This window comes from Henckelia pumila, chromosome 1 (assembly GCF_033568475.1).
Source record: "Henckelia pumila isolate YLH828 chromosome 1, ASM3356847v2, whole genome shotgun sequence".
Taxonomy (NCBI): Eukaryota; Viridiplantae; Streptophyta; class Magnoliopsida; order Lamiales; family Gesneriaceae; genus Henckelia; species Henckelia pumila.
In genome coordinates, this window is record NC_133120.1 from 66,326,040 (window position 1) to 66,397,723 (window position 71,684).

General features: G+C 36.6%; 7 protein-coding genes and 1 long non-coding RNA gene across 12 annotated transcripts in view; 3 read left to right on the top strand and 5 right to left on the bottom strand.

Moving 5' to 3' along the window:
* LOC140875488 (uncharacterized) overlaps window positions 1-332 on the bottom strand; it is a 2,967-nt gene extending 2,635 nt beyond the window's left edge. Inside the window, exon 1 of the mRNA XM_073279177.1 lies at window positions 58-332. Coding sequence (XP_073135278.1) covers window positions 58-247 — 190 coding nt within the window. The 5' untranslated portion in view covers window positions 248-332. The remainder of the gene's footprint in view (window positions 1-57) is intronic.
* A 2,934-nt stretch (window positions 333-3,266) lies between these two features.
* On the bottom strand, window positions 3,267-4,579 carry LOC140880174 (uncharacterized). Its single transcript, XR_012149610.1, has 3 exons — window positions 4,495-4,579; window positions 3,973-4,071; window positions 3,267-3,710 (listed from the first exon to the last, which is right to left on the bottom strand). It is a non-coding gene; the product is annotated as an uncharacterized lncRNA (long non-coding RNA).
* A 7,185-nt stretch (window positions 4,580-11,764) lies between these two features.
* Window positions 11,765-16,235, top strand: LOC140876357 (probable serine/threonine-protein kinase At1g54610). Its single transcript, XM_073280305.1, has 7 exons — window positions 11,765-12,841; window positions 12,941-13,225; window positions 13,350-13,667; window positions 14,016-14,243; window positions 14,373-14,473; window positions 14,672-14,786; window positions 15,677-16,235. Exons 1-7 carry the CDS (start codon window positions 12,443-12,445, stop codon window positions 15,944-15,946), a joined length of 1,716 nt encoding a protein of 571 aa, XP_073136406.1. The 5' UTR covers window positions 11,765-12,442; the 3' UTR covers window positions 15,947-16,235.
* A 6,676-nt stretch (window positions 16,236-22,911) lies between these two features.
* Window positions 22,912-26,057, bottom strand: LOC140876359 (zinc finger BED domain-containing protein RICESLEEPER 2-like). Of its 2 annotated transcripts, none has more exons than XM_073280307.1 (4): window positions 25,867-26,057; window positions 24,519-25,250; window positions 23,146-24,416; window positions 22,912-23,048 (listed from the first exon to the last, which is right to left on the bottom strand). In XM_073280307.1, the coding sequence occupies exon 3, from the start codon at window positions 24,284-24,286 to the stop codon at window positions 23,255-23,257; it is 1,032 nt and encodes a 343-aa protein (XP_073136408.1). In that variant the 5' UTR covers window positions 24,287-24,416; window positions 24,519-25,250; window positions 25,867-26,057; the 3' UTR covers window positions 22,912-23,048; window positions 23,146-23,254. The 2 variants fall into 2 exon arrangements, with proteins under 2 accessions (XP_073136408.1, XP_073136407.1); XM_073280306.1 differs by having other exon boundaries at window positions 24,511-25,250.
* On the bottom strand, window positions 24,502-24,888 carry LOC140864035 (zinc finger BED domain-containing protein DAYSLEEPER-like). Its single transcript, XM_073267919.1, has one exon. It carries the CDS (start codon window positions 24,886-24,888, stop codon window positions 24,502-24,504), a length of 387 nt encoding a protein of 128 aa, XP_073124020.1.
* An 11,164-nt stretch (window positions 26,058-37,221) lies between the features above and the next one.
* LOC140876662 (sodium/hydrogen exchanger 1-like) lies at window positions 37,222-43,515 on the top strand. 4 transcript variants are annotated; one of them, XM_073280507.1, is made up of 16 exons: window positions 37,222-37,367; window positions 37,465-37,744; window positions 38,283-38,585; window positions 38,688-38,806; window positions 39,845-39,942; window positions 40,126-40,182; window positions 40,284-40,330; window positions 40,407-40,601; window positions 40,703-40,749; window positions 41,048-41,114; window positions 41,226-41,326; window positions 41,442-41,543; window positions 41,686-41,824; window positions 41,911-41,973; window positions 42,226-42,309; window positions 42,936-43,515. In XM_073280507.1, exons 3-16 carry the CDS (start codon window positions 38,412-38,414, stop codon window positions 43,287-43,289), a joined length of 1,647 nt encoding a protein of 548 aa, XP_073136608.1. In that variant the 5' UTR covers window positions 37,222-37,367; window positions 37,465-37,744; window positions 38,283-38,411; the 3' UTR covers window positions 43,290-43,515. The 4 variants fall into 4 exon arrangements, 3 of the variants coding, with proteins under 3 accessions (XP_073136608.1, XP_073136609.1, XP_073136610.1); XR_012148933.1 differs by lacking the exon at window positions 37,222-37,367 and having other exon boundaries at window positions 37,377-37,744; window positions 42,936-43,341; window positions 43,440-43,515; XM_073280508.1 differs by lacking the exon at window positions 37,222-37,367 and having other exon boundaries at window positions 37,377-37,744; window positions 38,288-38,585.
* Window positions 43,516-53,924: 10,409 nt separating this feature from the next.
* LOC140864053 (uncharacterized) lies at window positions 53,925-57,631 on the bottom strand. Its single transcript, XM_073267954.1, has 2 exons — window positions 57,447-57,631; window positions 53,925-57,222 (listed from the first exon to the last, which is right to left on the bottom strand). The coding sequence occupies exons 1-2, from the start codon at window positions 57,629-57,631 to the stop codon at window positions 53,925-53,927; spliced, it is 3,483 nt and encodes a 1,160-aa protein (XP_073124055.1).
* Window positions 57,632-68,318: 10,687 nt separating this feature from the next.
* On the top strand, window positions 68,319-69,251 carry LOC140864061 (uncharacterized). Its single transcript, XM_073267966.1, has one exon. The coding sequence runs from the start codon at window positions 68,319-68,321 to the stop codon at window positions 69,249-69,251; it is 933 nt and encodes a 310-aa protein (XP_073124067.1).
* The last annotated feature ends 2,433 nt before the right edge of the window (window positions 69,252-71,684 follow it).

The following is a 71,684-nucleotide window of genomic DNA, read 5'->3' on the forward strand; positions in this document are numbered from 1 at the left end:
TCAATAACCAGAGCGTCAATTCACCACAAACTGAAAACACAAGCAGATGCCTCATACCGACGGAAGAAAAGGCTTTGACTTTCACTGAAGGACGAGGGGCCAGCGGAGACGAAGCCGTAGAGCGGTTGATGGGCCGGCAGAAAGGGAAGTAGAAACTTCTGGAACACGCAGAATTCTTCCTCCTCGGATTTCGAGTGAGACCCACGATTCCAATGCTGCTTAGAATGCACAATTTGGCTGTACCCATCACCCAAGATCAGATAATGGGTGAGGTTTGATTGATGAGAAAGCGATTATTTTACTGGTAAGTGGTAATTGTGGAGAACCGTAGGTAGTGTAACTGCAGTGGAGTAGGCATTCAGATAACCAATCCCCTATATCCACGTTGTGGTTTAGATGAACCAATTTTAAAAATATTACTCAGCTAAGAGATCTAATAAATCATGGTATTACATCTAATACCTCATGATTTGTCATGTTAACCCTATAATATTAATTATGCATATGTATTGAGATGTGGACTTTTGGATGAATGATTTGAGTATTACCCATATGATAAAATCTCACCGAGTTGATGTGACTCCAAGTTTGCACGATTGTGTCGATGCTACTCAATTGGGGTAATGCCCAATGGGGTAGCCAACAGCTCAAATTTAATACAGTGAGACATCTCGCTTGCATAAAAAAATGGGTCGTTGGACCCACATGCCAGCATGAACATTTCGCTTGCATAAAAAAACGGATCGTTGGACCAATATGTCAGCATCGACGTTACCAATTTGTACATTCACTCATGGCCGGCTCCAAGGGGAGGCGGCCTAGGTGGTTGCCTAGGGCCTCCCCTTGGCAGGGGTCTCAAAAAAATTTTCAAAATTTTTTTTAAGTATTTTTTATATATAAAATATTATGTTAGCCTATTTATTTTATTTAAAATTCGAAATAGTGATTAATTTTTTATATTTTTTCCATCATTTCTTTAGTAAAAAAAATATTTTTATTTAAACAAAAAATTATTTTTTCGTTAAATTAATCATCTCAGATAAATTAGAGTATTCAAATTGGGCCAATCATCTTTTGTTTATTTATTAAATGAGATGAGATTTATTTTTGTCTATTTTTGTACCGCGGTTGATTTTTTTTAATTGATTTAAATTTTTATCTCGATATACTAAATTATTGTAATTTTTTTATTCGACAGTGATAATGATTTTTACTTAATTATATTATAATTATTTCTTTTTTATGTTACTATTTAAATTATAATATATTTTTTGTCAGATTTTTTGTAACAAAAATATATTATTTATGCTTTCTTAATTTGAAAATTTTTATTCTATTTGTATTATACATTAATTCATCTCTGACTCATTAAATTTGAGTATTCATTTAGTTCTTTTTTTAGTTTTAGTTTTATTTTTTTATATTTTGATTCAATTGTTGTTTATGTCATTATTTTTAGTTACAAAAATTTGAAATTTTGATTTTTAGATGATGAAGTTATTGTATCGATATTTAATTAAAAAAATATTATATAGCCCTCTTCCCTAAATATTTGCCTAGGGCCTCTAATATTCTGAAGACGGCCCTGCATTCACTCTAACAACGTTTTTATAAAATAGTTTTTATAAAAATATTTTAACAGTAAAAAAAGAGAGTGGAGAAATATTTAGTAAAAATATTTTAATAGTTACAAATTTATTTTGACAACTATTTTAGAAAAAAAATATTTTAAAGTTAAGACTCCGTTTGAACACAACTTCAAAAACATTTTTATAAAAATGTTTTTTTATAAAAATATTTTAATAGTTAAAAAAGTGTTTGGACAAATATTTTAGAAAAAAACAATTTTAAAGTTTAAAATAGTTAAAAATACATTTTAATAATTATTCTATAAAAACTTTTTAAATTTAAATTTTTTCTCATTTGTTTCTTGTTTATGATTGAGAAGTTTTTTTCGTTGTTTTTTTTTTCTCTTTTTCTATATGTTTGTGATTCATTTTATTTTTCATTTATTTTTTTTCATTTAATGTACAGTTAAATGTATTAACAAACATGGTGGCGATTCTATTGGGCTCTGAAAATACCGCCAAAGATACGAGTGTTTTGGTGGAGGGTTTATCACAATATCATCTCTACACAAAAAAATATCATCATGCACCGGTTTTGGGTTGGTGTTCGCTCTGTCACAATCCAGAGGACTCAACTACTCATGTCCTATTTTATTGTCTAGTAGTACGTCAGCTCTCGCGAGGTAGTGAAATCTATGAAAAGCTTAAACAGATTCGGAGTCGTGATATACCAGAGGTTAGCACGTGGCTGATGAATCACATTGAGAGGACACAAATAGAGGAATTTGTGTGTCAGACTTGGATGATATGGGGGCGAGATGCCGAGCAATCCATGATAAAGCTAATCAAGAGCTGAAACCCCATTATTTTTATGCATCGGCCTATCTGGAGGATTATTGTCAAGCCATACGAGAATGTGTTTATAGTTCAAACTCATGCCACAAACGATTCTCGAACTGTGTGGCAACCCCCGCCTAAGGGTTACTATCGACTGGATGTGAATTCGAGCTTTAAGGAAAGGACAATTACACTACAAAAAAACTTTGAGTTTAGCCACGACCAAAACCGTGGCTAAATTGATTTACCCACGGTTTTTGAAACCGTGGTTAAATCCACCGTTGTTAAATTTAGCCACGGTTTAAATTTAACCACGGTTTTAATCAAAACCGTGGTTAATTTAACCACGGTTTTTAAAAACACCGTGGCTAAATTAGCCACGGAATAAAAAAAAATCGTTGTTAATTTAACCACGATTTTATGCAAAACCGTGGTTAATTTAACCAGGAATTTAAAAAAACTGTGGCTGAATTAGCCACGGTTTTTTAGGTTAAAATAGCCACGATTTTTCAAAACACCGTGGCTAAATTAACCACGGTTTTTTTTATAACCGTGGTAAAAGTTAGCCACGTTTTTAAAAAAACCGTGGTTAAAATTACCACGGTTATAAAAAATCGTGGTTAATTTAGCCACGGTGCCACGGAAATGAAAAAAATCGTGGCTAATCTAAATTAGTCACGGAATATCAAATGCATAAAAACTAATGAAAATGTTTATCAAAGATAAAAATATCTCCCAAAACATATAAAATCAAACAAAGAAAAAATAAAACTAATCCCACAACAAACACTAAAACTAATCAAAATTATATAGTTTAACATTTAAAAATCTAAATACATAGCTAAAACAACATGTCCATAACATTGGAATACCACTACCTCCCAGAAGGTTCATCCCACAAATAAAAGGAACACCGGAAATAACATAACTTAACCGATTTAATATGGTAAGACAAAATAATATTAAAATGAGCCAAAATGCTAAAAAAAAAACAGAGCTGAAATGATCTTAAATCAACTCTGCTATTCTGAAACAAAAAATATCAATTAAACAAAAAAAAATGCAAAGGTAAAAGATATGAAAGTAAACTTGAAAAAACTTTTTGTAATGAGAAGACAAAATATAAGAATCAAGAAAAGGTGACGGCATTCTTAAACCCTATTTTGCAATTTCTCCCATTATTTTCCAGAAATAAATAAACATAGCGATAAAAACAAAATATGTTTACTATAAACATAACTTACCAGCTTTTGTTGACGAGATTTTTCCAAATTACATTCCTCAGGTTCTCTGTTGTGTGGGAAGCTGCCATTAAGGAAGAGTGACAGGAAACAAAGTTTATTGAACATGAAATTAACTTGGCAAGTGATAACTGTTCATATCACTCTTAGATTCATGATGAAGCCAATAATTACTTGCGTAACATAAGAGATAAACTAAACAATACCTTATGAAGAAAACACAAGCAACAAATTTTACTCTAAAAAGTAAAAAAAACAAACGAAAAATAATCAAATACCAACATTAATCAAACAAAAGTGAAACTTCAAAAGTTATAACAACTAACCTTAACAATTGTGTCCCTCATGAAATCATACTCAAAACGCTTTAACTGAAGCTGCATAATTGGAGGAAAATCAATGAACAACACCCTCTTCTTCGCATCCTAATGTCCAAAAAAATAAACAAAAGTTCATTAGATAAGTCAAAAGTCCCAAAGCCGCAAATAGCAGTTCATTATACTTTTGCAACAACCATCCATGATTCAGAGAAACCAACAAAAATAAAACACCCAGTTACTACAAAACTACACTAACAATAAAAATCAGAAGTATGCGAGAGTGCAAAATCGAAAAACCAATGAATGTCAGAAGGCAATCAGGACACTACTGAATTCAGAGAAACACAACCATGAAATCTAGTTTTATAGTGCTCGACATAGAGAAATAAAGATCCGTTCTTCAATTAGGTCGGACTAGCAATATAAATATCCCTCCAAACACAACAAGCCAATATAAAAAGAGAGAGAGAGAGAGTATCATTCCAGCTGTCAAGTACCATTTATATGAACATCATAAAAAAATCTTACAAAAAATAAAGAATCAGCAATACGACAAGCATCGGGGACCTTTGACCAAATTAGAGTGCGGTGCCAGCATCTCTTCATTTTCTTGCTGTTACAGTGTCAAGATGGAAAAATAAATCAAATAACACGCCTGATCCAATAACCCAAGCCATTGTCCCGATTCAAAACCTCAATAAGAAGATTAAATTCAAAAGTTGAACTTGATACAATTTAAGTAGGACACTTAAAAATCTCCCATCCCCAGTCACTAAAAACCCTAGTCGATCACAACCATTCAGGCACCATAGACCAACAACCAATCAAGGACAAAAATAATTCTCCGCTGCGAAAGAAAAAATAACAAATTGAGATACATGGTTTCTTTTTTTACTGTTTCTGAAATCACTGTTTTGTCGCATCCATGATGTCATCGATTATCTCTTCTGCCATACTCTCTAATTTTCTCTGCCACTTGAAAATACCAGCAAAAACACATTTAATTATTTATATGCCTGGGGAGGAGAACTTTGACAACATGTTGCACTTAACAATATCCCTGCAAAAAATTTAGAAACTATTTCATAAAAGAATATATAGAGAAATGCAAAAACAAACTGCAGAGTCCATTTGGTTTTTATTTTGTTTATAACAATAGGTTACATAATCTTTTAAGGCGGGTGAAGCCTGTTGCCTTTTAAAAAAGTCCAACTTCAAATCTAAATATCTAATGCATCGCATAGTCAAACAAATTAATGGCTCCTTCCTTGAATCTGGATTTTAGCACACAGGTTTGGAACATATAAATTCTTGATTGAGTATTCTCACACAATTCACCGAGAGCTATCAAAAAATTTAAGGCAAAACATCCCATGACAAAGAAAGTGTTCAAGTCAAAACCAGCATTTCAGTTTTCTCGCAATGACTGATACTCAAGAAGAAACCAAGAAAAAGGGTGGTCCAATACCAAATTCCTGATTAAAAACTGACAAATAAAAATTGTACGTGGATGCACCAACCAAAGATAATTAAGTCTTGAGAAATCCCAGTACTGATCTCTGGTTTCGCCATTCGACCCAGTGGTAATCAAAACCAGAACCACATGAATCGAGAGGGGAGAGAATACAAGATTGGAGTCCTTGGCTTCGAGTTATAAACGATTTAAAAATAGCTCATATGCGTTGAAAGGGCGGTTGAATCTGGAATAACAAAACAAACGCTCGCGCACAGAATCTGGAATAACTTCGAAACCAAGCTAAAACATACTAATCGAATGAAAATAACTAATAAATAAGAAAGGCAGTCACCTGGTGCATATCCAGCCGCGAACATGGCTTCGAGTCGCGCATAGTCGGGCTCCTAACTTGAGATTCAAGGCTTAGATCGAACCTACAAGTTATGGGTTTGGTGGAGGAGGGACGACCAACACATTCCCAGCGGGGTTCAGTGTCGGCGGCGGCAACTTGGAGAGGGGAGAAGGAAAGTGACGGGATTTGCGAACTGTTGTTTCTAAATCGGGGTTAGGGATTACGTTTTCTACACACTCCACTGCGTGAAAAAACCCAAATTGATACCAAAATAGAAGGATTCAGACCTTGGGCTTTCAAATCATGGCGTTTGCGAGCGGTTTCCGGCGGTGGTGGATGGATGGAGATAGAAATCGACGGCCGTTTGGTCGAAGAAGAAAGGGCATCGCTGATGATTTGTTTCTACGCGAGCTGGGTTAGAAATAAAAGTGAAAGAGAAATCAAGTCTGGATCCGGTTCATCTTTTTACTTCAGCAGTTATAATTAATTTTTTTATTTTTTAATGTTTTACTTCCTCAAAAATAATATGTCGAAGTAAAAAGCTACCAAAAATTATTAGTGAAGCCCGGGTTTTTTAAAATCCGAAGTAAAATGTAGGTTTTTGTTATTTTTATATTAATTATTATTTATTTTATTCATTCAAAAAACTTATGTAAAATTCGTTTTTCGGTTCGATTAAGTTAATCAGGAGAAAAAACTGAACTGAATTAACAGTTCAATTTTTTATTCAAATTTAATTTTCAATTTCGAGCAGTAACACCCTTTATTTTACTCATTAATAAATTAATTATTCAAATATAATATATATTAATTATATTAATCAATATATAATAAAATGATATTTTTCTATTTGTATTAAATAATTATCCATTTTCTTGATAAAAAATTGATATAAAAATTATATATTAATAAAACAACACGCAATGAATAAATCATATACACGAAATATATTTAATATAGATTAAAAATATAATAAAATAAATATTTATTTATTTATATTTAAATTCAAGCATGAGTAAAAAAATATAAATTTATAAATTCTTAATAAAGAAATTTTATGTCATTAGAATCACGCAAATCTAGATAATGAGTGAGGTTTCTTACTATGAAATTTTTTTTTCATGATCTAAATTTTTACTGTTTGAATTTTTTTTTGAACTCCTAACATAACAATTATACCAGATTTTGAAATATTAAATAGTGATTATATTTGCTACAACAATTTTAAAACAAGGTCAACAAATTTTGGTTACATATATTTATATTTAATTAAATTTTCATCGATATATTACAATATTTGTTCTTATATAATTTGAGTTGAAAATAATATTTATCATGATATAATTTAAATAAATATGATATCTTTAAAATATTAATCAATAAATAACTTTGAAAACAAAATAATGTAATTAATAAAATTTTTATAAACAAAAGGATAAATAGACTTCTTAGTTGGATCATGTACCAATTAAACCATTTTCAATACTGCATGTACCAATTTGACATTTTTATCAATAGTTTGTGTACCAAAATAAATTTTAGGTTCATAACATAATAAATACAGTGGAACATTCATTAACAATATTTTTTACTTTTTGAGACATGACATTTTCATTAAATAAAGTGCAAATTGCTCAAAAATTCCCAATGCAAACATGTTTTGCTCTGCACTCCCTAGCCATTTTTTTGTACCACATTTTTTGTTAATTTGTACCACATCTTGTATGATTTTGTACCACATCTTGTATTGTTTTGAACCATATTTTATGACTAGAGACCCCAAAGCAAAACATTTTTGCATTTGGGGATTTTTGAGCAAATTGCCCTTAAATAAATTAGGAATAATAATAATAATAATAATAATACTAATAAAAATAATAATTTAATGTTTGTAATAATAATTTTGACAATAATTATATAAAATAATTACTCAATAACGATAATAATTCTCGACCCGAACCAACCCGAACAACCCGAACAACCCGATTTTATTATTTTTATTTTTATTTTTTAGAAAAATAATTAAATAAAAATTCAAAACACAAAATAATAATAATAATATTATTATTATATTTAATCATATGATAACAAAATCTAAGCTTATATATAATTTAAATTTAAAAGTTTAATTGTAGAAAATTTAAAGTTTATTTACTACAAAAAATAAAAAAATTTATTTTAAACAATCAAAATTGTACAAAATAAACATTAAATCAAGAAAATATATTATATCAATATAAAATAAATATTTTTCAAATAAACAACATATGAAAATGTTTTATTAAAACCGTGATTGATTAAGGACAATTTGCTCAAAAATCCCCAAATGCAAACATGTTTTGCTTTGGGATCCCTAATCATAAAATGTGGTACAAAACAATACAAGATGTGGTACAAAACCATACAAGATATAGTACAAATTAACAAAAAAATGTGGTACAAAAAAGTGGCTAGGGAGTGCAGAGCAAAACATGTTTGTATTGGAGATTTTTGAGCAATTTGCACATTGATTAACCACGGTGGCTAAATTTAACCACGGTTTTGTATGGTTAAATAAACTTACCACGGTTTTTTAAAAACAGTGGTTAAATATAACCACAGTTTTAAAAAAAACCGTGGTTAAATAACCACGGTTTTAAAAAACCGTGGCAAAACTTAGCTACGGTGTTTTAAACTGTGGCTACAATTAACCACGGTTTTTTCAAACCGTGGCTACTTTTAGCCACTGTTTATATAAAACCGTGATTATTCAACCACGGTAAGAAAAATCGTGGCTAACTTACCCACGGTTTTTTTAAGCCGTGGTTATTCATCCACGGTTTTGAAAAAACCGTGGCTAAATTTGTCACGGTTTAAACAAAAATCAATCACGGTTTTTTAAAATCGTGGTTAAATTAGCCACGATTTTAAAAAACCGTGGTTATTTAACCACGGTTTTCAAAAATCGTGGCTAATTAACCACAGTTTTTTTAAACCGTGGCTGTTTAACCACGGTTTTGATAAAATCGTGGCTAAATTAACCATGGTTTTTTAGTGCAAATAAGTGTGGTGTAGGGGGACTGCTTCGAACCCATGATGGTGCGGTGCTGACAGCATTCGGCAAGACACTTCTAATGCCGGATTCAATAATGCTTGGGGAATTATTTGTTGGAAAATGCTATATGTACAAAGAAGATTACAGATTGCATTTAAAATTACAAAATTATTTCTACATTTAATTTGGAAAAAAAATCTTTTAAAAATGTATGTAGAATAATTTTGTAATTTTAAATAGAGTTTGTAACCTAATGTGTAAGCCTCATTATACATGTAGCATGATCCTTATTTGCTATCCGAGAGGGTCTCAAAGTTGCTTGCTGAAGGGACCGGATTCCATAGAATTCAAGTTTTTTCAGATTTATTTTTGGTAGTGCAATCAGTCACGAAGCCTTTAAGTGATTTAAATCATACTCGTTTATGTTTTTTAGAGATAGAGTTTCTTTAGTTTTTGTGGCATTTCCTTTCTTCATGCTAAGAGTTCTCATGCTAAAAGGACGACCAATGAAGTGGTCAACTTTCAGCAAAATTTGCTCTTTTTTTTCCTACATCTTTTTTGTGAGTGTTTGGAACTTTCATGTTTGGTTGGATCGACTTGTAATTCAAAATATTACGAATTTTTAATAAAATTTACAAGTTTTCATAAAAAAATAGTTGTCCAAACATTTTTTAAAAAGCTTACATTATGATATATATTACTGAGTACCATGATTGTGTCCCATTTTATTAAATATTGTCCTACTCAACGATTTGGAAGATCAATTGAAAGCTCTTATATTCCAAAAATCGATCAAAATTATATTCCAAATATATATCATTCCAGAATTCAATAAATTTATATGTCCAAGAATATTTATTTGTAATATTTTTACAGTGTCATTATCAAACTTATAATCCATTCGATCCAAGATCGGAGAAGCCCAATTAAAAATAAATTCTGGAAAATACATTTTTTTTTAATAAAAAATATCAGATCTTAACTCGTTGTCTAGTTTCGAATTTCATTGTGAAAATATACCTTCATGGCTTGTAAACTTTGCTTCTAGGGAGTTTGTCCCTATTTAATTTAATGTTTTTTTACCTTAGCAAAAAAAAAAAAAAAAAGATCTCTTGTGAGAAATCCGTGAAACAGGTCAATACTGATCATATTTAAAATAGAAAAAGTCATGTTCTTTCATTGATGACCCAAATAAGAGATTTGTCTCACAAAATTGACGCGCGATATCATCTCACAAGAGTTTTGATTATTGAATAATAATTTATAACCAGTCAACGGTGCTTGTTTAAATATTATATTAGAGTGTGCTTAATAAAACTTTAATGTTCTAACAAGTAACAACTTATAAGTTATAAGCACCATTGGAAAAAAAAAAAAACAGCTTATAAACTGTTTGAATTGAGAGAGCTTTTAAGTCATGAGATTGTGTTTGCTAAATTTTTTTAAAAAACAGCTTATAAGCTGTTAAAATATGTTGTTTGACATTTTATAAAACGTTTCAAAGAAAGTTGGATACCATCACTTTTTTTTTTTTTAAAAAAACTTATTTGAATTTATTTTAGAGACCACATTAACCTTATATATGTTGTAATGTTTCAAATAATATGATATATAAATTGGTTAATATCCAATTAATATTATTATTATATAATATTTGTTTGTTTATTATTATTTTTAATACAAATTCTAGCATAACTAATATAATTACCATTACGATTAATTATTCAGTTATAGCAAAAATAATTGTTAATTATCACAAGTACATGATTATTGACATCATTATTATGTTATAAATATTTTCGTCATTACAAAGCCTATAATAATAAATTAATATCACTCAATTATTATACTGATTGCAACTATAATTATATACACAATAAATATTATTGATATTTCGTGTATTAGTATTATCGTGTCACTCTTATTATAAAATTTAATTATTATAATATCTAATAATCAATTACAGTAATTATCCTTATAATTAGTAACAACAATTATTAATATTATTATATTATATTATATTAATCAAAATATAAAGCTAAATACTATATGTACATGTTAAAAAATGATTGCATATCAATTTAGGGTGTGTTTATTTAGCTTGATAACAATAGGATAAATTTATTAATCCAACTTAATCCATTGTTTATTTTTTAAAAAAATCAATTATCACAGATCTCAAGGCCCGTCATTTAACCCTAATTCATGAGATTAGACATCCTTAATTACACAAGGGATAACACATTCTAACCAATATTTGTGGAAAAAAATACACATAAATCCTAATCTACCCTCCTTCAATTCTTTTGTTTCCCTCCCAATTTCTTTCCCTCTTTTTTTTTATAACTCGATTTATCAATTTTATTATTTTTGAAAAAATACATATTTTTATACCTAATAATTTTGATAAATGAAAATGTCTCCGTGTGAATCAATAATAATTTAGTTAAAAAATAACTCAATCCAAATTATATGAATACAAAATTAAGCATAAGATTGTATATCATAAGTGGAGGGTAAAACTGTCATTCATATTTCAATCATTATTTCAATTCCAAAATTAATAACTCGAAGTAAACATGTTACTGTTTATCCATCGTTATTCTAAATCCTTCAAAATCATTTTAATAACCATAATATGATTTATCCACGTGTAATCTCATCCCACTAAGTAAATACAGCGTTAATATTGTCATGGTTTTTGATAATCATAATAGAAAGATCTTATAATACCAAACATATCAACATTTTAAAACATCATATCTTATTTTATCCAAATATTTTATCAATTTATTTTTAAAATAAACCATACAACTTATAATAAACTCATAAAACAACTAACATATATATAAAATATTTTAAATAAATTTAACCAAATTATCTCTTATTTGTTTTAAAAAACTTTTTTACCATATAGTTTCCCGGAGTAAAAAATTCTTGGGACTGGCACATTCAAGATTTTCATTTCCGTAAAACTATACAAAAAAGTTTCCGCATTATCAGAGGAATTCTCGCCCATCATTAGCAGATCTACTCGATCAAACACTTTCTTCTTCACAAAATCAAGCCCCCGCCAATATTATTATTATTATTTTTCCCATCTAGACTCGAGCAGTGAGCTTAAATTCTACTTTAGTTCTTTGATCTTTCAGAAATCCCACTAAAACACACTACAAAAAAGGAGGCGCAATAGATCTCATAATATTGCACTTCTCTTCAAATTTGTTAGCTTTTTGTTGGTTTTGGATTTTTTAAGCTCACTCTCGACCGCATAATTTGTGGGCTTTTGTTAATATTTGCTATATCTGTTTTTAGCACAAAATCTAGGGTTCTTCTGTTACGGTACCTGATTACTACTCTGTTGATCATTTTGTTTTGTTCGAGTTCGCTTCTCAGTGCATCTTTGACCAATCAATTAGTGCCCATTTTGTGAAAATCTAGTTTTGCTTGTGTCTCGTTGTAGAATTGATCGAGTTAAGCTTATTTTGATTCGTCTTGTGTGGAATTGTAAATTTAGTGTGCTTTGGATGCGTTAGTGTTGGTTTTATTTTCGGGTTAAGGTTATATTGATGGGTTTGAATGAGGAACAAGTGTGTGCTATGTTGTGAGAAATGAAGGCTTGTCTTTTCAAGAAATGGGGTGCGTTTTTGGGAAAGAGATTTCTTCGTCTGGGCCGTCCAGTGGTGCCGTTGTAGATGGAAAGGGAAGGGTTGACATAGAAGAGAGAGATTCATCTAGGGCATCAGGGAAGAGAGAAAAGGTAGTAGTTGATTCAGTAAGTAAGTCTGAGGTTGGTGCTGGTGAGGTTCGTAATGGCGAAAATCAGAGGGAGGAGCAAAAGGAGGGGAATGCACGGCGCCCAAAAGGTGAGAGGAGGAGGTCTAGGCCAAATCCGAGGTTAAGTAATCCCCCCAAACACATCCATGGGGAGCAAGTGGCTGCTGGGTGGCCATCTTGGCTCTCAGCAGTTGCGGGGGAGGCCATCAATGGTTGGACACCACGCCGCGCTGATACATTTGAAAAAATTGAGAAGGCAAGAGGCTGTTTATTTCATTACCATATTTGCCTGTTTAGTTTATTCAATAATTACTTGAATGTAGTCTGTAACTTTTGCTATGGTTATTGTGTTTAGATCGGACAAGGTACTTATAGTAATGTGTATAAAGCTAGAGATGCCATAACGGGGAAGATTGTTGCATTAAAGAAGGTTAGGTTTGATAATTTGGAGCCTGAAAGTGTGAGGTTTATGGCTAGGGAGATATTAATTCTACGCCGACTGGATCATCCCAATGTTGTCAAACTGCAAGGATTGGTGACATCAAGGATGTCATGTAGTTTGTACCTGGTGTTTGACTACATGGAGCATGATTTAGCTGGCCTCGCTTCTAGCCCTGGAATAAAGTTTACGGAGCCGCAGGTGAGATTCTTGCTATTTATCTCTTTGCTTTACTCATTTTGGTAGTAAGTAGTTCCTTAAGTTATAAATTTTTATGGTCGTATGGTCGTTTTCTTATGTTTTCAGATTGTGATTGATTTTATAGGTCAAATGCTACATTCATCAGCTATTGTCTGGCCTTGAACACTGCCACAACCGCCACGTATTGCATCGTGATATAAAGGGATCAAACCTTCTTATAGATGATGAAGGGGTACTTAAGATCGCGGATTTTGGATTAGCTTCCACCTTTGACCCAAACGGCAAGCAGCCCATGACTAGTCGTGTAGTAACACTATGGTACAGGCCTCCAGAGCTGCTTCTCGGTGCCACCTATTATGGAGTTGGTATTGACTTGTGGAGTGCTGGGTGCATTTTAGCCGAGCTATTTGCCGGGAAGCCAATAATGACTGGGCGAACAGAGGTAGATGTCACATGTCATGATTTTAACCTCATGCTTGTACTGGGCACATATTTTCTTATCCTCTCTCATGAAGTCCTGCGTTAGATTGGATATACTGAATGTAACCTAAATGGAGAAAAAATAATAAACAAAGACAAAATGAGTAATTATGAACTACACCTTACTTCAGTGTTAGAATACGTAAAATACAAGGGTTTGCGAATGCTAGTCGTTTGATTCTCATCGCTTGGCATTTGGAGTAGCTATGTGATATATCTGTTGGTGCTTGGGACAATATTCAGCATATTCGTGTACACGAGGTCATACTTTGTGTTGATTTAGCCTGAAAACTATGTGTTATTCTTGTAGGTGGAGCAGTTGCATCGGATTTTCAAGCTATGTGGTTCACCGTCAGAAGAATATTGGAAGAAGTCGAAGCTTCCTCATGCAACCATATTCAAGCCCCAGCAATCATATAAAAGATGCATAGCACAGACATTTAAAGATTTTCCACCATCATCGTTGCTTTTAATAGATCGTCTACTTGCAATTGATCCCGCTGAGCGACAAACTGCTACGGCTGCATTAAATAGTGATGTGAGTTCCTCTAATCTTGCAACGGAGTCAAGAATACTCTTTTCTTTGAAATAATATTCGAAGAGTCGTGGTTCTAATTTTTGTGTGGAGCATAAATAACAGTAATTTATCCGATTTTCTCATTTACAGTTTTTCACAACGAAGCCTTATGCTTGTGATCCTTCGGCCCTTCCAAAGTACCCACCAAGCAAGGAGATGGATGCTAAGCGTCGTGATGAAGAAGCTAGGCGGTATGAACATGTATTTGCATTCTGATGTTTTTAAGGTTCAAATAAAGAAATGAAATGCATGTATTTGCATCTGTTGGCATGCTGCCCTTTTATATAATGACATCTAATCATATGATTTGCATTTCTTCTAATGAATGGATGAACAATTACTTGTGTGCTTCATCGAGTTTGTTAAATAGGTGATTTTTTTGGCTGCAGGATAAGAGCTGCCGGTAAAACACAAGCTGATGGTGTGAAGAAGACACGTGCGCGTGATCGGCAGCGAGCAATTCCGGCACCTGAAGCCAATGCTGAGCTGCAAGCTAATATTGATGTAAGTCATACAAGATAAATAAATGAACCACTCGTATAGTCGTATATATAATTCATCATGCTTTTCCTTTGAAGGGTTTTGGTTATTTGCAAATTGCAATAAATAATTTATTTACGCCCTTCATCTGTTCATGGAGTCATTGCTCTCTCTTTTTTTGTGTTCCTCTTCATTTTTCTTTTGTTTTTTCACATTGTGTTTTAGAATCATCAACTCGCTTGGATATCTTGAATTGTTAGTTTTAAATGAATTCTTTTGTAAAATTACGTTTCTGTAGCTCTCTTTGGAGTAGAATGCCGGTTTGAATCTCAGATTTGCTAGCATTTAGACAGAAAAATGGAACACGTTTGAAATACTCAAAGATAGTGTCTGGACATTGGGATCGAATATGTGTACAACGTACGTGGACATTTTACCAACACCGCCGTGAGAATAAGAAAAAGCATTAAAAAAACAAAAAAATGAATGCACTAAGTTATAATATATATGATATCTTGGGAAATTGTGAGTCATTCTCTGATTCTTAGCTTTTAGAAATTATGGGCATCATAACTACCAAAAGAAATTGTTGGGCGCTGCTTAGAATGTTCTATGTATGAAATATTTGAGTTACAACTTAGTTGTCTATCGAAAGCGAGGCACGAGTTTGACTCTTAGTTTGAGCCGTGGCTGGGACAAAACTGTCTGAACAGCTATACATCTTAGAGTACGAGTTATACTACTAGTTTTAGCTATAGGTTCTAATGTGGTGACCGATTCTCGGTCTCAAAGAACCATAAGTTTAACTCAAAAAGAAAGGTCCTTGTGTTTTTTGAGAATCTTAAGTGAGAATGGGTTCGACTTTTCTTGTCTCGATCAAGTTACCTAAACAATGTATATTTGTTATGAAACAGAGGAGGCGACTAATTACACACGCAAACGCAAAGAGCAAGAGCGAAAAGTTTCCTCCCCCACACCAAGATGGGGGACTCGGTTATCCCTTAGGATCGTCTCATCACATTGATCCATCCTTTGACCCGCCTGACGTACCTTTCAGTTCCATGAATTTCTCTTATTCCAAAGATCCTATCCAAGCTTGGTCTGGCCCATTGGTCGATCCTTCTGCTGTGGTAGCTCCAAGAAGAAAATCGAAGCCATCGAAGAAGGACAATCGGAAGGGATAAGAGTCATATCCAGGATAAAGAGAGAGATCATGTAACATAGAACTGTCCTAGCAAGACTCGACACTTCTCGAGGTGAAAAAACCGCGAAGTCGTATCTAAAGTTTGAACCGGGAATTTATTGAATCATTTGAGAGGTATAGTGGTATTGTTTGTTTTGAATTCTTATTTATCTTCTTTTCCATGGGAATCAGGAGGATTATTCTTCAATATTGTTTATTTTATTTTGTTCCTTTGTGTTCCACTGACTAATTGTAATATTATTAATGAAGCATTGCAATTTTTTTTTTTCTTTTTTGAGTTAAAAGACTTGGCTAGCCTATAGTCTCCTTTTATGACTGGTGAAATTTAAAATTAATCTACACATATTCAAGAAGGAAATGAGTGATTATCCCTGCTGTATAGATTTTTGGTTTGGTCTGGACGAATGGTTTTAAAATTCGAGTTTTATTTTTATTTTTAAATTTAAAATCAATACTATTACTTTTAGTTTGAAACGAGGTCCATGCACTAACTAATTTTTAGGATTTGGTGAAGTTTTATTTAAAATTATAATTATATTATATTTTTATAATTTTAGATATATAATTTTGATATGTTGTCTATCCACTGTGTTCACTTTTGTGTCCACCAATGATGTAACACTTATTTATTAGATGTGATGAAATATAAGTTCAATAGTTGAGTGTCATCTCAATGATTGACACGGTTTATAGTTTTGATATGCTGTTCACTTATCGTGCCAACCATTGAGATGAAACTCAATTATTGGACCTGCAATTCATCACACCCAATAAATGAGTATCATATCGTTGGTATGCACAAAAGTGGGCACGTTGAATGAATAACATATCAAAATTATATATATATGAAATTGTGTTATCTTACAGAATTAGTGATTTGTTATTTATGATTGTTACTATCTGCTTGAATAATAAAATAAATAACACGAGGACACTAGGAATCTAAAGTAATTTGCTTAAGCTGTGTTTATTTAGTGAGACTAATTATATATAGATAAATAATACTAAGATTATTAAACTAATTTTATAGGATGTTGAATAATGATGCATAACAATCACATATTTACTTTAATGGATCAATTTTGTGATTGATACTATGAATAAATTACGAGTTACAATTTTGCCCTTTCTGTATATTATATAATCTTATTTTTAGTTTTTATTTGTAAAATTGGGATTGTGATTTTTATTGAAGAATATAAATTATTATTAATTCACATGTAAATTATTTTAATTGACCAAAATTATTGAGTATAAATATTATTTATTTTTTAAAACAACAATTAATAAATTGAGTTAAATTTTTTTTCCCATGAATAAAGATAAAATCTAATGAAATGTATTAATCATATATTAAATTATTAGATTTTTTTATTTTTATAATTTTTAAATGGATCTTTCGTATATTTAAATCAAATGAAATGTATTTATATATCTTAAAGTATTTGAAATTTATATCCATGTTATATAATTTTTTAAATGAGATTTTCATAGATTAATTTTTTGGAAAGTAAATTAAGGATATTAGTGTATTTTTTTTCAATTAGAAACATAATGATTATTTATCACACCATTTATTTGTGATAAATAATCAAAGTTTAAAGTTTAAATTAGGTAATTATGGATGGACTTTATGAGTTAATACAAGCCCTAAAAAAACAAGTAAACAAATGATTAAATAGAATTATTAATATAATCCTATGCTTATCATAGCAAGTAAACACAACCTTAAAAAAACATGCGTCTACAAGGGCCACACCTAGATATCAAATAAATCGCACTTTTTAAAATAGAAACAAATAGGTTCTATTGACAACTTTAACAATTTAAAGCGATTATGCTAGTACGCAAGTGGAAGACTTAAAACAATCAAATATAAGTGCGGTAAATAAATGCGTAATATAAATAAAGCAGTAAAAAGGATAAGAGATGTTTATGGAAATTCGACGATAAATCGTCTACATCTCCCCTTCTTGGTTAAGATCGATTAACCAAGGATCCACTAGCACTTCAACATCTTGGCCTTGATGGCTCCAAGGATAGTCGTACAACTCAACACGATCACCGCGCCGATACAACTTGAACATTTGGCCTTAAGGGCTCCAAGGATAGACACAACACTCACAAAATACACTTGTCTTCACACACAAGTGTTTACAATAACTGAGCAACCAACTCACAAATGATTTAATACAAACAACCCTCGATTTTGAATGAATCACACAACTATCACTTGAATACTTTGAAGGAGAGGATATTGCTTGAAATGAGAGATGAGAGTGAATTGGTGAGTTGAAATGGATTCAAATGACATTTATTTATAGTTTCCAATCCGAACAGGTTCGGAGCCTCCGAACGGTCTTCGGGTCGTCCGAACGTTGTCTAATTCAAGTTCAAATTTTTGCGGCTGATGAACTGTTCGGGTGGTCCGAAGTCATCTTCGGGTCGTCCGAACGGCTGCATTAAATTCATTCCGGCAAATTTTCTTCCGACAAAATCTTCAGTGGCCGTAAAGTAGTTCGGGTCCTCCGAACCAGTCTTTGGGTCGTCCGAAGTGTGCATTTCGTGGCCTCCGAGAGTGCCTCCGATCAATATTAAAATCCAGGAAATTCTTCGGGTCCTTCGAACTGTCTTCGAACCGTCCGAAGTAGTCTTCGTTGCCTCCGAGTTTGACCTCCGATCTTTATTTAATTCTTGAAAAAGCTTCGGGTCGTCCGAACCTTCTTCGGGTCGTCCGAACCCGGGCAATTTCGAACCTTAAAAATTTTATCTCCAATTTTTGATTATAGGTCCTTGCTTCCAATATTGTTCTTACTAAAAAAGTATTATTATCTGTAAATTTCTCACTTTAAACTGTTATTAACGATTAATCGAGTTTTATAATCATCAAAACAATTTAATTTGAAAATTGTTAATGCATTAAAAACATTAATCTCGTAATACAAGATTTGTATGCGTTTAAGGCGTAACAATCTCCCCCTTTTTGATGATCACAAAACTTGGTTAAATAGGAGAAATAAAATATAAGCAATAGAGCAATAATATATTTAAACAATTTAATCAAATATTGATTAAGCATTAAAACTCCCCCTTAATTTAACATTTAATTATTTAACCAAATTAATTCTCCCACTTTTTGCGATAATAAAAAAGCAATTAATAAAAGACGAAAAATTAAAATACACAATAATTTCATTTAAACTAATTTTGAATTTTACATAGAAAGCATAAACAAGTACAACTTAAAAAGCAAAATAAAATCTAAGAGTCATCATCGTGCTGCGGCGGAGGATAGCGGGAAAGAAAGTCGTCAAAGCGAGTCTCCAATGAGGCAACTCTCATAGTCAAGGCATCCATGGAGGCAGTAGAAGATGCAAAGTGACTGGCTAGATTCCCTTCAATGCGCTGAAGAATCTCGAAAATACGATCAGACTGATGAGCGGGGGGTAGCAGGAATCTCGGGAATCTCAAATGAAAGCTCACCAAGATTGGCTGGAAATGACTGAAAGCCAGAAGAAGAAGTTCCTCCTTCTTCTGCAGGCGGCCCATTGGGAAAGCCCTTAGCCTGAGAAGTGGGTGAAAGACTCGAATAAGGAAGTGAAAACTGTTTGTCCGGAAGATATTTTTTAAAGGCACGAGTTGGGTTATTAACCCAACAAGAAAGGACATGATTCCAAGATAGTTCCATCTTGGTAATCGTAGAATGGTTGAAAGTGTGGAAATCAGATATGGAAAAATGATTTAAGCCATCAAAAGAAATTTCAAAATGAGTCAAAATGCGGTTGATGACACGAGCAAAAGGTAGAGAAACTTTCCTCGTGGCTTTAGCCGCATTATGCATAGCCTGCGTAATGAATCAAGGAAGGTTGAAAGGACGGGAGGAAACGATATGGTAGAGAACATAGAGGTCAAGATATTTGCAGGTGGAGGAGTCTCCACTGCGCGGAATGATGGAAGTAGTGATCAATTTCTGAATGATTTGGTAGTCGGGACGGAGTTGCTTCAAAACGAGACGATCGTCGGCAGCAGTAGCTGGACGACCAAGAATGGTAGGAAGGACCTCATCTCGATCAAAAGTGGGATCATCAGTGGGCCATCCTTGACTGAAATAGTTGCTGGGTCCCTCCGTAGGAAGAGCAAACCACTCAGCAAAGTTGGAGACAGAAAAGCGAATATGCCGACCTTGGGCAATCGTGGCGATATGGAGCTCCTCGCCAAGTTCGAGTTCCAGGTTGACATAGAACTCGTAAAGTAACTCTGGGTAAATATCATCTGGAATGGAAGGCTGAAAAAAGGATTCCCAATGCTGGGCAGCAATGAGAGGTAACAACAGCAGATGAGATGTCTCAAGATAGGCGACATCGAAAATACGATCGGGTAAAATCGGTCGAGTGGGGTAATCGTCGGGGATAGGACGAGAAATAGCAGGTAGGTTGGGATCATGAATAGGGATAGGGCGACTAGAGCTAGATTGATCACGACGGCGTTTGGCAGGCATATTGTAGGCTAGATTTTGGACTAGAGAAGAGAAAAGAAGGAATTTAGGGGTGAAGAATTCGGATGACCCGAGGGGGTATATATAGCCGAGGGTTAGGACGATCCGAAGGTGATTACCGAGGTGATAAGTTTGACAGTCTGTGAAAAGGTTCGGAGGGCCCGAAGAGCATTCGGAGCGTCCGAACAGTTCATTTTCAGTTCGTGACGTCCGAATAATTTCGGAAGGCCCGAAGACTGGGCGATCAAAATTCGAAGTTTTACCGCTTTGAGTTTGGACAGCCCGAAGCTAAGTTCGGAGGGTCCGAATTGGCTAATCCGGAGGGAATTTTGAAAGTTTTAAACTGATAGGGCGCGAGGCAGTTCGAACGATCCGAACTATGGTTCGGGTGGTCCGAACCGGCCGAAATCAGAAACTCGAAAAATGACCTTAAATTTTAAATTTTGCATTTTAAGTATAAAATTAAATAATTCAGATAAAAATTTGAGCTTTTTAATTTTGGATAAATACAATTGATTTATATTATCCAAAATTAATTTGCTCGATTTTAATATTAAGCTCTCCCTTAATATGACATTAAATTTATTTATGTCCACAAGTGATTACAACTCAATCATGCCAAGTTCACCACGCAAATGAATAAAAGTATTTTCATCTAGTGGTTTTGTAAAAATATCAGTAATTTGATTTGACGTGTCAACATATTGAAGTTCAACTTCATTTCGTTCGATGTGATCACGAATAAAATGATAACGAATATCAATATGTTTGGTACGCGAATGTTGAATCAGATTCTTTGTAAGACATATGGCGCTAGTATTGTCACAAAAAAATAGGGATTTTTGAAAAAGATACACCATAGTCGAGCAATTGATGCTTCATCCAAAGAATTTGCGCACAACAACTACCGGCAACCATATATTCTGCTTCGGTTGTTGACAATGCAACACAATTTTGTTTCTTTGAAAACCAAGAAACTAAACAATTTCCTAAAAAGAAGCAAGTTCCACTAGTGCTTTTCCTGTCCACCTTATATCCACCAAAGTCGGCATCGCAATAAACTTTTAAATCAAAGAAAGAATTTTTCGAATACCACAAGCCGAGATTTGGAGTATTTGAAAGATATTTGAAAATGCATTTTAAGGCGAACAAATGTGATTCCTTTGGACATGATTGAAATCGTGCACACAAGCAAACACTAAACATAATGTCCGGTCTACTAGCAGTAGCATAAAGTAAGGATCCTATCATACTACAAAAGGAAGATTGATCTACAGATTTACCATTTTTATCCTTGTCGAGTCTGATTGCTATGCTCATCGGTGTGGATGATGATTTAGTGTTCTCCATCCCAAAATTTTTCAGAATCTCCTTTATGTATTTGCTTTGGTTCACAAAGAACCCATCCTTGCACTGTTTGATTTGCAATCCGAGAAAATAGTTAAGTTCCTCCATTATGCTCATCTCAAAGTGTTCCTGCATAAGCTTGGAGAAATCTTGACAGAGAGTTTCGTTAGTAGAACCAAAAATTATGTTATCAACATAAATTTGCACAATCAATAAATCATTTTTGACATTTTTGGTAAATAAAGTAATGTCAATCTTTCTTCTCGAAAAACCATTTGAAAAAAGGAAAGTTGATAGTTTTTTATACCAAGCTCGAGGAGCTTGTTTCAAACCATACAATGCTTTGTTTAGTCTATACACATGATCAGGAAATAATGCATCAATAAAGCCATCAAGTTGTTCAATGTAAACTTCCTCTTTTAGTTCACCATTCAGGAATGCACTCTTAACATCCATTTGAAATAACTTGAAATTTCTAGAGCAAGCAAAAATAAGTAGCATGCGAATAGATTTAGGAATGACAATGAAGCGGGGCAGGGACGGGTATGCAGTCCCCATCCCCATCCCCGAACTGAAAACCCATCCCCATCCCCATCCCCGTCCCCATCCCCGGTTCTATGTAATCGGGGAATCCCCATCCCCGAACTCACGGGGATTAGACCCCATCCCCGTACCCATCCCCGCTCTACAATGGGGATGGATCCCCGAACCCGTGGGGATTAAATCCCCGAACCCACCCCCGAAACACTTATATTGCAATTGTTGGAGATATAAAAATTTAACAGCATACATAATAACACAAACACTAATATTACTTAAACAATACACACATAACATTAATAATCCATGATTCAATAAACATAAAAAATCAAACATTATGCACATAACATTAATAATCCATGATTCAATAACAGAAAAAATCAAATTCATAATTATCACCACCATCATCAAATGACTTTTTTTATGTCACATCACTTCACTCCATGTTGCTGTTAGTTCGTGACTCTGGCTCCTACAAAATTATAAGACAGAGAAAAAAATATATGTATATTTGAAATACTTTAATACAATGACAAAAATAACTTATTACTTACCTCTATATCAACGGCTCCTACAAAATTATAAGAGAGAAAAAATATATATAAATTTGAAATACTTTAGTACAATGACAAAAATAATTTATTACTTACCTCTGTATCAGAATCATTGTCAAACATTTGATCATTTGAAACTGTAGAATCTAATAATCAAAACAAAATAAATAATAAATATTAGTATATTACAAATGAAAAAAAATGGAATATTAGACATAATTTCGTTTGAAAACTATTTAATACCTTGAATTTCACTCCATAGCCAATCTCGAGCACACATCAAAGCCTCTACAGTTTTAGGATGAAGCCTGCTATGGTGAGCACTTAAAACTCTACCACTAGTACTGAATGTTTATTCGGAAGCAACGGTCGTCACAGGAATGGCCAACACATCCTTAGCAATATCATGCAAAATGGGATATTTGATCCCATTCGTTTTCCACCAACATAAGATATCAAAGTCACTTGTATTTCTTGGCAAGAGTGACTCTTCTAAATAATAATCCAAGTTCGACTTCTCATGTTCAGTACTAGTATCAGAATCCATGAACATCTCAAATTTATCAGCATAACTACCATGCTTAGGAAGTGGAGGTCTTGAAGATGAACATTGTGAATCTTTCCCTTCTTGAAATTTTTTAGACTTGTTCTTATATTCTTCAACCATGTCACACAACTTGGATTTTAGTTTTTCAATCTCAAATGAAGACATATCACCATAAACAAGAGGAAAATAGAACTGAATTGTCTTCATTTTGTACCTTGGATCCAAAATACTCCCAATGGCCAATAAACAATTCATCACATCCCAATACTTTTCAAACTTTACTTTCATATTTTTTGCCATTGTTTTCACCCCATTATCATTTGAGAGAACCCAATCACCAATTGCCAACTTAATATCACACATAGTTGAGAAGAAAAGATTCACAGTCGGATACTTGGTCCCTGAAAACAACTCTGTGGCATCATAAAACATTTCTAATCTAGAAGAAATCGCTTTCACTTTTGACCAATCTTCTTCTGTGGGAACTCTTTTATATAAAGTATCACGCTGCTTCAAACGAGCAAACACATCTTTATATTCCAATGCAGTGTTAAGCATTAAATATGTAGAGTTCCATCGTGTTTTGCAATCAAGTTCCAATTTTTTAGTGCTTGGAATCTTCAACTGTCGAGCTGTTTCAACAAATTTTTCATCTCTTTTTGGTGTTGCTGTCCAAAATCCAACACTATAACGAATTGTTTCAATACTATCACCGATTAATTCTAGTCCATCTCTCACAACCAAATTCAAAATATGGGCACAACACCGCATGTGAAACAATTTTCCTTCCAAAATAAGTGAACTTGGAGGAAGCTTGTCCAGAATAATCTCAATCATAGCATCATTAGTTGTGAAATTATCAACAGTTAAAGTAGATTACTTACGATCCAAGTTCCAATCCAGGATGCAATCAATAAGGGCATTTGCAAGTACCTCATCAGTATGTGGACACGGAACATATACAAACCTAGTAAAAAAGAAATATAGTAAAGTTTAATAATAGTATTAATATTAGTAATGGTAATTACAAGTAAAAAATTAAAGATTCAGAATTATCTCACAAGCCGACTTTGTAATTTCCATGAAGCATCAATGAAGTGTGAAGTGATGGCCATGAATCCTCTTTTTTGATTACTAGCCGTCCACATGCCAGTTGTCAATGCAATCCGACTGGCATTTGAGTCTAACAATTTCATCGTTTGATCCCTTTGATACTCAAATATCTTCATGATGTCGTTCTTGATTGTGTTTCGAGAAACAACTTTAAATAATGGTTGCAAGGCAGAAGAGTATCTTCTAAACCCCACATGATCAACCATCGATAAAGGATACTCATGCAATGTAATCATATTGGCAAGCTCTGCCCTCCCGTGATCTTGGTTGAAATGATATGTCCCAAGCATCGTTGTCCCATCATTGGACTTTGTTGGTTGCAACATCGATTGCTTTATGGTTTTCCGTTTTTTGTACAAACATGATTTAATGTGGTCATGTAAATGACTTGTACCATTCTTAGATTCACCACCTAAGGACTTCTTACAATCATGGCAGATGGCTTTCCATTTTCCTCCAACTAGCTTTCTCTGAAATGATCCCATGCAGGAGATCTAAATTTTCTTTTATTTCCACCCCCTGCTCCTGTGATTTCAGCATCAATAGTTTCATTTTGAGGCGTTTCATTCGCATCGATTGAAACACTCTTATTTTGCGATTGTGATGCTGTCGATGCAAGTGCAGCTTCACTTCCCACAGTTGGAGCATTTTGCATAGAATCCTCAACCTCCTTATCATTAACGTCCATCTGAATTAATATATCATAATAACAAAAAATAAGTAAACTAAAATAAGATGAGCATTTACCACTGTCACACAAAAATAGATATTATATTGGAATCTTAATCTAAACAATTCGTGAGAATGTAAACTAAATGTAATTAAATACTCTTCCAAAAATTCAGCAAACGTATTGTTAATCAAATTAATTATGTAAAAATTAAATTTTAAATATGTTCTTAGTCACATTAATTTGTAACTCACAAAAGCACTTTAAAATTTAATTTTCCACATAATTAATTTGATTAACAATACGTGGAATGTAACTCACAAAAGCAATTCAAAAATGTAAACTAAATCTCAATACTCTTAAAAAATTCAGCAACCGCGTTCTAAATTTCTAATAAAATAAATTATGTGAAGATTGAAGTTTAATTCTGTTCTTAGTCACGTTAATTTTGTAACTCACAAAAGCAAATTAATCTCATGTAGTAGATCTAAATATATAATACAACGATTTCTAATCTAAACAATTATGAAAATGAAAAATAATTATATGTAAACATAAACCATGGACAGTGCTGGAAAATGAAAATTAATTATCTGTAAACACAAACCATTAAGTGAAGTTTGAAGCAACAAACCTATGCTGGTCTAGGAGGAGGAAAACTCGGTGGTGGAAGTGATGAGACGAGAAGCCGAGCAGCAGTGAAGTGAGCGAGTTCGAGGAGGAGGAAAGCTTGGAAGTCGGTGGGTCGGTGGCCGGGGGCCGGTGGTTGGCGGATTTGGTGAGAGTGAGTGACGACTAGGGTTAGGCAAGCACAGAGCAACTATGCGTGAGATTTGAGATGGGAATCGAGAAACTTACATCTGAGATGGGTTTTAGTTTTAGGAATAAAAATAAAACTAAAGAGAATGAAAAATGGAAAATCTAGTTATTATTATTAATATATTATTATTTGCGGGTCTAGCGGGGCGGGTTCGGGGATGGAGATAGCATCCCCATACCCGCCCCAGTCTGCCGCGGGGATTTTAAGAAATCCCCGAACCCGAACCCGATAATAGCCCTCCAAACCCGCCCCGTTTCGGGTTTTTCCCGCGGATACCCAAACCCGCGGGGAAAATTGCCATCCCTAAATAGATTCTAATCTAGCAACAGGCTCATAAGTCTCATCATAATCAATGCCTTCTTCTTGACTATATCCTTTCGCTACAAGCCTAGCTTTATTTCTAGTGATAGTACCATGCTCGTCAAGTTTATTCCTAAAGACACATTTAGTACCAATAATAGATCTATCATGCGGCCTAGGAACAAGACACCAAACATCATTGCGCTTGAATTCATTTAATTCATCTTGCATAGCAATAATCCATGCATCATCTAATAAAGCATCATCAATGCACTTAGGTTCAACATGCGAAACAAAAGCAAGATGATTGCAAATATTATTAAGAGAAGATCGAGTGGTTACTCCCTTCGAAGTACTTCCAATGATAAGATCCATAGGATGATCTTTGTGAAGCGTCCAATCCTTCGGAAGTGGTGTTTCCTCGACAGAAACATCTATATCATTTAAGCTTGAGGAGGCCATCTCTTCTTCAAGTAATTCTACATCATCGTTAGTGTTACGAGAAACTACAGACATAGATTCATCAAATACAACATGCATAGATTCTTCAACAAGTAAGGTACTGAAGAAATATTTAGATTTGGTCTTATCAAATCTTTTATTTTTCATAGAATCTTTTTTATATTTGGTAGGATAGTAAATATATATAGATTGATCCTTATACCTAAAATCATGGGATTTTGATTTGTATTCTGTAAGTATTAAAGATGCTGTACTCCAAGAATTATATCATGGAATAGAATAAATTTTTTTTTTCATGGTATCAAAGCCGAAGGGTTTATCCTTTGATAAAACTTCAAATGGCCAACACTAATTCTAGCTTATCAAACAATGGCGGTGTCTCTAGCCCATCCTCGACAGCCAAGAATTCCTCTTCCATCACGCTTTTTCCCAGCGTCGACTCCTCTCTGTCCATTACCAGTCACAAACTCGATGGCCGCAACTATCTCCAATGTGCACAATCGATGAAAATTGTAATTTGTGCCCGTGGCAAGTTAGGGTATTTAACCGGCGAACTGCCCACCCCGAAGTCCAGTGACCAGTCGTATAAATCATGTCCGATGGAGAATTCTTTAGTTCTTGCATGGCTCATTAATTCAATGGAGCCCCAGATAAGTCGTCGTTATCTTTGGTTCAAGACAGCCAAAGATGTGTGGGATGCGGCCCGAAGTATGTATTCGGATCTGGGAAATGCTTCACAGATGTTTGAAATTCGGTCCAAGCTAAAGGAGATGAAGCAAGGATCAAAATCCGTCACTCAATATTTTTCAGATTTGCAGGAACTCTGGCAAGAACTTGATCTGTTCTTTGAAGACGATCATGTTTGTGCTACATGCAGTGTTAAACATCGGACACATCTTGAGAAAGAAAGGGTTTTTGATTTTCTTGCGGGTCTCAATTGCGATTTGGATGAGGTGCGTGGTCGTGTGGTGGCCCGGGAGTCTTTCCCATCACCGAAAGAAGCCTTTTCAGAAGTTAGACGAGAGGAAGTTCGCCGAAAGTAATGCTTCTTGATGGAACTCCAGCTTTTTCCAATGCCCCTGACGTTTTTGCCCTTATTTCACATAGGCACATGTCCTCTGCGAAATCTCATTCTGATTCAAAGTGGCGTGAGGCCCCGATTTGTGAGCACTGTCATTATCGTGGCCACACACAAGATAAATGTTGGGAACTTCATGGAAAACCACCAAATTGGCAGCCCAAGAAGAAGAAGGAAAGCAAGGCTCATCAAATACAATCTGCGATTGTGAATCTGGTCCTACTTCAGTGCCTCTGACTCAATAATAGCTAGAACAAATCTGCAAGTTCCTGAACCAATCCTCGGTCACATCCCAGTCCCCGTACAGCTCTACTGTCGGATTGTGTTTGATAGCACAATCTGGTACATCTTTTTCAGTTCAAACATCTTCTTATTTGGATCCTTGGATCATCGATTCAGGGGCCTCTGACCACATGACATGTTGTTTAAACATGTTTTCTACCTATATTCCTTGTACTTCTCCCACCAATGTTGTTCTTGCCGATGGGTCTGTGACACCAGTTGCTGGAATTGGTAACATAAAACTGTCATCAACTCTTGTCCTTCTTGCAGCCTTTCATGTCCCTAGATTAAAATGCAATCTGATCTCTGTCACAAAATTAACTCGGAATAATAACTGTGTTGCTAAATTTCTGCCCTCTTTGTGTGAATTTCAGGACCTACTATCGGGAAAGACGATTGGAAATGCTAGAGTTCATGATGGTCTTTACCACTTCAAGGCTGATTCTGACAGAAGTCGACTTAAACTTGTGTCCAGTAATGCGTCTTTATCTGTTTTTAGTGATCAACAAATAATGTTGTGGCATCGTAGGTTTGGCCACCCAAATTTCTCTTATTTACAAAGAGTATTTCCCTCATTGTTTGGCAATAAAAAGTTTACTTCTTTCAGTTGTGACATGTGTCAATTTGCTAAACACACTCGCACATCATTCCATCCAATCCCACATAAACCATCCACCTCTTTCTCCTTAATACATAGTGATTTATGGGGACCCTCAAAAACTCCCACCTCAAATGGTAAAAATGGTTTCTCACGTTCATAGATGATCACACACGAGTTACTTGGGTGTATCTTCTTCACGATAAATTAGAAACCAACAAAATATTTAAAATCTTTCATAAAATGATCCAAACCCAATTTCAAACCCGAATTCAAACAGTTTGCACAGACAATGGGAGGGAATATTTTAATTCTATTCTTGGTGAATATTTAACTAAACATGGGATTATTCATCAAAGCTCCTGCGTTGACACACCCCAACAAAATGGAGTTTCGGAGCAAAAGAATAGACACTTGTTAGAAGTATCAAGGGCTCTTACGTTTACAATGAATGTTCCAAAATATTTATGGGGGGAGGCCATATTAACTTCTGCATATCTTATTAATCGCTTACCAAGTCGCCCTCTCAAATTCCAAACACCAGTGTCTCTTCTCCAAATGCAGTATCCATTCTTCACACCCCATACTCTTCCTTTGAAAATATTGGGTGTACAGCTTTTGTCCATGTTCATGACCACCAACGAAGTAAACTTGATCCTAGGGTTGTGAAGACTGTGTTTCTTGGATATTCTACAACTCAAAAGGGTTACAAATGTTTTTGTCCTCAAACCAAAAAATAGTTTGTCTCCTATGACGTCACATTCTTTGAGGATACTCCTTACTTCTCATCAGCCTCGATTCAGGGGGAGAAAACAAATGAATCTTGCTTCTGGAACAGTTTCAGCTTGCCCGTACCTACTGAACCGTTACATGTCACTCCATATCCGGACAACAGCCTTTCCATCCCCAATTCAAACTGTAACAGCCCTTCCAGATTGGAAACAGAGAAAGAACATATGCCTGAACAACAAGAACTTCAAGTCTACTATCAAAGGAAAAAGCCACAAATTGGAAAGGACTTAGTGAACTCTCCTCATCTCCAAACGGATGAACCGATAGTGGAGCCACTCAAAGAATCAGGTACACCTTATTCTATTCTTGATTCTGACATTCCAATAGCCCTTAGGAAAGGTGTTCGATCATGCACTCAACATCCTATTTCTCAGTTTGTCTCGTATTCAAAACTATCACCCTCATTTCGTGTTTTTACATAAAATCTATCCAGTGTGTTTATTCCCAGGACTGTTGAAGAGGCCATGATTATTCCAAAATGGAAATCTGCTGTCCTTGAAGAGATAAATGCTCTTGAGAAAAATAAAACGTGGAACTTAGTGAAGTTACCTCAAGGTAAAAGCACAGTGGGGTGTAAATGGGTTTTCACTGTTAAATACAGGGCGGATGGTTCAATGGAAAGATATAAAGCTCGCTTAGTGGCAAAAGGGTTCACGCAAACTTTTGGGATTGACTACATTGAGACGTTTGCTCCTGTTGCAAAACTTAATACGGTTCGAATTCTTCTCTCATTGGTTGTCAATCTTGATTGGCCTTTACATCAATTTGATATTAAAAATGCCCTTTTGAATGGGGAGTTGGAGAAAGAAGTTTATATGTGTCAACCTCCTGGATTTGAAATAGGAGGTGAAACTGTTTGTAAGCTCAACAAATCTCTTTATGACTTAAAACAATCTCCTCGAGCATGGTTTGACAGGTTCTTAAAGGCTATCAAGAGGTTTGGTTACAAACAGGGACAGTCGGACCATACATTGTTTGTGAGACACTCTGAAGTCGGGAAAATCACCATTTTCATAGTCTATGTCGATGATATTATCATCACTGGAGATGACAACGAAAAAAAATAAAAAATCAAGTCAATGTTGGCAAAAGAATTTGAAGTCAAGGACCTCGGAGCATTGAAATATTTCTTAGAAATGGAGATTGCTAGGAGTAAAAAGGGAATATCAGTTTCTCAAAGAAAATACACCTTGGATCTCTTGAAAGAAACAGGAATGTTGGGATGTAAACCAAACAAGACTCCAATTGAACTTGGTAGCAAAGAAAAGATGCTTGAAGGAGGACCGGTTGATAAGGGGAATTATCAACGCCTTGTTGGAAGACTCATCTACCTTTCACATACAAGGCCAGATATCACATTTGCAGTCAGTTTGGTCAGCCAATACATGCATTCTCCATGTCAAGGACATTTTAATGTTGTGTACCGCATTCTGAAATACTTGAAGCAAGCACTAGGTAAGGGGCTGTTCTTTGATAAGACTAACGATAGGAGCCTAAAAGGATTTACAGATGCAGATTGGGCTGGTTCAATTGATGATCGAAAATCAACATCTGGATATTGTACTGTACTGTGGGGAAACTTGGTGACATGGCGTAGCAAGAAGCAGTCTGTTGTGGCTAGGAATAGTGCAGAAGCAGAATACAGGGCCATGTCTCATGGAATATGTGAACTTATTTGGATTAAGAGAGTAATGGGAGAATTAAAGATAGGATTTGAAAATCCTATGAAACTCTACTGTGATAACAAGTCCACTATCATGATAGCTCGCAATCCAGTCCATCATGATCGTACTAAACATGTTGAAGTAGATCGACACTTTATCAAAGAAAAACTAGAGGAAGGCATCATTGACATTGAATATGTTCCTACTTCTCAACAACCAGCAGATCTACTCACCAAAGGACTGACAGAACAAACTCTTGAATTTCTTACTCACAAGCTTGGCCTCATTAACATCTATAGCTCAGCTTGAGGGGGAGTGAAGAAATATTTAGATTTGGTCTTATCAAATCTTGTATTTTTCATAGAATCTTTTTTTATATTTGGTAGGATAGTAAATATATATAGATTGATCCTTATACCTAAAATCATGGGATTTTGATTTGTATTCTGTAAGTATTAAAGAGGCTGTACTCCAAGAATTATATCATGGAATAGAATAAAAAAGTTATTCTTTTTTTCAGGTATGTTTATTAAATACTCTAAAAGCTTTACTTGAGGTAGAATATCCGAGAAAGATACCTTTGTCAGACTTGACATCAAACTTACCGAGATTATCCTTACCATTATTATGGCTGTAGCATTCTGATCCAAAAGCCCGAAAGTATGAAATGTTAGGCTTTCTCCCTCTCCATAATTCATATGGAGTTTTCTTAAGAATTAGCCTTATTGATATACGATTGATAATGTAACAGACAGTGTTCATTACTTCAGCCCAAAAATATTTTGGTAGAAAATGCTCACATATCATGGTCCTCGCAATCTCCACAAGTGTCCTATTTTTCCTCTCAACGACCCCGTTTTGTTGAGGAGTCCTATGACAAAAAAAATTGTGACCGATGCCTTTCTCTTCACAAAAATTTTTAAAACTCTCATTTTGAAATTCAGTTTCGTGGTCACTACGGATCTGTTTTATTGAAAGATTTTTCTCATTCTCAACACGTTTGACAAAAGTTTTAAAATAATCAAATGCATCATTTTTGTGGGCTAAAAACAATGTCCACGTGAAACGTGAGAAATCATCCCCAATGACAAAAGCATAAAGCTTCCCTCCTAGGCTAGCGTTCCTCGAGGGACCACATAGATCTAGATGAAGAAGTTCAAGGGGCATAAAAGTTGATACAAAATTTTTGCTTTTAAAAGATTACCTTGTGTGTTTGCCAAGTTGACACGCATCACAAACATAATCTAATTTAAAATTGAGTTTTGGCATACCAACAACTAAATCAAGTTTAAAAAGTTTTTCAATGGTACTAGGACCAACATGACCTAGTCGTCTATGCCAAAGAATGTTGTCATCAACATTCAAGGATACAAGGCTTTTAATATTTGATAAAGATAAATTATTTAAAAAAACCTTGTATACATTTTCACTTTTATATCCTTTGAAATTTATGGATTTGTCAGATGTGAGTGATATAGTGCAGTGTTGGGGAGTGAATTTGACTTCATAACCTCTATCGCACAATTGACTTATGCTTAGTAAGTTATGCTTAAGTCCTTTCACTAGGAGTATATCATCAATCAAGCAGGATTTAGAAATACCCATTGAGCCGATTCCTTCGATAACTTCTTTGCTGTTGTTTCCAAAGGTGACATTTTCCTTCTCCTTTGGTTTGATGGATTGGAGTAGCTCTTTTTTCCCCGTCATATGTCTAGAACATACACTGTCTAGATACCATATGCTAGGAGGAATATTTTTCCCATTTCCCTGCAAGAATTGATTTTGATACCCTTTAGTTCTTTTGGGTCCACAATGTTAGAAAAAAGAGATACAAAATGGACTTCTAAGAGTTCAGTCTCTCATAGCAACATCATCGCCACTTTTCAAGAGTGCTTCCAGTAGTAGGTAGGGCTATGGCCTCTTTAAAAACCTATTTCCTTGGACAGAGCAGCGTTCATCAGGAAGACCAGTTGCAAGTCAAGGCAGTTTAAACCGGTCTATGATGAACTTCCTTAGATCATGATCTCATAATGCCGACTGATGAGTTGTTAAGTACTCTTAGGCCTCCATTTCATATAGCTCTTTTGATCATATTGATATTTCAAAGATCTACATTTATGTTTAGCATGACCTATTTTACAACAGTAAGAGCATGTAGGGGGTGATCTCATTTTATCTTTAGCAATGAGGCTAGTAAAGCTATAGATTTCTTATCATACCATGCTCCACCCTTATCAAAACTACATTTCTGCATGCTTAGTAAATTATTCAATTTATTACTACTAACATTAAATTTATCAAATGATTTTTCTAAGTGAGCTATGTCATCCTTTAATCTTAGGTTTTCATGCTCCTTAGTTTCTAATTCATTTTTGAGGTTTTTATTTTCCTTTCTAAGTGACTTAGCCATATCGAACATTTGTTTATATGCATGTAGTAATTTATCATAGGAAGGTACCTCGTCATCGTCGTCAGAGACGATGTCATCACTCTTAGCCATGAGGCAGATGTTAGCTTCCTCCTCATCATCATCGCTGTCGCTCCAAGTGGCTATGAGTGCTTTCTTCTTTCCCTTGTCAACCTTCTTCTTAAGAGGACACTCATTTGCATAGTGGTCTTGTTGTTGACAGTTGTAGCATGTTAATTCCTTGTCCGTCTTCTTTTTAAAGTTGTTTCCTCGCATAAATCTTTTGAATTTTCTTGCGAAGAGTGCCATATCATCATCATCTTCTTCTTCGACTTGGGTGGATAAGGCAATCCCCTTTTCCTTGGTCTTTTCATCCCCCTCTTTGATTCTTTCCTTGTAGATACTTCTAACTCATGGGTTTTAAGGGTCCCATGAAGTTGATCAAGATCATAAGATGCGGTGTCGCCTTTGTTGGATTCGATGATGGCCGTTCTCTTTGCATCCCACTCCTTGGGTAGGGCGCAAAGAGCTCTCCTCCATACTTGCTTGGTTAGATATTGTTTTCCAAGTTGGGCTAGCTCATTGATGATTTGAGAGAGCCTTCGGAACTTTGTGTCTATATCTTCATTCGATTCCATCTCAAATGTCTCGTATTTGAGTTGTAGAAGATCTATCTTTGTCTCTTTGACTTGGTTGGTTCCCTCGTGGTATATCTCTAATTTGTCCCAAATCTCTTTTGCGAAGGAGCACATAGAGATCCGGTTGTAATCGTTCATATCTAGGGAACAATGCAAAATATTCATAGCTTTAGCATTTTGAGATATCAATTTCATATCCTCCTTTGAAAATTCGTCCATTCCCTTAGGAATTTTGACTCCCTCAACCTCTTTCGTAGGTATGTAGGGACCTTTCACAGTTACTTTCCAAAGGTCATAGTCTACGGATTGAATATATAGGGACATTCGATTTTTTCAATATCCGTAGTTTATGCCGTTGAAAAGAGGAGGACGATTGGTTGATTGCCCTTGAGCATAATCACTAGCTAGATTTGTCATAGAGCCTTTTTGAAAATATTTTGTAAAAAAAAATTGGCTTTGATACCACTTGTTAGAACCTAATGGGGGGAGATTTAGGTTCTATTGGAAGCTTTAGCAATTTAAAGCGATTATGCTAGTACGCAAGCGAAAGACTTAAAGCAATCAAATATAAGTGCGATAAATAAATGCGTAATGTAAATAAAGCAGTAAAAGGGATAAGAGATGTTTATGGAAGTTCGACGATAAATCGTCTATGTCTCCCCTTCTTGGTTAAGATCGATTAACCAAGGATCCACTAGCACTTCAACGTCTTGGCCTTGATGGCTCCAAGGATAGCCGTACAACTCAACACGATCACCGCGCCAATACAACTTGAACACTTGGCCTTAAAGGCTCCAAGGATAGCCACAACACTCGCAAAATACACTTGGCTTCACACACAAGTGTTTACAATAACCAAGCAACCAACTCACAAATGATTTAATACAAATAACCCTCGATTTTGAATGAATCACACAACTATCACTTGAATACTTTGAAGGAGAGGATATTGCTTGAAATGAAAAATGAGAGTGAATTGGTGAGTTGAAATGGCTTCAAATGACATGTATTTATAGTTGCCAATCCGAACAGGTTCGGAGCCTCCAAACGGTTTTTGGGTCGTCCGAACGTTGTCTGATTCAAGTTCAAATTTTTGCGGCTGATGAACTGTTCGGGTGGTCCGAAGTCATCTTCGGGTCGTCCAAACGGCTGCATTAAATTCATTTCGGAAAATTTTCTTCCGACAAAATCTTCAGTGGCCGTAAAGTAGTTCGGGTCCTCCCGTCCGAAGTGTGCATTTCGTGGCCTCCGAGAGTGCCTCCGATCAATATTAAAATCCAGGAAATTCTTCGGGTCCTCCGAACTGTCTTTGGACCGTCCGAAGTAGTCTTCGTTGCCTCCGAGTTTGACCTCCGATCTTTATTTAATTCTGGAAAAAGCTTCGGGTCGTCCAAACCCTTCTTCGGGTCGTTCGAACCTGGGCAATTTCGAACCTTAAAAATTTTATCTCCAATTTTTGATTATAGGTCCTTGCTTCCAATATTGTTCATACTCAAAAAATATTATTATCTGCAAATTTCTTACTTTAAACTGTTAGTAACGATTAACCGAGTTTTGTAATCATCAAAACAATTTAATTTGAAAATTGTTAATGCATTAAAAACATTAATCTCGTAACACGAGATTTGTATGCGTTTAAGGCGTAACACTTATTGAGGTACGTAAGTACTAGCTGAGATTGCCAAAGAGTATGCATGTTTATATGTTGTATTTTATGTGCCATGATCCATGTTTTTACTGATTTATATATTATATATTATGTTGCATGTGCATATTCATGTTGACCCGAATATCTTTCGAGATAGCCATTTGAGTAGGGTCGTTCAGCCCTTTATTCTTGTTATATTGTCGGACACCGTAAGATGCCTTGATGACGGAGACTGACGTTACGGTGATCCTCGACGGGTGTGTGGTGTATCCAGCAGAGTTAATCCTAGATGGTACTATATGCTCATTGGCGCCTAGACTGAGTTGGACTTAAGATTTTACCAGTATACCCCGTCATTTGTATGTATCATATTAGGTTTGTATACTCGTACTTACGTTATGAGCGCAGTTCACTCACGTCCTTGTTATTGTGTTTTCTTGGACATCTCATTCGACGGGACATGACTCAGGTTGGACGAGGCCAGTGGTTCGAGACAGGGCTGAGAGCAGGTTCAGGGATTTCCCGTGAGGTGTTATTTCGTTTTCAGTGGTTTTGATACTGTCATTTCGATATGGTTGTATACCGCTATTTTACTTTAGGTTTTAGTCACCGGTTGTATACTGTCGATTTGAGTTGTAAACCGATACCTTTCCGTTGTTTTGATTACCGTTTTAAGTTGATCTTTAATTTCATGCTTAATAAGTTAATTAATTAGTAAGTGATCCAGGTTAAGTCCCTACACAAAATGAATATAAAGATGCTAATAGATCCTTGTTGTAATACTTATCGCGATACGAAATGAACAACTAGGCATTTTCAACACGGAGTGAAGAACTATACTCTTTTTGCTTCAAAGTCGTACCGATACTATCAACACATAATACAAAACATTACAAATTTGTACATCCATGAAATCTTGAAATCAGCTTATCATCATCAGTATGTTCAAAGAAAAAAAACTTATCAATGTTTTTGAAAATTTGCACCAACAAATCTTGAAACCTTTCCAAAACTTATTCATCAGCCTTATCTAATCAAACAAATATTTCATTCCCTAAAAGTTGAAATATGATAATCAACATACCAAGTAACAATATACGTCGTTAGATAATCTTATCCACCTATATATGTGAGAAGTGTTGATCTTATCCATCTTTATCGTAAAAAATAATATTTTTTACAAAAAAATTAAAATTTTTCATGATCGGACCAGATAAACACAAAAAATACCTAACATATATGTACACAAAAATACATATATATATATATATATATATATTATATAACAGACAACAAGTACTAGTGTACATGTAGAATCACGTGCCCAGACAAGCTGAATAATGTGCAAAATTACAAGGGAGCTTGTAATAATCAGTTAAACTGGGAAGTTGCAGTAATTATTATTCATACAAACGAAAGCTGGAAAGTGGAAAGTCCTCTCGCACAGTTGTGTACATTTCATTCGCGTACCCTTCGTTTCCCTCTTTTTCTCTTTCGCTCTCTAGAATTTTCACTCACTTGCAGGAGATTTACGTGACTACAGGAGAAGAAGATATTTGTGGTTTGGGATACTTTGACCCGTGATATTTTCCAACTTTGGTGGGTTTTTCAATTGGACTTCGTTTTCTGAATTCTGCCTTCAGTCACCGTCGCGAGTCATGATGTTTTGAGCAAGTTGCCGATTCACTTGGTATTCGTGTGTTTGGGGAAGAAAGAGCGCAGGGAAAAAGATATTCTTTTGTGTTTTTTCTGGTAATTGAGGGCGCGATTTTCTGAATTTTGCGAAGCGAGATCTACTTGGGCTTCGTGGGTCCAATTTATTGGTGAGTTTGCTTAATTCTTAATGGAGTGTGATGCAGAAGGTTAATTGTATGCAGACATGTAGTTTGCTGGAATGTTTGGTTCGTTAATCTGTTTTGATTTGGTCGCTGATTGAGGTTTTTGTGGTGTGCATGGATAGATCACATATAGCTGTTCATATGAATGTTAGCGTGAAATTGTGCATATCTTAATGCTGTTATATACGGTGCTCGTATGACTTTGCTTGGCTGTGGCATCTACGATGTACTTCTGAACTTTCATCAATGAACTAACTTGTTGAATGCAAGTGATATTGTTTGCCGTTGTTCCGATTCGCCCATCCATTCAAGATATGCCATTGATTTGTAAATATATCTATTCATCTCTATCACCGTTTTGATCTACCTACGGCACATTATTTTATTTTAGTTTTGATCATGTGTGCGCAGGCAGGCGGGGGTGTTTCATGTGTGTCATTTTACTCATACATGCTGCTGTTTTGGTGAAATCCGAGTTTCTATTTTTCGACCTACTACTATAATATTACCTTTTGTTATGCAGGACAGAGATCATTGTTACTGGAGAGTCGATTTGAGTTCTTTTTTTATTAGCATAGCTCGGAATCAGCATATTTACGAAGTTTGGCTGAGATTTGTGCCATAATCTGGTTAAATTGGAACACTGGATGAAATGGGGCATGACTTTGGAATTATGCTGTCTACAGCGAATAATTTGTCAACCTCGGATCATACTTCAGTGATCTCGATTACCTTTTTTGTCACGCTCCTGTGTGGATGTATTGTGATTGGGCATTTATTGGAGGAAAATCGTTGGATGAACGAATCTATCACCACCCTTATAATTGTGAGTATATGTGTGTTTTCTGGTGCACGTTGGTGATTAGGGTTATGTTTATATTTGTGTGCTTTGTGTTTTTTAAAGTATCAGAATTAATTTTATTGATAGGGTCTATGCACTGGAGCTGTAATTCTACTAATAAGTGGAGGGACAAGCTCGCGGCTTATGGTGTTCAGTGAGGATCTTTTCTTCATTTATCTGCTTCCGCCAATTATTTTTAATGCCGGGTAAGTTTTGTATTTGCAAAATTGTCTGGAAATCGAAGCTCGACTTTATCTTTCAGGCTGGGTTTCGGAGGGTTGAAATGAGCTGGTCATGAAAGAATTACGTAAGATCAACCTATTTGGTTTGCTACATTTAGTTGTCTTTCTTTTCCTTTCCCACCAACCACACCATACTATGTGGTGTGATCCGTGAGTGACCTCGGGATGATGAGACGGTTGAGAGACCGTGAGCTTAACAAGTAGTTGATTGTGTTGCTGTATCTATCCCATGTTTGGGAAGTACTGGCAGTTTCATGTGTTTTTAACCATTTTGTCGGTTCTACATAGTTTTAGAAGAACACTATGTTCAAGGCTGAACCTTACCGGTGATTTCAATCAGAAAATATGGGTTGTCTCAAACATCAATGGCCTTTTGTAGTATGAAACGTGACTAGCATAAGATGCATATGATATTAGGTTCTATTAAAGCTGACCATGAACTCGGAGGGTGTGGTGATTTGATGTATTTCGAGGAGCAAAGTATAAGGAAGTGTAAAATTTTTCGTCATGGCTAAATATGTTACCAAGTTTTGTATGGATTTATTTCACTTGTATGGGCATCTCGTTTTCCTCTTTTCTGAACATTTAGGTTCGTTTTCCTCTTCTCTAAACCTTTTAGGTTTGTACTTCGGACTACATAAACAGTTGCCATGACTGGTATATGGTGCCAGTCCGCTGGTCAGCAATATCAGATGAACCAATTCTAATGTATTTGTCTCCTTGAAGGCAAAAGGCCTGCTTTCCATCTGTTGCGCAAAAGGGTAGCATAGTTTCCGTAGCTCTCCAACTTTGTTCCTTTTCCATCGTTGGAGAAGATGCTAGATCATATTAAGAAATTTTTTTTGATTACAATAGTTGCTTGTATTTTACCTTTACCTTGGCCTTGTTCAGGGTCAGCTTCTTTTATCGTTTCTTTCATTGAAGTGAGAGTCCATGACTCAGTTCTCTTCAACTTTTTATTGCAGGACAATAATGCTAAATCACAAGTCTGTTGTTTATCAGGTTCCAGGTTAAAAAGAAACAATTCTTTCGCAATTTCATGACTATTATGCTGTTTGGAGCAGTTGGTACCTTGATCTCCTTCATCATCATATCTTTGGGTATGGCCTCCTACTCTTTCGTGCCATATGGAGAACTATTCCTTTCCTCCCAGTTTTAGTTGTCATATGTTTTAAACCCATTCGAGCCATCTCATGCTCGCTCTTCCAACAATACTGATCTTGTTTGTTTCATGTGAAGATTTTCATAGTAGGGTTACTTACATCGTTTATATCTTGTGATAGGTGCTATTGCTATCTTCCAGAAAATGGATATTGGGCTTGGAGTTGGAGATTATCTTGGTGCAATCTCACTCTATTTCTCTTTCTCTACCCTCCACGGGTGTGTATGTAGCTGCAGCATGATTTTATGTATCTGTGCTAATTGTTTTAGTTCTTTTCAGCAATTGGAGCGATATTTGCTGCCACGGATTCGGTCTGTACATTGCAGGTACATTTTGCATCTTATTGCCATTGGAGTAAGCCTTGATAACATCCTCATCGTGACACTTTATCTGACACTGCAGGTGCTAAATCAGGATGAGACGCCACTGCTGTATAGTTTAGTATTTGGGGAAGGTGTGGTAAATGACGCAACTTCTGTGGTGCTTTTCAACGCAGTCCAGAACTTTGACCTTACTCATTTCAGTAGTATTGAAGCTTTGAATCTGATTGGAAACTTTTTTTACTTGTTTCTCACGAGCACTATATTGGGTGTTGCGGTGAGTCGCTCTTTCTCTCTTGCTCTCATTTTGTGGATGCTGGCCCGTTTAAATTTCTGACTAAGTTCATTTATGTGGTTTTGAAAATGATTTGGCTGCAGGTTGGACTGCTTAGCGCCTACGTGATAAAGAAGCTCTATTTTGGAAGGTTTGCCACAGTTTCCATGAATTTGATTTCTTGTATCAAAACTAAACATGAATTTGAAATATCAGATCTAAAAGTGTTTGAAGAATTTCTGGCCGAAATTGTTTGGTTGTGCTCTTGAATGATGAATGAATTCAAGTGCCCGACCAATCACTTTGTACATATAGGCAACAACATCTAAATTTTGTAGCCAAATACTATCTCAATATTATTTTTTAAAATACTACAAAACTCTTCTCAATGTTTTAGGTTGTATTATGTGGTCTTTAAATAGTTTCACTGATTCTTTGATCAACTTTAGGCATTCCACAGATCGCGAGGTTGCCGTAATGATGCTCATGGCCTATCTTTCATACATGCTGGCTGAGGTAAGTTTCTGGACAACCTGTGTAGCTTTCTGAATGTGAAATTTTTGTGATTCATCTTACATTTTAGACCCTTGAATTGTATTCATTATAACCCCCAACCTGTCTTTTCAGTTATTCTATTTGAGCGGAATTCTCACCGTGTTCTTCTGTGGTATTGTGATGTCACATTACACCTGGCATAATGTCACGGAGAATTCAAGAGTAACCACCAAGTATGATACTTACGTGTTGTTTACTACACTATTCGACGAGTTGCTTTTCCTGCTCTTTTCCCTGGAAAATTCTTTACCGTAATTGTTAACTAATATACATCTGCAAATATTATAGGCACACCTTTGCCACTTTGTCCTTCCTTGCTGAGGTATTCATATTTCTCTATGTTGGTATGGATGCCCTGGACATTGAGAAGTGGAACGTTGTATCTGACAGGTATGGTGTTTGCTTATGTCAGTTAAGTGTAGACACATGCATATGTGGAGAAATATTAGTTTCCGTCAGATTTTCACAAGCCATGTTATTGAAGTTTGAATACCATGTAGTATTTATTCTATTGCATTCCTTTTTGTTTCAGCCCCAAAACATCAGTTTCTGTCAGTGCAACTCTACTGGGATTGACGCTGCTGGGAAGAGCTGCTTTTGTTTTCCCTCTGTCATTTCTGTCTAACTTAACAAAGAAGTCTCCATTTGAGAAAATTGGTTTTAAGCAGCAAGTACGAGCTCAAGATTTTTTGTTATAAGAGTACGCGACCTCTATATACTTCACCTATTCAATTATTTTTCCAACTGTGAATTGCAGATTACGATCTGGTGGGCTGGTCTTATGCGCGGTGCTGTTTCAATGGCCCTTGCTTACAACCAGGTAAACTATCAGCTGTGTCTTCTACAATGAGGATGCTTAGGCTGTTTCTGTTACTCAACACTTCACAGAACTCGATATGACTTGAAATATTAAATACAAATCAAGTGATTCGCGATATTCCAACCACCACATTTCAGAGATGCACAGCTCGTCTGGGTTGAATACTGCTTTTCTAATACACTTTTCACTTGAGTTGAAGAAAAGCTCAGGGCTTTTATAATAACGTCTGACTCGTTAGTTCTGTTTATGCAGTTTACCAGGGATGGTCACACCCAGTTACGTGGGAATGCAATCTTGATTACCAGTACCATTACAGTTGTGCTGTTCAGCACTGTGGTAAGTCATCTTTTACTTCTATGAGTATGGACCAACACTAATTAGAGTCTGTATCAATGATACGCTCGACAATTTTGTCCATCGTGCAAATTCGTTTCACTTCGTCTAGTTGGATAGACTTCCCCCCACAGCTTCTTTTTGGAAGGATATTTCACAGACTACGGTTAGATTCGACAAGAGGAAACAAATGCAAGTGCACCCCCGTCCACTCCCAATATATTAAATTATAAACTATCGTCGGGTCAAATTTATGAGGTTTAATTTTTGGAAAAATGATTCCTAACATGTGTCGAAAAGTTGGGGTAAGTTAGAAAGGCATAATATGCAATATCATATTTATTTCATTAAATTGGCCTTTAGATACTACCTAATGTTCGACCAACAAATGCATGTATATCTCGGTTATTATTCCCAAGTATGTATTCCTCCAGTCTTTAGCTTACTTGCGTGGAATGGTGTCAAAGCGTACAATTTTTGTTTCAACTGTCTTTCATGAGCTCGAACTGTTGGAGGAGTGGTTTGTAACACCCATTAAATGAGATGCTGCAGCCAAAATACTGCTAATCACCGCTGCTCGGTTTTTGAATTTCCCGTTTCTCAAATATGTTCTTCCATGATTATTCCAGGTGTTTGGCCTGATGACGAAGCCTTTGGTTAAATTCTTGATGCCCCAATCAAAACCATTAAGCAGAAGCATCTCATCTCAGCAATCCTTGACTCTGCCGCTTCTCAGCCAGGATTCTATAACCGACCTGTTTATCGGAAACGGTCAGTCTTCAGAAGGTGGCCAGAATGTTGCCCGCCCAAGTAGCTTACGGATGCTGTTAACAAGACCGACTCGCACTGTCCACTATTACTGGAGAAAGTTCGATGATGCTTTCATGCGTCCAGTTTTTGGTGGGCGTGGTTTTGTTCCCTTTGTTCCGGCCTCACCAACCGATCGAGGCATGCCTGATTTACCTGAAGATAGCAAGTACTAAGGATACTCGAATAGTACGTGAGCCCTCGTAGTTTTGTGTTGCATAGTATCAGGTTTGAACTATCGTTTTCATCAATTCTTTTTCGGGTTTTCAATTGTGTGGGGATGGTGGTTGTGTATAGATCCTGATTAGCGTTCTGGCGATTGGCAGATAGATGTTGCGTGAACGTTGTCTGCACGCTGTTCACTCCTTAAAAGGTGAAAAATAAAAAAAATATTACAGTATAGTCATTATGTAAATGTTTGTTTTTGGTTTGGGAGAAATCTATGGTTCAGACATAAATTTGCATCAAGGAAGAGAATAGAGACCACATGTGGTTTCTAGAGAGTGCATTTTGATAATATTCGATTCAGGGAAATGAATCCAAATCACAACATTACCCGCGCCCTTCGTGTGATACATAAATATTTACAACATTGTGGATTTTGATGTTTTTATTCCCTTGTTAGAAATGTTAGGCTCAGGTGCAACATCTTGAGATAGGTAATATGAAAATGAAGAATAAAATAGACATTAAGATTTACGTAGAAATTTTTAAAAAAGTATTAGGGTAAAAATTACGGGCAAGATAAAAAGATTCTACTATAATAATTTATGAGCTAAGTGTTCTTGTTGTGTTTTCAAAGAAATTCATTGTCTTAATACAAGAGAAATCTACCTCACAAATATTATAAGATACACACTCAATTTTTCTAATATAGAGAAATGAGACTCAAGATAGGATACTTGAAATTCCGAAGAACACTTCTATTATGGGTTGTTAGATCTTTTATTAGGGTAATATTTTTAAGATAGCTTGAACTAAACCTCGGTCCGAACCATGACATGATTACGGAGTGCCACGATGTGTGGATGCCTAACACCGAGTCGTGTGCATGTGACATAGGTACCAGCGAAAGCCATAGGGTTTAGGTTTAGGGTTGGCAAGGTGTTGGAGACTGCTTGAGGTGTGGGCCAAGATTGCTAAGGTAGTGTTTGAGAGAGTTTGTCCAGTTATGATTGTGCTTGTCAGCTCGTGTGAGATATATCCACTCAAACTTTGAGGATCATGTGTGAGGACTGATTGATTTGGTGAGCAAATCAAGCCGCACAAGGGCTATCAAACTAAAAAAAAATTGTCCGCTGCATTAGCCCCTTGTGACACCTACCATAATCAATGCACAACTGACATTTTTGACTAAACAAAAGAAACATGCATTTTGTCTTTATCTACATCATTTATTATATTGCCAACATCTCTCGCACTGGAAGATTTGATTGAAAATCAAACACATCCTTTCAATCTCGTTATTTTTTGTTGCTTACGTTTTTGCTAGGCCACTTTAAGTTCTACACTCTCAAACTTATGAAAGTTCACCGGCTTTGTCAAAACATCATCTATGTTATCATTCGTATGAATTTTCTGCATTTTCACACTTCCTTCCTTTACAACTTCTCGCACAAAGTGAAATTGGACTCTAATGTCTTTTGTCATAGAATGAAAGGCTAGATTCCTTGCAATGTGCAAGATACTTTGACCATCACAAGACAAAAGAGTTTTCTCTTGTTTGTGCCCAATCTCCTCCAATAAACTTTTAATCCATATTGCTGAATTTTCTCTTATTTGTGCCCAATCTCCTCCAATAAACTTTTAATCCAGATTGCCTCCTTGCAAACTATTGTAGATGTCATGTATCCTGCCTCTATTGTAGATAACGATTCAACTGTTTGCAGTTTTGAAACCTAGTTTACTGCACCGTATGCAAGTATAAATACATAACCAATAATATATTTTTTTTTATTTGGATCGCCTACATAATTTGAATCCACGTAGCCCTTAAGTATACCATCTGATCCTCCAAAACATAATGCAGCACTCGAGGTACCCTCAATGTACCTAAGGATCCTCTTATCTATATGCCGGTGTTCTCGTCCAAGATTCACCATGTACCGACTAACTACCCCCACTGCTTGTGCAATGTCTGGTTTGTATAGATCATAGTGAATATCAAACTTCTCACTGCTGACGCATATGATTCTTGAGACATCATTATCCTCTCTACTTCATTGCTAGGCGAGTGATAACTTAAAGTTAGCAGGAAGAGGAGTTGAAATTGGCTTATATCTTGCATGTTGAAGCTGTTGGAAAACTGTGTTCAGATCAATTAGAATTGATACCCGGTGCAGTGGAAGTTTAAAAAATTTATTTTATTAATATGGAACGATTCCATATCTGGGTATCAAAACTTTTACGATTAAATTTGTGTAAGTAAAATAAATAATCACAATTAAATATTTTACCTTAAAATCTCGAAGCGAGATTATGGACACCAACAGAATTTAATCTGCTCTTGTTGTATATCCCCGGAACTGATGAACGAACGTTTCTTCAATCAGGTCCACGAATAGAAAACAAAACCCTCTGATTGACTGCACTATAAATCAATCAGAAGTTTGCGTAGAGAATAAACAGATATGATCTGTTAATTCAGAATTGTAATTTTTCACAAAAATCACAAGACTGAATTTACTCCGAAAAGGGACAAGGATTTTCGAAAAACCCTTAGAAAATAATATGTGTGTTTTCGAAAATTTGATGAATGAATTCTATGTAATTTTCGAACACTGCACATATATTTATAGATAATTTCTAGACTAGATTAAGTTATAATTGTATCAGGAATCCAACTTTTTAAAGCCCACAATCCATAACTTAAGCCCAACAAGCCAAGTTCGTTGTTCTAAAAACTAATATAAAATTCATCGTGACTCCGATTGATAAACTGATTTTACCAATGTGCACAGAAACCATTTCTGCATCTTTTAAAGTCAAGATAATTTTTCTGAATCCGAATTCAGTGATTTCCAAAAATGTCCATCCCTATGTCATTTTAGGAAATCCCACTCCCTTTAGTTAAGAAGTCCAACTTCTCTTTCATTAAATTTAACTCTTTAAATTTAACTATCTCTACGAGGTTTTAGTAATCCATTACTTGTGTAACCCTCAATGGTTCAGGAATACAGGTAGCCGTGGGCTCACAACTCCTTGTGACTCGGAACCATAATTTCCGACTTACCCATCGAATCATGGTAAGAGCGCCTAGCAACATCGCCCCATGATTCCCTAGGTATTACTGATAGTGCCTGCAAGAACCAGTAGATTTTGGTTAGCGTACAGTACGGTCCCTTCAACCATATATCCCGATCGAATCAACAACCATTGGTATATCGAGAGTCGTTCGAGATTCGATAACTATGCATAACATCTTGGAGATCAAATAGTGACATCGCATGTGTTACTAGGATAACCCATTAACCTAAAACACATCATGTACTCTGGCCAGAGATTCGTCACACTAATATCTCTTCAGATCGCATAGGATATCCACACTCGCAAGTATGTGGTGAATCCTTGACAACAAAGCATCGACTCCTATATGTGTCGTAACTGTACCCAATCCCGACACCTGATGACCCCAATAGAGTCGGTAAACGAGTCAAAGTACAGTACTAGCATATAGAGTCTCAATGATGTTTCAAGTAATAAGGACTAATGATGTACAACCAAAACCGCGGACTTTATCCACTCGATAAGTGATAACCACTTGGAAAGTCCGAATAGGGTAGTTCGATCATTCATCATATGAATATCCATTTGCATGTTTTGAACATCTCTATGTTCCATACCAATGAAACGTGGTACTCGGCATCGCAAATGCTAGTTTCAATCTCGAGCGATCCTTATCCTTATTTGCGGACGACTCAATTGACTAGGAACAATTTAGAATATACAGTGACTATAAGATGTGTTTCATGATAGCCATCCCCATGTGCTACCACATCTTACATACATTATAGTATATTCAAGGTCTTTATCAAAACAACAATAGTATATCATAATATAACAATATGAAGAAAGATAAAGTCAATGCCATTATAAAAGTATAAATTATATTAAACAAAAGATTGTTTTACATAGAGTCATAAAAGCCCTTAGCCACAAGTTGGCTTACCGGGCACCCACTCTTTCAATCTCCCACTTGCCCTAAAGCCAACTAGTCATACTACGTAATCCCATTGCTTCGCGATGTTTGTCAAACAATGGTCCTGGCAAGGGCTTAGTAAGCGGATCAGCGATATTGTCTGTAGAGGCCACTATCTCGACACTGATGTCTCCTCTTTTCACAATCTCCCCGATGATGTGGTATTTCCTCAGTACGTGTTTGGACTTCTGATGAGACCTTGGCTCCTTTGCCTGAGCAACGGCACCCGTGTTGTCACAGTACACCGGGACTGGACCAACAGCTTCAGGAATTACACCCAACTCTTGGATGAATTTCCTTATCCAAACCGCCTCTTTAGCAGCAGCTGATGCTGCAATGTATTCTGCCTCAGTGGTGGAATCCGCTGTGGTGTCCTGCTTGGAACTCTTCCAAGAGACAGCACCGCCATTGAGCACGAATACAAATCCAGAGGTTGATTTCGAGTCATCCACGTCACATTGGAAGATAGAGTCGGTATAGCCTTCCAACTTCAATTCTCTCCCTCCATAAACCATGAATAAATTCTTAGTCCTTCGCAAGTACTTAAGAATATCCTTCACGGCTTTCCAATGCATTTGACCGGGATTGGCTTGGTATCTGCTCGTGACACTCAGAGCATAGGCTACATTCGGTCTGGTAGGTATCATCCCATACATGATACTACCTATGGCTGACGCATATGATACGTGTGTCATCTTCTCTATCTCTTCGTCAGTTTTGGGACACATAGACTTGGATAGAGAAACTCCATGACACATAGGTAGATGTCCTCTCTTGGACTCATCCATAGAAAACCTTTTCAATATGGTGTCGATGTAGGTTGATTGAGTGAGTCCTATCATTCTTTTAGATCTATCTCTATAGATCTGAATTCCTAGAATATAGGATGCCTCACCTAAATCCTTCATCGAGAATCTACCTGATAACCATATCTTTGTTGACTGCAACATCCCTACATCATTCCCCATGATTAGGATGTCATCAACATAAAGTACTAAGAATGTTACCGCATTCTTAACTACTTTCTTGTACACGCATGGTTCCTCCGGGTTCTTGATGAAACCAAAATCCTTTATTGTTTCATCAAATTTTTGGTTCCAACTTCTTGATGCTTGTTTGAGACCATAGATTGATCTCTGAAGCTTGCATACCTTATGCTCGCTTTCCATGGATGTGTATCCCTCAGGCTGCATCATATAGATCTCTTCCTTAATGTTTCCATTAAGAAATGCAGTCTTTACATCCATTTGCCATATCTCATAGTCATACCATGCTGCTATGGCAATAAGGATTCTTATGGACTTGAACATTGCGACTGGTGAAAAGGTTTCATCATAGTCAACTCCTTGTCTTTGAGTATAACCTTTTGCCACCAATCGTGCCTTGTAGGTCAATACCTTTCCATCAGGCCCAAGCTTTCTCTTGTAGATCCATTTGCACCCAATTGGAACAATTCTATCGGGAGGATCTACTAAAGACCAAACTTGGTTAGAATGCATCGAGTCTATTTCCGATTGCATAGCTTCAAGCCATAAATTCGAATCCGCATCAGAAATTGCTTCCTTGAAGTTTTTTGGATCACATCCAATGTCGGGTTCACTTTGATCCCCTTCAAGAAGAAGACCATATCTAATAGGAGGCCTAGAAGTCCTATCGGATCTCCTAGTAATAGGCATGTCTTGTGATGATTCTTGAGGTGTAGGATCACTATTTTGTATCTCGGGTTCTTCTCGAATCTCTTCGAGTTCCATCATCTTGCCTTTCTTATCCAATAAGAACTCATTCTCTAAGAAGGTGACATTCCTTGAAACAAACACTTTTGTTTCATTAGGATGATAGAAATAATATCCGATTGAATTCTTCGGATACCCTACAAAATAACATAAGGTGGATCGACTATCCAACTTATCTCCCACTGTCTGCTTCACGTAAGCAGGACATCCCCAAATCCTCAAGTACGAATACTTAGGAGCTTTGCCATTCCATAACTCGTATGGTGTTTTATTTACTGCTTTAGTGTGGACGTTGTTTAACAACAATACCGCCGTTTCAAGCGCGTAGCCCCAAAACGAAGGTGGGAGCTCAGTGAAGCTCATCATGGATCAAACCATGTCCAACAAAGTTCGATTGCGACGCTCCGAAACACCATTAAGCTGAGGTGTCAAAGGAGGAGTCCACTGAGAGAGAATCCCATTCTCTTTTAGATAGTCCAAAAACTCGGTACTTAAGTATTCTCCACCTCGATCCGATCGAAGTGCCTTAATACTTTTACCTAGTTTGTTTTCTAATTTAGCCTTGAATTCTTTGAACTTTTCAAATGCTTCAGACTTATATTTCATTAAATATAAATACCCATACCTAGAATGATCATCAGTAAAGGTAATGAAGTAGGTGTTGCCACATTTAGTACCAATCCTAAATGAACCGCAAACATCTGTATGGATCAAATCCAACAGATTTTGACTACGCTCAGGTTTCCCTTTGAAAGAAGATTTAGTCATTTTTTCCTTTAGGCAGGACTCACAAGTAGGTAGAGAGTTAATATCAGACATATCAAACATGCCCTCTCTCACTAGCTTGTTCATCCTCCTTGAGAAAATATGACCTAGCCTAGCATGCCAAAGGTTTGCCGGGTTTTGACTATCGTCCTTCCTTTTAATTGTTGTTACCGGTTTATCAACATAATTAATTGGAACGTCCTTTAATTTTAAGCTATATAGATCGTTTTCAAGTTGTCCATTTCCAATCAAACATTCATTCTTGTAAATATTGCAAATCCCATTCACAAAATTGCAAGAAAAACCATCTCTATCAAGCATAGAAATAGATATAATGTTTTTGACCAAATCCGGAACATATAAAACATCTCTCAAAAATAACTTAAAATTGTTCTGCAAAACTAAATAAATGTCTCCTATAGCTTTGGCTTCGACTCTAGAACCATTCCCGAGCCTTAGCTGGGTCTCACCCATCCTTAGCTTACGACTTCTTGTCATCACCTGCAAATCATTGCAAATGTGAGATCCACATCCGGTATCCAATACCCAAGAATAAGTATTAAGCGAAACATTTATTTCAATGTAAAACATACCCTTTGTAGTTCTCAACTGTTCGAGGTATTCCTTGCAGTTACGTTTCCAATGACCGGGTTTCTTGCAGTAATGGCAAACGTTTTCATCTTTTATTCCAATTGAAGCCTTGGCCTTTCCCTTCTTATTTGGTACAATCTTCTTGGGTGGGGCAGAACGTTTCTTACCGTTTCCACTTGGTCCTTTCTTAGAGTTAGAAAAGGAGCCAACCAAGAGTACCGGTTTATCCTTCTTTAGTGTGGCTTCATATGTGACAAGCATATTGACCATCTCTTCAAGGGTGACCTCTATCTTGTTCATATTGAAGTTCATCACAAAACCGTCAAACGATGAAGGAAGTGATAGAAGCAACAAGTCCGCGCTAAGTTCATGCTCCAAAGTCAAGTCGAGTGTTACCAACTTTTCAATGAGCCCAATCATGCGCACCCCATGCTCACGAAACGAATTCCCATCTCGCATGCGGCTCGTCATGAGCTCTCTGACGGTGACATACCTCTCCGATCTTGACTGAGCTCCAAAAAGTTCCTTGAGGTGCACGTGTATGTCAGCAGCATTCACGGCATCCTCAAATCGCCTCTGGAGTTCATCAGACATTGAAGCTTGCATATAGCATTTAACCTTGATATCATGGTCCCACCATTGATCAAGTTTTGCCAATTCTTCCGGACTTATATTAGCCGGTGCTTCCTTTGGAGGATTTTTTTCTAACACGTAGAAAATTTTTTCCGAGTTTAGAATAATTTTCAACTTACGGAACCATTCCGTATAGTTTGCACCAGTCGATTTGTTTTGTTCGAGAATTGAAAACAGTGGATTGCGTGGATTCATCGTAATATAATACTGAAGAGGAAACAGACAATAATCAGTGATTTGTTTAATTAATTTACTAAGACATAAAATATGGCGAATTTTATTTTATGAATTACACTCCCACTATTTTAACGATTTCACTATCCTCTAGTGAAAACGGGAAACTATTTTCCTTAGTGAGAACATGGAGTCCAATTGACAAATCATGATCCCGAATAATATCAGCCAACCATAATTTTCAAAAGGTAGAGCCCAATTACTTCCAAAGTAACCCCCATGTTTTTACCTCATGTCCAATAAGGGCCCAATAATATGACGCCGTTTATTGTGACACGTCAAGATAACCCATCAATATTAAGTTGTGATGGACGGTCGCCATGTGGATCCCCCAATAATATGAGCCAATCCCATGTGAGTTCCACCCAACTTACAACATGTGTCGATCCAATGTACAGCTTTTCGACGAACGGGCCCCCCCCAATAATATGAGCCGGACCGTATCCGCGGGTAGCATCTCATACATTGATCGTTGATGGAAGGTAGGAATATTTAAACAATATTTAAATTCCCTTTTATTAATCTTGATATCAATTTTAAATCATATTTAAAATGAGGGATTTTTAATTTTGAAAATTTGTCTAATCATGCAATTTATGTATGTTTGCGGGATTCATACAATTTAGTCTAAATATGCATACATCAATAATATCATATATTATTTAAGGATGATCGATCCCATTAACTAATCGGCCCGTGGTTGCCAATCACGAGTCTAAGTCCAATCCTAGGTGATATGCAAGTATGCAATGCAATCCTATTACATTGTGCTTCCAATTTACATTTCTTCGGTCTTCATTGTCTGCTGGGCCCACCATTTTTTCAAATCTTTGTCTCCCACTAAGTCTAATAAATTTACAATAAATTTCGATGACAAATATGGGATACATTTTAGGGGTGTGAACGGGCCATAAACCAGGCCCACTTTTATTACATATGACAATCATATTGGGTTATAAACCAAGACCATTAATAAATACCAACAACAATAAGACAAATGTAAATCACCTAACATACACCTAAAACATTGATCATGGCTGATATGAACACACTCACGCACACTTCGAGTCTGTGCCAAACTCCTGAAAATATTTTGTATTGATAATATTCATCATCCTTTTACAAATCTACTTCACTCCTTTTATACTACCAACATGACGTCATTAACCCTAACAGAAAATTAACAGCAAAAAAGGTGCTCAACACGTTTATTTCCCTCACATGATGTAATCCCTTGTCCACGCAGGTTTGCTTCTTCTTCTCGATCCTTCTGTTGTGGTTCCTCCCATTGTTTCTTCTTTCTCCCTCTCGCCAATATTTGTGGCCGCTTTATCTTTCTGTTTTTGGGCCAGCTCTTCGCCTTTTATGATCCCTCTCAAAGCCCAATCTTCAAGTTACTGTGTCATGGTCTCAGTATGTATGTTAATAGCTATTGGGCTAATAACAATTGGGCTATCACTCCCGCCTTCTTCGAAAATCACCTTGTCCTCAAGGTGTAGCTGGTTATAAATGGAACAAAGCTCTTTGAAGTTTTCCCACGTTGCATCATCTGGAGATTGTCCAGACCACTGGATTAACACCTGCTGAATCTTCTGGTTGTGTTTTTGGAGCACACGAGTAGCAATGAGGCAAAGTGGAACAACCAAGGGCCTGTTGTTGACACTAAGTTCCGGAAGAGCAGTGATGTTCTCGGGTAAATCACCATGAAAAGGTTTAAGTTGAGACACATGAAATGTCGGATGTATGCGACTCGTAGGTGGAAGTTGCAGGGTGTATGCAACTAGTCCCACTTTGGCAATGATGGGAAAAGGACCAAAGTAACGTTTGCTAAGCTTGGAATGCTTGCGATGAGCTGCTGTAGTTTGACGGTAAGGCGAGAGTTTGATCAGTACCAACTCGCCTATCTGAAAGTGTTTATCCTTCCGGTGTTTATCAGCTAGTGCTTTCATGCGTTGTTGGGCTTGCAATAGATGGTCGCGAAGCTGCTTTAGGAGCTCATCTCTCTCAATCAAGAGCTCGTCCACAGCAGCAATTGGAGTACTGCCCCTCATATAAACTGGAATTGTGGGGGGTGGCCGACCATAAACCACCTGGAAAGGTGTCATACCAATCGAAGAATGGTAGCTGGTGTTATAATGGTATTCAGCCCAGCCCAGGTATGAGACCCACGTGACAGGTTTTTCGGCCACAAACGCCCGTAGATATTGTTCAAGGCATCGGTTCAACACCTCTGTCTGCCCATCGGTTTGAGGGTGATAGGCTGAGCTCATGCGTAACTTGGTTCCCATTAGCTCGAAGATTTTTTTCCAGAAATGGCTCGTAAAGAGGGGGTCTCGATCAGAGATGATTGAGCGAGGTACGCCATGGAGACGAATGATCATAGAGCAGAATAACTCGGCCACTTGGCTGGCAGTGTGGGAGGTGGGAAGAGGACTGAAATGCGCATACTTAGAGAACCGATCTACTACCACCAATATTGCTGTATTACCCTTGGATAAAGGTAGGCCCACTATGAAATCAAGTGCAATATCTTCCCAAACCTGCTCCGGTGGTTCGATGGGTTGCAGTAGCCCAAAGGGGCGTTCCGTAGAATACTTGGTTGTTTGACATACCAAACAACGTGCCACAAACTCCTTCACAGCCCTACGCATTCCTGTCTAGTAAAAATTCGTAGCCAAGCGCAGAAAGGTACGCTGCACTCCGGCGTGTCCCCCCACTGGTGTTTCATGAAATTCCCTCAACATCAAGTCTTTTAAAGTTGAGTCTTTGCCCAGGAAATATTTGCCGTGGAACAGGAGTACTCCGCCTCGTTCCTCATAACCACTGACGGAGCTTGCATCGTGATGCAATAAGTTGTGAATGGCAACCAAGTCAGATAAGTTCATATTTTCTTGGCGTAAGATATCCAAGAAAGTAAACTCCGGCTGAGACAGAGCAGTGAACACTCGGGGTTCACCTCCCCTGGCCCTCTCCTCATCCTCATACACCCGTGATAATGAATCGGCTGCTGTGTTTTCATGCCCGGGTTTGTACTCGATTGTAAAGTGGTATCCCATCAATTTCTGGAGATATCGTTGTTGGTCCGGAGGTTGAATGGTCTGTGACAGGAGTTCTTTCAAACTCTTGTGGTCTGTCCGTATGACGAACGTATGGCCTAGCAAGTACTGCCTCCATTTCGCCACTGCTTCTGTTACCGCATAAAGTTCTCTAACATACGTGGAGGTTGATTGCATTTTGGAACTTAGTTTTTTGCTGAAATAAGACAGAGGATGTCCATCTTGCATCAGAATTCCCCCAACTCCGACTTGTGAGGCATCTGTTTCAATGACAAAATTTTTAGAGAAATCTGGCAAATGTAATACTGGGGCATTTGTCATCCTCTCCTTGAGTTGTGTGAAGGCTAAGGTAGCCTCAGGAGACCAGCAGAAAGAGTTCTTCTTGAGTAGATCAGTGAGAGGAGCTGCAAGGGTGGCATAATGTTGAATAAATCTTCGGTAGTAGCCCGTAATACCAAGGAAACCTCTGAGTTGCTTGAGGGTCCTGGGTAATGGCCATTGGACCATGGCCTCTATCTTCTTGGGATCGGCTTTTACCATTTGATTTGTAACCACATGCCCCAAATAATCCACACTTGCTTGGAAGAAGTAGCATTTGCTAAGTTTAGCAAAGAACTTCTGCTGTAGTAGACAGTCAAGCACTAGACGCAAGTGTTCCCGATGCTCCTCTTGTGTCTGACTATAAACAAGTATATCGTCAAAAAAAACGATTACAAAATTGCATAAGTAAGGTCGAAACACCTGGTTCATTGCAGACTGAAACGTTGACGGGGCATTGGAAAGGCCAAAGGGCATGACCAAAAATTCATAATGCCCGTCGTGTGTTCGGAATGCTGTCTTATGTACATCCCGATTATCCATTCGAATTTGATGATAACCGGCCCGGAGATCCAGTTTAGAGAAAATTCGAGCACCTTCCAACTCGTCAAGCAGTTCATCTATAGTTGGAATGGGAAAACGGTCCTTGATTGTGAGGGCATTCAGAGCACGATAATCCACACAGAAACGCCATGAGCCATCCCTTTTTTTGACTAACAGCACCGGTGACGAATATGGGCTAGTGCTGGGTCGGATATAACCGTAATCAAGCATCTCTTGCACAATTTTCTCCATGGCATCTTTCTGGCAGTAAGGATACCGATACGGTCGTATATTAACTGGAGATGATCCCGAAATAAGATGGATTTTGTGATCTATGGGCCGAATAGGTGGCAGTGTCTGTGGCTCCATAAACACAGCCTTGTATTCCTCTAGAAGTTGCTTACTCTGCTCATAATCACCCCCGATTGCGTTGTGTGGCTGGAGCTCGAGGCCTTCGGTACCCTCGAACCTTCTCGTCGGCGCTTCGGTGATCGCGTAGCAGGCCTGAACATCATCCTTATTAACCATAGTGCACAGTCGGTGGTAAGACAAGGATTCAGGAGTCGCAGGTTTATCACCTACTAGGCAAACTCGCTGCCCTTTCCAAGTGAATTCCATGGTGAGAGTTTCATGGTTATGCAAGCATGGCCCCAATGTTCGTAACCACTGCATGCCCAATACCACATCTAACCCCCAAATAGGCAAAACATACATATCAATGGCAAACTCATGACCCTGCAGAACCAGAGGTACCTGAGAACACATCCGATCACACCAGAGGTACTGGCCATTGCCCATGTAGACCCTAAAACGCCTGGATGCATTGGAAGGAATCCCGAGCCTCTCTACCAACCCTTCTTGTATAAAATTATTGTGACTCCCTGTGTCTATTAATACTTCTATAGGAGCACTTTGAAATGCTGCAGTAATGCGAAAGATCCGAGGGTTAGAAGCACTAGTAAGAGTGTGCAACGTAACCTCGGGGTCCTCTTCCTGATATCCGATCGTTATCTCTGGCACATAACCCTCCTCCCCGTCGTCACCCAAAAGGATCATCACCCTATTTTTGCACAAATGGTTGAAGTGATATTTTTCGTCGCAATTGATACACAACCCTTTCTCCCGCCTCTCCTTCATTTCAGCAATCGTTAGTCGCCGTAATGGTGGCTTGAGTGGTGGTGCTGGGACTCGCCCAGGTGGTATGGTTGCCAGAGTCTTGGCTGTCCCAGTAATGGGAGTCATGGCAGTCCCTGGTATTGTGCATGGGATCACTCCTCGATGTACGATACCCCCTAGATCGTCGTTTCGTTCTTCAAATAGTTGCGCCTTGGTCATGGCTTCCATGAGGCTTTGAGGAGGAACAATCAAGAGTTCCCGGCGAATTTCTGGTTTCAACCCCCATATGAAAAAATTGAGGAACATAGGTTCTGTCACTCCAGTGATTCTATTCATGAATCCTTCAAACTCCGCTCGATAAGTTGCTACTCGATCAACTTGTATTAACTTTGCAATCTTCCCTAATGGATCGTCATAAATAGATGATCCGAACCTGGCCTTGAGCTCTGCCAAAAAATGCTCCCAGTCACGCAAGGCCTTGTTCTGATCCATCCATTGATACCAAGACGCCGATTCACCCTCCATGTGGAAGGCTACCACCTGCAGCCGGATTTCAGGGGGAACACCGTGTAGAGAAAAATATTTCTCCACCTTGTAGATCCAGGTGTGCACATCTTCTCCTTTAAATTTAGGTAAATCAAACTTACACCCCTTGAGGTGCATGGTCGGGTCACCAATCGTTCCTCCAATTTTTGAACTGCTCCCTCCTTCGAAATTGAGTAATTTCGCCGGAACGTCCTTGACAGTGGAGACCTCCTGAATTTTCTGATCCATCTGGCCAAAACGTAGATCCATCGCCGTCATGTATTGCTCCAGTAATTTGGTATAACTCGCTAATTGGGTATCTGAGTGGAGTTTGAAATTCGCCTCCAATTGTCGCATACTCTCTGCTACATCTTCATTCCTCATAGTATCAATGAGCCTGAGAGAAAAAAAAAAAATCTCTCAACGAGAGCACCAAAATGATATGAACACACTCACGCACACTTCGAGTCTGTGCCAAACTCCTGAAAATATTTTGTATTGATAATATTCATCATCCTTTTACAAATCTACTTCACTCCTTTTATACTACCAACATGACGTCATTAACCCTAACAGAAAATTAACAGCAAAAAAGGTGCTCAACACGTTTATTTCCCTCACATGATGTAATCCCTTGTCCACGCAGGTTTGCTTCTTCTTCTCGATCCTTCTGTTGTGGTTCCTCCCATTGTTTCTTCTTTCTCCCTCTCGCCAATATTTGTGGCCGCTTTATCTTTCTGTTTTTGGGCCAGCTCTTCGCCTTTTATGATCCCTCTCAAAGCCCAATCTTCAAGTTGCTGTGTCATGGTCTCAGTATGTATGTTAATAGCTATTGGGCTAATAACAATTGGGCTATCAATGGCAATCGATCATCCTTTATTCATTAATTAATTCAATAATTCAATAATTGGATAAACATGCAAAAACATCATAATTTAAAAGATAAAATCATATTTTATTTTATCCATCCATAAGATCATATCTTATCATCAATTGTACCAAAATAATTAATTTTATAAAATCTAATTTAACGGATAAAATTTATAAATTTTCCAAAAATTCAAATTTATCCATAAATCAATTTTAAAAATTTCGGACTCGAACAATTCGATCCGATGCCTCGTGATCTAATCAAAAACAATTTTCGATCGGATCAAACACTAGAATTTCAAAAATTCAAAAATTTTTTTTAAAAATAAAATTTTAATTTTCCGGGCTGCCCGGGACAATCCTGGGCAGCCCGTGCCCCGACCGGGGCTCGGGCTGGGCAGCGATCCAATCGCTGCTCGTGTTTTGCCCGTCAAAATTTTGATTTTAAAAAATTTGTTTTGTTTCAAAAACCGAGGCTTAAAAATTTTGTACAATCGATTAATTTAATCGTTTGATCTGAGCAACCTGGCTCTGATACCACTGTTGGAAAACTGTGTTCAGATCAATTAGAATTGATACCCGGTGCAGCGGAAGCTTAAAAAATTTATTTTATTAATATGGAACGATTCCATATCTGGGTATCAAAACTTTTACGATTAAATTTGTGTAAGTAAAATAAATAATCACAATTAAATATTTTACCTTAAAATCTCGAAGCGAGATTATGGATACCAACAGAATTTAATCTGCTCTTGTTGTATATCCCCGGAACTGATGAACGAACGTTTTTTCAATCAGGTCCACGAATAGAAAACAAAACCCTCTGATTGACTGCACTAGAAATCAATCAGAAGTTTGCGTAGAGAATAAACAGATATGATCTGTTAATTCAGAATTGTAATTTTTTACAAAAATCACAAGACTGAATTTTCTCCGAAAAGGGACAAGGATTTTCGAAAAACCCTTAGAAAATAATATGTGTGTTTTCGAAAATTTGATGAATGAATTCTATGTAATTTTCGAACACTGCACATATATTTATAGATAATTTCTAGACTAGATTAAGTTATAGTTGTATCAGGACTCCAACTTCTTAAAGCCCACAATCCATAACTTAAGCCCAACAAGCCAAGTCCGTTGTTCTAAAAATTAATATAAAATTCATCGTAACTCCGATTGATAAACTGATTTTACCAATGTGCACAGAAACCATTTCTGCATCTTTTAAAGTCAAGATAATTTTTCTGAATCCGAATTCAGTGATTTCCAAAAATGCCCATCCCTATGTCATTTTAGGAAATCCCACTCCCTTTAGTTAAGAAGTCCAACTTCTCTTTCATTAAATTTAACTCTTTAAATTTAACTATCTCTACGGGATTTTAGTAATCCATTACTTGTGTAACCCTCAATGGTTCAGGAATACAGGTAGCCGTGGGCTCACAACTCCTTGTGATTCGGAACCATAATTTCCGACTTACCCATCGAATCATGGTAAGAGCGCCTAGCAACATCGCCCCATGATTCCCTAGGTATTACTGATAGTGCCTGCAAGAACCAGTAGATTTTGGTTAGCGTACAGTACGGTCCCTTCAACCATATATCCCGATCGAATCAACAACCATTGGTATATTGAGAGTCGTTCGAGATTCGATAACTATGCATAACATCTTGGAGATCAAATAGTGACATCGCATGTGTTACTAGGATAACCCATTAACCTAAAACACATCATGTACTCTGGCCAGAGATTTGTTACACTAATATCTCCTCAGATCGCATAGGATATCCACACTCGCAAGTATGTGGTGAATCCTTGACAACAAAGCATCGACTCCTATATGTGTCATAACTGTACCCAATCCCAACACCTGATGACCCCAATAGAGTCGGTAAATGAGTCAAAGTACAGTACTAGCATATAGAGTCTCAATGATGTTTCAAGTAATAAGGACTAATGGTGTACAACCAAAACCGCGGACTTTATCCACTCGATAAGTGATAACCATTTGGAAAGTTCGAATAGGGTAGTTCGATCATTCATCATATGAATATCCATTTGCATGCTTTGAACATCTCTATGTTCCATACCAATGAAACGTGATACTCGGCATCGCAAATGCTAGTCTCAATCTCGAGCGATCCTTATCCTTATTTGCGGACGGCTCAATTGACTAGGAACAGTTTAGAATATACAGTGACTATAAGATGTGTTTCATGATAGCCATCCCCATGTGCTACCACATCTTACATACACTATAATATATTCAAGGTCTTTATCAAAACAACAATAGTATATCATAATATAACAATATGAAGAAAGATAAAGTCAATGCCATTATAAAAGTATAAATTATATTAAACAAAAGATTGTTTTACATAGAGTCATAAAAGCCCTTAGCCACAAGTTGGCTAACCGGACACCCACTCTTTCAGAAGCATTGCAAGACTTTCTTCATATAACTTTTTTGGGAAATTCAAATCTTCTGTCACTTCCGTCTCACTAAACTTGCATCTCTAGACTCTTGTTTGTTGGTCCCAAGTTTTTCATATCAAATTCCCTAGGCATCCGTGTCTTCAATTCTTGAACCCGATCTTTGTTGGGATCTGCTACCAAGATGTCATCTACAGACAACAACAAAATAATATAATAATTATTACTAGACATCTTGAAATACGTACAAGGGTATGCACCAAGTTTGTTATATCCGATGCACGTGATATAAAAACCTGATCTATGTTTGTCTTGTTTTCCACCTGAACTATATTAGTTTCTGAATTCAGTGTGATTTTTTTTTTTATTTTGTCTTCCTCGAAGATAACATTTCTATTGCTGATAAGTTTGTGGATAGTGGGATCCCACAAGCGAAACCCCTTTACTTCATCAACATAACTTGAGGAGATACACTTTCTGGATTTAGAATCCAACTTTGACATTTCTTGCCCAGTGTACAAAACGTACACTAGACTTTCAAATATATGTACCCGAGAATAATCGATTGGCTTGTCTTACCATATCTCCACTGGAGTCTTAATATCAATAGTCATTGAAGAGTAACGATTGATGATAGAAGAAGCTGTTTTGACAGCCTCTGTACAAAATGACATGGCTAGAACTGCAGTCCTCAAACATTTAATTTTTTGTCAGAATCAAGTTCTTTGAAAACTTCAGAAAAAAATCTGATTTATTTTTGATTGGATACACCCAATGATCCTAAAGAAACTATCAATAAACGAGACAAGTATCTCACTCCTCCTAGAGATACAACATGTACTTTCCAAACATCAAAATGAATCAGATTCAATATGAAACGATCGATAACTCAAGGAATTTATATATATATATATATATATATATATATATATATATATATATACCACATATATGTCCATACATATATGCGTCATTACTAAAAATAGTTTTATTCCACGTGATATAATATATAATAAATTGATTGAACTCTAGCAGTTTAAAATGCCTGAATAATTTAAAAAAAATGCAATCGCGCGAAATACGATATCGCAAAATGCGGAAATACATAGTTTAACATAGTCAAATCTTAACGTGAGTGGTAAAGTGGAAAACAAGTACTGTAAATAGTTCAATAAAATCCTCAGAATAATCTCATAAAAGTGCGGAAATAAATACTGCAGTGGTCACGTGCAAGCCAGCTAGCCGTAGATACTCAAAGGTCCTCGCAACCAGTCGGGACCACATCATCAGCTACTGAATCATACTCACCTGCACCATTTAGATCTAGTGAGCCTAAATACCCAGCATGCTCTATAATATACATAACGAGCACTACTGAATAAAACCACATGCAAGAACAAAATGTATATAAAAATAATCTGGGGATTCTAATGCATGCATGAACGTAAAATCATATGCATAATACTAAATCGTAAACATAATCATAACCTAAATACATAACATAAATATGTCATTTCATAGTCATAAAATCTTTTCTGTGGGTCATATCAGTGAAGTGTAACCTAATTCGATTGATCAATCTAAATCCATCGTACATGGTGGCGGCCTGTGGGGTGTGACCCCTTACGCCCTATGCCACTTCACCCAACCTTTGGGGATCCATAGGTTCATAATCGTAAGTAAAAATGTCATCGGGCCCGGTATCCCGACCTCCAGTCCCGTGTTTGTCACAAATCACATCAATTATCCCAAAATTATTTTTTTTCACATGCCATTAATTTAACGTAAAACATATGCATGAATCGTAAATTAAAAATATTATTTTTCTTTGAAATTTTGCCCGTAAATATATATTTAACTAATTTTTCATAAAAGTCATATTTATTTATATCAAAATATACATATACGTCTATTAAATATATATTTACGGACTATTTGATTTGACATGGCTAGTTCAAGTTGCTGTCCCTTATCTTAAACCCTGAAATTAAGTCTGGCGCATGATACTTAGACTAACCCAATTATTAATAAATTGACTCAATTAGATTTAAGTTGGCCCAACTAAATTTTATTCACTTAAGCCCAATTATCTTGACCCAATAAATTGACCCATCAAGATTGACCCAAGAACTACACGAGCCCATTTAAATAATTTGGGCCCAAATAAATAAATTTGCCCAATAGACCTAAATAATTTTTTAAGCCCAATTAAAGAATTTATACAAGCCCTAATTTTAGATCCAAGCCAAATAATTTAAAACTCAAGCCCAATAATATTTAACCCAATTATTAAACTTGGCTCCTAAATAAATTTAGCCCGACCCGGAATAAATTAACCCAGGCCCAAACCACTAACCCAAGACTTGACCCGACTTATTTCGACCAAGAACCGAACTCCTGACCCGACCCGGACCTGGACCCGGACTGCCTGACCCGACTGAGCCCAACAGCCTAATCACTGTCTATGCTCCTCCCAACTCTCGCCCTGAGCATCTCCTCTTCACACCTCTCGGCCTCATCGCTCCGGCCACCCATGGCTGGAGCAGCGCCAGCAGGACCTCCCCAGGGTACTTCCGGACCGCCCTGGGCCGGCCATGGCCCAAGCCATGGACCACATGCTCGGCCCAGCCTCACGAACTCAACCCCAAGCTCCCGCCCTTACGCTCCTCCCTTGCAAATCCTGCACACACGACCAACCATTTCGCCCCTCCTGTTCGGACCTTTTCCCGGCCGAGCCTCCTCCCTACGGACCAGCCCCCAACAAGCTAACCACTTAGCCAACCCAGCTCAACAACCATTCGAACCAAACAAAAGAAACCGAGCCATCCATAAAAAAACGTAAAATAATGCATAAATCGTGAATCCATGGGTTTAAATACACAAGAAAATGCACAAACACGATTTCAAGCTCCAAATGCAGTGATATATCGATCTAAATGGTTAAGGGAAAGAAATCGAACATGCCTCAATACAAAAAATAAAAGTATAGAAGCGAAGCTCGCGACGTGCCGATCAATAATCCGTAGAAATCTTGAAATTTAAACAAGATTTGCGTGTAGTGAGTGCAAGTGAAAGAGGCGGAAAGGAGTCTCTGCTTCTCAGAAGAAATGACGTGAGGAAGATGGTGAAGGATAAGGCTTAAGATGAAAAATGGGCTTCCTAAATATTTATATATATAAAACTTAAAATTTTCTATAAAATAAATCTTAAAATAATTATTTTAGGCTCTTAAAATTCTTAGAACAAACATTTAAATAAAATTTTTATCGCGGTCGATCACCGACCGACTATGATCTCAAAAATAATATTTTTTTTTCAAAAATTCACAATTCTAAAAATACTCGGATTAAAAATCCTAAATAAATTTAAAACACAAAATCATAATAAATAAAATTCAGTTGACACCTTAATTTATTTTATAATTATTTAATTCTATTTAAAATATTAAATTTCCTAATTATGCATACGGCTTAGCGTGAACGAAATTCTAGGCGTTACAACTCTCCCCCCTTAAATTAAATTTCGTTCTCAAAATTGAGATAAATATCGAATAACTCCGGGTCATGAGTGCCTCGGTCTTACAATTAGCCTCCTCCTCGAGATAATTCAGTCACTGAATCTTGACTATAGAGATAGCTCGCGTCCTAAACCTCCGCTCCTCTCGCGCCAAGGTCTGCACCGGTCGCTCCTCGAACGAAAAATCTGGCGCCAACTACAGAGGCTCGAAATATGACACATGCGATGAATTTGAGATATACTTCCGCAGCATCGAGACATGTAATACATCGTGCACTGCTGCAAGGCTAGACGGTAGCGCTACGCGATATGCCAACGTGCCAATCCTCTCCAGAATCTCGAACGGACTAAGACATAGCTACACGAATCGACAACGGACATGCTTCAAAATCTAACTCAGAATACTATTATCCTTTCTCGATATTATCAAACTCACAATCCTATCTAGTGTCCATCACACTAAGTCTAATGGTGCTATCAATCACGAGCCAAAACAATGTCAAAAAGACGCTCAATATAACTCAGCTCAATCAATAACTTGCTGGGTCATAATCAAATCGAAATCGAAAGGATATGGTTTAGAACAATATCAAAATACAATACTATGAAAGACAATTTTCTTAAATGAAAACAACTCTCTTGCAATTAAATACAAGGGGTGAGTGGATCAAACTCAAAGCTCCATGAACAAAGGATGCGCCAATCAATAAATATCAAATCAGGTGATTACCAGTCAACGGGTTTGATGTCATACCCATCATCAAGACAAGTCAAAGTCAGGGATGTCAGCGCGATCTCACACACGAGGAAATCCAAATATCAAGCCATAATCCGATGTCAACAAAATAAAATCGAGATCACAATGGAATAGAATAAAAATACTCACCCGAATCAATATCTATGTCCAGATTTAGAATTCAAGTTTTCAAAAATGTGAATTCTCGAAACTCATAATCAAAATTTCAATCGATGCCAGGTTGACTGAGCCTTCAATGACCAGTGTCATGCGAATCAAGGAATGCATGAACCACCAAAAGGATTCCAATATTTCTAGAAAGAATCGATACAATGGCTCAAGTAACTGGCTTTACGCTATCCCGAAGACACCTTTCCAATCACCCACAAAACAACTAAGCTACAAACAATGCTTAATTACTCGATTAGGACTATCGCCAATTTCCCAAATTTCATATATGCAGCAAACTAACTCATCTCTATTAAGTACTCTTATATCGAATAATTTGGTTCAGCGATTTCTGAGATAAAGGAGTCTAAATTCCTCAATAGTAATCAATCAAATTTCTAAGACAATTTTCAAAACATTCTCTCCAACCCAAAATATGATCAAATCCTGACATCGGCAAAACCACTAAATCGGCTCTAGACATATGCCCCTGAAACTTTAACTCCAACCCACTGAGCACACAGGTGGTACAAGAATCTCACCTGAAGGTACGGTAATATTGTACCTCATGCTAGACACCTCGGGTAAATTACCTACTCTCTCAAAGAGCGACTGAGAGATAAATGAGTGCGTCACTCCAGAATCTAACAACACAAAAGTCGCAACCCCTCCAATACTAATTTTTCCTGCACGCAGAAAATTTCTCAAACAGATATAGACTATACTATCAAGAGTAACAATTCAACCCAATCACCATCAAAGTCCAACCCTAATCATGCAAATTCACAATTCACCAATTTTCAACAAATCTTAAACATGAAGTTCTAAATCATCCGCACAAACAGTCAAGTAACCATTTATGCAAATCACTAACTAAACAACTCAAGAGTAGCATATAATCATAAATGAGAATTACCTGCGATAAGAGAAGTGTCGGTGTCAGCCTCCTCGGCCTACATCACAAACAGGCGCCCTGTCGTCTGCTTTCTCCTTAGACAGTTCTTCAAAATGTGACCCGGTTCTTGGCAATGATTGCACTTGTCGAAACCGACCAAACACTAGCCAAAATGAGGTTTCCGACACTTCTTGCAGAAGAGCATCCCTCCAAAGCTGGGGGTGACTGCACCCTGATGTTGCTGTCTCTGCTGGCCCTGCAGCCTCTGCTGCTGCGAAGACTGTCCTCTAAATTGGCTGATCGAACTTCTAATAACGGAATCCCTAGAAAATCTAATCTATTAAATCCATGTGCACACCTAGTTCTCAAATTTCGGTATCCCAAAAGTCATGCTTTTGCTGCACACTCTGATAAAATAAAATATCTTACCCTTTCTGTGGGTCTACTACATCTCAATCAAGCCTACATTTATAATCTTTCGTTTCTTATCACAACTTAAGGCGAACTTTTGCAATTTTCCTATAGTCCACTGTAACCCAAATTTGATATTTTTACGCACTTCGTAGTACCATAAGTAAAAATCCCAACCACAATCTTATATTAACTAATAAATAGAACTCAAATGTTACTGTAATGTTCATTTCCCAAACACAACAATTGAATTCACCACAACTTCACTAGTTGACCAAGTTTATACAATCCACTTATCTATCGTCAAACATCTGCAAGCCAACCTTAATATTCCCAGATTTTACGCATATTGTATGTCTATGTTTTTGGGTTCGAAATGCCATAAACAACCCCACGCATGTGCTCGAGACCATACTTTTAATTAGTTTCAACACTCAAAATATTGCTCAACTTAAAAGTTCGATTGCAATAATAATCAGTTTGACCAACCACTCTATCGCTTGTAAGTCACTTCATTATCCAACTAATTCATTAATAAATTAACATTCGCCCCCAATTATTTAGTACATCTCCAACAAATTTTAAGAGCGGTTGGTCTTTGATGAGACAGTCTCATCTGTAACATGGATCGATCTAATTTATATATATATATATATATATATATATATATATATATATATATAGGGTAAAAAAAATATTTTTGACATTATAAAAATAATGTTTTTAATAGGTTTGGTTGATTAGAAAATTCATCTCACAAAATTAACATGTGTGACGATCTAATAAGATTTTAATGTTTTAGTAGTTATTGAAAATATAGAATGCATGTTTTCTAAATTCGGTATTCATTAAACATTGAACATTTGAACTATATTTATGTAACTTGTTTCTATACAAGGAATTAATTGTCAAATGTGCTAATCATAGAAGTTTTAATTAATATTATTTTTTTTCTTTGAAAGTTTTCATTTATTTTCACGTTAGATTTTAGTATTCTTCAACGTTAGAATAGAATATACAATAATGATTACTTGTGGTTTAAATGCTACAAAAGAATAAAGATGGACCATCAGTTTAATTACAAAATCCAGAGTAATTAAAATAAAATCACCAATATTTTAATTGAAACTCAAATTTAATTATAAAGTAGTAAGATAAGTTTTAACGACATGTTAATCTAAGGAAATTTATGCTTATTTTATCAAATTCTTTTAATATTTGGATATTTATTTTGTTATTATAAGATAATATTTATATAAGTGCATATATACGTTTCTGGGTAGATTCAGATTTGTAAGTAGATTTCAAATCGAAAATTTTTAGAATATTTAAAACTCGAATTTTGTGAAGTACTTCATTTGGATGGATTTTGGTTTTTTAGAGTAATTTGAAATTATATATATTTTGTCCGGGAAAACAAAAATATTTGTTCCAAAAAATAAGCCTAAACATGCATAATCATATGCTACTTCTTTTACAATTTCCAACACAATTATTTCTGGTCGACTAATTTTTTCTTACATTCCTAAAAATACTCTATAATGGTTCTCTTCAATATAAATTAATTCTACTTAAAAGAAAAAGAATAAATAAATTGTTGGAAAAGTTAGTGAATGAATTAGAGGGAAATAAGTTTGTCCAAATTTTTGAAAAATTTGTTGAATTAATTGGAGGGAAAAAAACTTATCCCACATTGAAAGAATTTCAATGTGTTTGTCTACATAAATAACCCAAGTTTGAGTTATGAGATTGGACCCTTAGGGCACCAGATGTTTTGTAAAGGGGCAAGACGCTAATTGATGCAATAAACACGCACGCACGACCGGCCGGCTCGGCGCGACGCGGGGGGTGGGGTCTTATGATATTATTATTATTTTTGGATAAAATTGAGTTAAAATAATATTTATTATTATTTTATTGTGTGCGCTCGAGCTGACAAAAACTACCGCCCGAGCGCAGCCCTCACCTGCAGGACAGAAGTTGGGCCATCGAGCGGTAAATTATTACCGCCCGAGCGCAACTCCCCACATGAGGGACAGAAAGGTTGCCATCCTTAGACCATAAAACATGTTCTTTGGAGTCATAGTATATATATATGACTGTTATAAACGCAGAAGGAACTACTTTTGAATCTGATAACTTGAAACATCAGATTTTATATTCTCTGCAAAGAATTTCTACCCACTCTCTTTCAAAGAAAGTTTTGCTTATTTTAGTTCTCTGAAGTTCGAGATATTTTTTGTGCTGATATATATCGTTCGCAAAGTCGTTGTATTTTAGAGACGATTGCCGCCAATGTTGAGCACTGTTAAATGGGAAATTTCGTCTTGCGGATAGAGAGATTCTCTTGCATCGACTTGTTCATTGTTGCTGCTGCTGCTATTGTTGCTGTTGTATTGTTCAGAATTCGGAGTACATCTTCATAACAATCGCAAGACAAAATTTTGTATTTCTCGGATTCTGAATATGTCTACTGTTTCATTCACTCCGCTTGATTCCGCCCCCGCACATGGAGAAAAGCCGCCAAAATTTTATGGTGCCGACTTCAAACGTTGGCAGCAAAAAATTCTCTTCTATCTGACCACACTAAATCTGTCCAGATTTTTCAAAGAGGATCCCCCTATCGTCGTTGAAGGAGATTCTGACACCGAAAGGAGGACCGTAGTTGATGCATGGAACCACAACGATTTCCTATGCAGAAACTATATTTTTAATGGCCTTGATGACACTCTCTATAGTGTCTACTCCTCTGTCAAGACTGCCAAGGAACTCTGGGATTCATTGGAAAAAAAATACAAAACTGAAGATGCTGGCATAAAGAAGTTTGTGGTTGGAAAGTTTTTGGACTTCAAGATGATAGATTCAAAAACTGTGATGAGTCAAGTGCAAGAGATACAGATTATCTTGCATGACTTATTGGCCGAAGGGATGGAAATCAATGAATCATTCCAAGTCGCGTCTATCATTGAGAAGTTACCTCTGCTGTGGATAGATTTCAAGAACTACCTTAAGCACAAACGTAAGAAGTTAAAATTTGAAGATCTGATAGTGCGACTTTGCATTGAGGAGGATAACAGAAACACCAAGGCCAAGTCACATAAAAAGATGCTGGAAACCGAGGCAAAAGAAAATATGGCGGAATCGAGTATGAATCACAAGAGGAAGCGCCACTATGATGGAAAGCAAAAGGGGAAAGCAAAGAAATTCCAAGGAATTTGCTACAACTGTGGCAAACCGAATCATATGGCAAGGGACTGCTATCTTCCAAAGAAAAACAACAAAAATCAGAAACCAAAGCAAGCAAACATGGTTGAACAAAGGTATGTGCCTTTAGCGATTTCTGATATTGATCTTAGTGCTTTTATCTGTGAGACCAACATGGTGGATGATCCAAGATGATGGTGGATCGATACTGCCTCTTCAAGCCACATTTGTGCCGATAAAGATATGTATTCCACCTACGCCACCGTTGGAGATAGAAAATTGTTCATGGGAAACTCTGCAACTTTGGATGTCATTGGAGTTGGCAATGTAGTGATTAAGATGACGTCGGGCAAGAATATGACGCTAAAAAATGTGCTACATGTGCCAGACATTCGTAAGAATTTAGTTTCGGGCTCTCTTTTGAGCAAGACATGGTTTAGATTGGTGTTTGAGTCTGATAAGTTTGTATTAACAAAGTCTGGTGTATTTTTTGGTAAAGAGTACCAAGATAGTGATCTTTTTAAATTGAATGTAATGAATGTTAACTACCCTGAGGCGAAGAATAAAGTTGTTGGTTCTTCTTACTTGACTGAAAGTTATGATTTATGGCATGAACGATTAGGACATGTTAACTTCAACACGTTGCAAAGACTTGAAAATTTAAATATAATACCTATGTTTAAAAGAAATCCACAACATAAGTGTGAGATTTGTGTTGAAGTGAAAATGGTCAAAGCCCATCTTGTAACGACCCACGTCCTTCCACCGCATCCCTCCCCAGCCTATAGCATGGGCTCGGACCGATGGTTCGACGGGCATCGCACTCATGACCTCCCCACTCCTGGAAATGGTTTTTTGCCCTCCCCAGGAATCATAAAACTTTGTACTTAAGCCTGGAGGTACAAGGTTCGATTCCTGGGGAAAGCAAAAACCCACTGCAGGAGTGGGGAGGTCATGAGTGCGATGCCCGTCGAACCATGTGGTTCGAGCCCATGCTATAGGCTGGGGAGGGATGCGGTGGAAGGACGTGGGTCGTTACATAAAAGGGCGCCCTTTTAATGTAACAACCCATGATTCGGGAATCCCGAAACTGCCGTAATCTACTTTTCAACCATGGAAGAAGGCATCAGTCCTAGCCATTTCCAGCCCCTTTCCACCCACCAAACCTGACCCCAAGGGACCCTTCTAGACCCATGAAACATAGGACAGCAGGCTCGAACTCTCCATGGCCAGAAACATGAATCAAATCAATCCAACAAGTGTAAAAACGTGAGTGCATGCATGAACTTGAGTATTTTAATTTCAATTCACATACACATGCATTATCAGATCATTCATGCATAAAAACTTTGTAATATGATCGAAATGGTGTTCAAGAATGGAATCAAACGTGCCTTGATGAATATTTGCAAGAAACGACGTATAAATCGCGCGTACGACTTTCTGGGACGAACGAATCTCCAAAACAATAGGAAAAATCTTACAAGTCGGCTATGGGGCTGAGTTCTCTGCTGGGGAACGTGGAGATGAGGAAGAAGGGATGAGGAGGCGGCTAGGTGAATTTACGGTAGTTTTAAGGGGTAGGATTAGGTTAAATCTTTAATAAAACAAGCTTAAGATATTAAGTAATTATTGAATAAAAAAAAATAAACTTAAAACTCTTAAATACAAAATAATTAAATCTGATATTTAACTTAAATCCCGAAATATAAAAGTAGGGAATTTTTAAAAGTTATTAAAAGTCATTAAAATGACTTATTTTGGATAAAAATGGACACACACACACACACACACACACACACACATATATATATATATATATATATATACACTAATAAATGCTACAATTTTCATGAAATAATACCTTAAAATAATATTTTAGGGCTCTTAAAAATCTCATAAAATATTTTGGTTGAAAAACTAATATTTCGTTAGTCCACGGTCCCGCCTACGCGATCCTAAAATAACATTTCTCAAATAATTTCATAAATTACCACCTAGCGGTTTAAATGCCGCAATAATATTTAAAACATGCAAATAAATCACATAATTCACATAATAACTCATAAAAACAATTTAACACATTTTCACATTATTTTAAAATTATTAAATCCCCTAGTTATGCATGCGGATTTACGTGATGAATTTCTGGGCGTTACACATTTCATTCTGTCACGAGAAGTACTACACCAATCGAATTAATATACACTGATGTATGTGATTTAAAAATGACACAAACTCGAGGTGGCAACAAGTATTTTATAACATTCATTGATGACTGTACCAGATATTGTTATGTATATTTATTGAAAAGCAAAGACGAAGCAATCGAAGATTTCAAGAAATATAAGATTGAGATTGAAAATCTTTTAAGAACTCCTCAACTATGCAGTCCCATACCTACATAGTCTCAGAATCCCTCTCATTCCGGCACATGATCGGTTCATTCATGTCTCCCTCCGCCTAGAAGCCTACCAGGAGCCGCTCATTGTCCGTGCAACCTCTTGGCACCGGCGATCACTCCTCGCCTCCTCAGTCCCGGGTGTCACATGCCCACCAGCTTCCGCTTGATTCGTCCCCGAACCATACCGTACTAAGAGAGGTCGGCTCTGATACCATTTGTAATGA

What these genes read in the sequence shown, in the direction of transcription:
- LOC140876357 (XM_073280305.1), top strand. Translation starts at nt 12,443, where the DNA reads ATGGGGTGCGTTTTTGGGAAAGAGATTTCTTCGTCTGGGCCGTCCAGT. An exon ending in CATTTGAAAAAATTGAGAAG is followed by an intron (nt 12,842 to 12,940) that starts GCAAGAGGCTGT and finishes TATTGTGTTTAG; the next exon opens with ATCGGACAAGGTACTTATAG. An exon ending in TAAAGTTTACGGAGCCGCAG is followed by an intron (nt 13,226 to 13,349) that starts GTGAGATTCTTG and finishes TTGATTTTATAG; the next exon opens with GTCAAATGCTACATTCATCA.
- LOC140876359 (XM_073280307.1), bottom strand. Translation starts at nt 24,286, where the DNA reads ATGATTGAGATTATTCTGGACAAGCTTCCTCCAAGTTCACTTATTTTG.
- LOC140864035 (XM_073267919.1), bottom strand. Translation starts at nt 24,888, where the DNA reads ATGTTGCAACCAACAAAGTCCAATGATGGGACAACGATGCTTGGGACA.
- LOC140876662 (XM_073280507.1), top strand. Translation starts at nt 38,412, where the DNA reads ATGGGGCATGACTTTGGAATTATGCTGTCTACAGCGAATAATTTGTCA. An exon ending in TTTCATACATGCTGGCTGAG is followed by an intron (nt 41,115 to 41,225) that starts GTAAGTTTCTGG and finishes CTGTCTTTTCAG; the next exon opens with TTATTCTATTTGAGCGGAAT. An exon ending in AATTCAAGAGTAACCACCAA is followed by an intron (nt 41,327 to 41,441) that starts GTATGATACTTA and finishes CAAATATTATAG; the next exon opens with GCACACCTTTGCCACTTTGT.
- LOC140864053 (XM_073267954.1), bottom strand. Translation starts at nt 57,631, where the DNA reads ATGACACAGCAACTTGAAGATTGGGCTTTGAGAGGGATCATAAAAGGC. An exon ending in TGGACAAGGGATTACATCAT is followed by an intron (nt 57,223 to 57,446) that starts GTGAGGGAAATA and finishes TTTTTCTCTCAG; the next exon opens with GCTCATTGATACTATGAGGA.
- LOC140864061 (XM_073267966.1), top strand. Translation starts at nt 68,319, where the DNA reads ATGTCTACTGTTTCATTCACTCCGCTTGATTCCGCCCCCGCACATGGA.